Genomic DNA, 72,089 nt, shown 5'->3' on the forward strand with positions numbered 1-72,089 from the left:
ATGACAAAGTCTCCTATGCCAAAGACATGATTCATCAAAAACAATTTTCAAACAAAAAGCAGTAGGAGATTGAATACAATTTAAATCTAGCATGTACACATTGTTTACCCTTTTCCCATTTAAAATATTTTCCCATTTTGGCTTAATATGCAGCTAGTAGGTAAAAATTTTACATTATAGCCCTTATCACATAGCTGACTTATACTTAACAAATTATGCTTTAAGCCTTCAACCAATAACACATTGTCTATGAAAAAGTTTTTCAAATTTCCAATCATACCTGATCCAACCACTTTCTTTGTGGTATTATCTCCAAGTGTAACCTTGCCTCCACTCCTGGCTTCCAGCGTTATGAATTGAGCAGTATCTCCAGTCATATGCTTTGAACATCCGCTGTCCATATACCATATGCTCTCACGAGGTCTTGTGTGAGAGCAATCTTGCAAAAATATCAAATGTTAGACCTGGGAACCCAAACAAGTTTGGGTTCACCATTTAGCAATTTATAATCAGATACATGTATGATATGTCTAGGTTTATGCATCTTAGGTCTCCACACCAAATTAGTTTTCATCTTCAAAGTACAGGTGTGAGCTATATGTCCCAAAAATTCACAATTATTACATTTAACATTAGGAAAAGTATTCCTAAGTTTTCTTCCATTTGTTTGTCTTCTAAGGGATTCCATATATTTAGGATAATATTTAGGATTAGTAAAATCTTCATGTTTGGGGGGTATCATATTATTCTCAAGAGCTCTTATTGTCAATTTATAAAATAAATTTATTTCTTCCAAGATTCGATTTGTATAACTGATTTGATATATTTTCCTCTCAGATTCATCCTTAAACTTTTTAAAATCTCTTTCAAGATCAGCATATGATGATTTTAAATTTTCAAAATTCTTATTCAAGTCATCATATTCATCAAGAAGTTTCATGTGGTTGTTATTTATTAATGCATGATCTTTTCTATGGATTTCATGTTCCTTTTTAAGCTCTTCCAGTTCTAAACAAACTAGCATGCAACTTTTTCATTTTCCTATATGCATCATGCATGTGTTCAGAAACTTCGAACAATTCATCATAGGTTAAGTCACATACCTCTTCTTGATCTGATTGATCAACATTGTCTGCCATCAAGCAAAGGTTGGTGACTTCTTCTTCTTTTTCAGTCTCAGATGAGTCTGAAGCTGAGTCCGCCCAAAAAGCTCTTTGAAACTTCTTCTTGCCCTTCTTTACAATTGGTTTCTCCTCTACCTTCTCCTTGCTAGGAGTGGCTTTGAGTTTTGGGAAACCAGTCTTGATATGACCTGGTTTCCAACATTCATAACAAATCACTTCATTAGAAACCTTGTCATTTATGTTATACTTACCTCTATTCCATTGCAGGCGTCTCTTCTGCTTCCTCTTTAAAAAGCTTCTGAATTGTCTAGTCATCAATGCAATATCATCTTCATCCTCAGGTTGTGAGTGTTCACTCTCTGACTCTTCCACTTTCAGTGCAATATTCTTCTCCTTTCGTGGTTCACCTGCATCAATCTTTCTTTGACTTACTCCTTGCTCATAAGCAATGAGTGAACCAAGAAGATTGTTAATAGAATAAATGTTTAGATCTTTAGACTCTGTAATTGCAGTAATTTTTGCATCATAAGCAGTAGGTAAACAACGAATAATCTTATTAACCATTTCAGCATTAGTTAATTCCCTACCAAGTGCATGCAAAGAAGTGACAATTTATGTTAATCTTGTGTACATGTCAGAAATAGATTCATTAGGTTTCATGTGAAACAACACATAGTCATGTAACAAGATATTGAGTCTTGATTGCTTAATCTCATTAGTCCCTTCATAAGTTATACAAAGTCTATCCCATATGTCCTTTCCACTTATGCAAGTGGCCGCATGTAGTCTTTAGATTTTAAAGCACAAAAGAAGCTATTTAAACATTTGGCATTTAGTTGTGCTAAGTCATCTTCTTTTATAGTCCAATCTGCAAAAGGTTTTTCTACCCTAACTCCATCAACTAATCTAGTTTGTTTTGTGTAACCTTCCTGGACTAGGATCCACATACGATAATTAAGTGACTGTAAGAAAGTAGACATGCGTGTTTTCCAAAAAATCAAAAGGTATATTATCAAATAGTGGAGGTCTAGTTATAGAGTAACCCTCAGGTGTGTTTCGGTTTCTGAATGTAGCCATCTACGTTAATCAAAAAGTAGTTTAAACTTATGATTTTGAAACAAATCTCTGATACCACTTGTTGAGTCTAGTAAATAGGTTGTTAGATCTAAGTTAAAATCCCAAGGCTATCAAGAGGGGGGGGTGAATTGGTATTTTAAAAATTTAAACCCTCTTTGAAAATGTGTTACACCAAAATGAAAATTTTTATTAGGTTTTTATAGAAAACATTTTTAAACCAAAAATAAAATGTGGAAAAATAAAAACAGTAAAGTAAATGACACCAGATTTATAGTGGTTCGGTCTAAACCAGACTTACATCCACTCCCCAGAGGCACCCTCTAAGTATTGCACTAATACCAATAGTGACTCTCCTTTTGCACCCACAGCAAGGCGGAGAAGCCTTTACAAAACACTCTTTTCACCACTACCCGGTGCGGCAGAGAACCGTCGTCCTTTTACATAATCCCTAGTGTTGGCAGAGAACCATTCATCCTTTCACACTCTCCTAGTGAGGGCAGAGAACCCTTCGTCCTTTCACACTCTCCTAGTGTGGGCAGAGAACCCTTCGGCTGTTCACACTCTCCAAGTGTAGGCAGCGAACCCTTCGGCTGTTCACACTTTCCAAGTGTCGGTAGAGAACCAGATCTCCTTGACAAATCTTCTCACAAGAATCTAGAAAGAAAAAAAGAAAAGAGTGAAGTAATCCCAATTCACAAGTAGAGATTCTTACCTTTAAACTCCAAGTGAAGCCTTCACGCTCCAGTGGTAGGAATCCTCCTTTGAATGCACTCTTACACTCTATCCTTGGCTATTCTCTCAAAAGGCATGAAGATCAAATGACAAAAAGATTGGGTGACAGTCTAATTTGGTCTATATATACAAAAGATAAGAAAAATCGCCCAAAAATTACAAGTTTTCAATTCTGTACGTAGTAGATTGACCCGTACGATCGTGGATCGTCCTGGAAGATATTACTTAAAAGTCTTGAAACGAACCTCTTTGTATATGTGTACGAAATGTTTTCGAACAAGCTGATCGTCCCGTACGAACAAAGTTCGTCCGATACGAATGATTATTACAAGGTCGGTTCCAAAAACTGCAGAAAAACCGTCCTAAGTCGGTTGTATCGTCTGGATGAAAATTTGTTCGTCCGGACGAAATTCTTACAGAGACCAGATCGTCCTGGATGATATTTAATTTTGTCAGGACAAAAATCTTACAAAGAGCAACTCGTCATGTATGATAATTTAATTTTGTCTTGATGAAAATCTTACAGAGACCAGATCGTCCAGGATGATATTAAATTTTATCTGGACGAAAATCTTACAGAGAGCAACTCGTCATGTACGTATAATTTATTTCGTCTTGGACGAAAATCTTACAGAGACCAGATCGTCCTGGACGATTTTTAATTTCGTCCTGGACGAATAGAACTTAGAAAATTTTTTGCCAGTTTCCTATGTCCATGTGATCTAATAGGAGATTAACTGTCTGATCGTCCGTACGAACTGATATGCGTCCCGTACGATCAGTATAAATTTTATATGATCTCCTTATGTGTTTGTGTATATTTTTTATTCACTCAATTACAATCACTCCCTCAAGTTTATTTCAAAGAAAAGTACAAGCTTTAAATACACAAAGTATCTAATGCTGAATTTTATTTGAAGTCTTCGGTAGTATGGAGTTCGTTTTCCTGAAATGTTAGTACACACAAGAGCAAATACAATTTTCTAAAATTGTTAGGAGATAACTACACATTTGAACAATAATGTTTGGAATCATCAAAACTATACAAGTTGCAAAAGTGTAAAACATGCAAATAGCAACTATCTTAACACATAGGGCTTAACATCCCAAACAAACTTTCAAAAGAGTTCGGTTGCGCCGATCGGGTCTGTGTCCAGAATCATTGGAGTTGTGGGAACACTACAGAAAAAACACCCAATACCAGCGGCCTAACTGGCGGTTATATGGCTGCCGGTAAGATCGGCGGTTTCACCAGCGATTTGGCCGCCCGTTTTTACCGGTAGTTTGGCCGCCGGTTTTTACGGATGGCCGAACCGGGGGTTTTATAAGGTAAGGCCATCGATAATAGCGGCGATTATTTAACCACCGGATACACCGCCGGTGATCAATATTACCGGCGGTGTAACAGAGGCTTACACCATCATTGTTAAGTGAACTCATTACCAGCGGCCTGGACCGCCGGAAGGCCGCCGGTACAAGCCCTAAAATTAACAGCCCCAAGCCTCTCTTCTCATTTCTATTTTTCCCTTCTCTCACTTCGGATGAGCTCTACCGTCACCTCCGCCTGCCTCTTCGCTCGATCGAGGTCACTGACAATCACCGGTAACTTCTCTCCGGTCGCCAACAGCCGCCAACCCCACACCGGTCGCCCTCGAAGCTACTTGTCTTGTCGCTGTCGATCTCACACCTCCCGCCCTAGCATTTCAAGGTAAACTTAAATTTATTTTGTGATTTTTTGTTCTCACTAGACATTTGCAAGAGTTTGTTATTTAGTGTATGGTTTAGGTTATAATCTAGACATTTGCAATAGGTTATTTTGTTAGAGAGAGATAGATAGAGAGAGAGCAAAAGAGATAGAGAGAGATAGATAGAGAGAGCAAGAGAGAGCTTTAAAGAGGGAGAGAGATATAGAGAGAGAAAGATAGCAAGAGAGAAGGAGAGTGAGAGAGAGAGGGGGAGAGAAAAGAGAGAGAGAGAGAGAGAGAGAGAGGGAGGGAGAGAGAGAGAGAGAAAAAAAGAGATAGAGAGAGAGCTATAAAGAGGGAGAGATATAGAGAGATAAAGAGAGCAAGAGAGATAGAGAGAGATAGATAGAGAGAGAGCTAAAGAGATATATAGAGAGAGAAAGAGCAAGAGAGAGGGATAGTGAGAGAGAGAGAGAGGGAGAAAGAGAGGGAAAAGAGAGAAAAGAGAGAGGGGGAGAGAGAAAAGAAAGAGAGGGGAGAGAGAGAGCAAGAGAGATAGATAGAGAGAGAGCTAGAAAGAGGGTTGTACGAAGTACTTTCCATATATTTTTTGCTTAAGTCCATATATTTTTTGCTTTAGTCATGGATGTTCTCACTAGACATGCATTTGCAAGAGGATGTACGAAGTACTTTCCTTACACTTGAATTATGAAGGTCAACTTTAGAGTCAAAAGGTTTTCATTTGAGTAGATCTAAAACTGAATATATGGAGTGTAATTTTAGTGGAAATAGACATAGTGAGGGGATTGTGACTTTGTGCGATCAAGTCATTAATAAGATACATGTTTTAGATATCTTGGATCTTTTGTTCAGAGTGAATAGAAGGGGATATTATCAGCACAATCATATTGCTGATAAAGAACATTAGGAGATGTAAATAACATCCTCTAGTTCACTATATCTAATTTTGTGTCAAAGTTGATTGATGGTCCAAGTTTTATCAATTTTGAGTCATTTAATTAAACATTTAACGATGAATGCTGACTCAACCTAGTACCTCCAAACATAAGTGCACAACGGGTCCATTAGTGAGGCAGCGATCATGCCTTGTGTGATAGAATAGTCTCCCTCAAACTTTAGTAAAAATTCTATAAGATGGTGGTGAGATCTGCAATGCTTTCATGTTTTAAAGTATAGCATGTTTACACGTGTTCTAAAAAATGTACTCATAACTATGTAGGGGGACGTTTGCTTCAACGTCTAAATGACTATCCAAGAAGAGAGATGTTGGATGTATAATAGATTGTTGCCTGGTCGAAAAGGATTGATAGTTGAATTTATACAGGGAGTTGAAACTTTCATTCAAGTTGCATCTCAACTGCCTTCATTTCAGTTTGATAAAATATCTAGATGTCCATGTTAGAAGCATAAAAATCTAGCCTTCCTCAAGCCTGATGATGTAAAGCTTGATTTATATCGTAGGGGATTTCTTCCAGACTACTGGATTTGGACATCACATGGAGAGTACGAGCCACACAGAGATGCTCATTCCGGTTCATCTACAACTTATGAAACATTTGATGAAGATCAAATGAGTAGACCTTATGAAGAACTTATTTTTGATGTAGCAGGTCATAATTTAAGGTCTAGTGCAGAAGAGCCACCAAATGTAGAAACACAAAAATTCTTTGAGTTATTACATTCAGTTCAAAAGCCAATTTGGGATGGTTGCAGTACACATTCAGAATTATCCATTGCAGTGAGGATGCTAAGTATTAAAACTGAGTATAATATGCCACGTGATTGTTTCAATGACTTTATTGGACTTATGAAGGAAACTAATCCAGCGGGCAATTTAATTCCCTTAGACTTATACCGAACGAAGAAATTAGTATCCAAGATGGGTCTCACTGCTACAAAAACTGATTGTTGTATCAATGGATGTATGTTATACTACAAGGATGATGCAGCAGAAGTTTTTTATCGCACCTACAATGCTCCTCGGTTTAAGCCAAACTCGAGAAAATAACGTCGTCCAAAAAAAGAAGTGTCATATTCCCGTTTATTTTATTTACTAATAATTCTAAGACTTCAGTGACTTTATGCATCAATGAGTTCAACAGGCCATATGAGATGGCATAAGGAGAAAATAGCAAAAAGTGATGTTCTTTCTCATCCATCAGATGCTGAAGCGTGGAAATATTTGATCGAGTGCATGCTTCATTTGCAGCTGAACCCCGCAACATAAGATTTGGATTATGTGCTGATGGTTTTACCCCCTATAGTCAAACAGCAACACCATACTCTTGTTGGCCAGTTATATTAACACCATACAACCTTCCACCATAATTGTGTATGACTACTCCGTACATGTTCTTAACTCTTATAATACCTAGACCACATAATCCGAAAGCAAAAATTAATATTTTTTTGCAACCATTAATTCATGACCTCAAGTTATTATGGGAAGAATGAGTGCTCACATATGACATATCAATAAAACAGAATTTTCTCCTTCGAGCTGCATTGTTGTGGACTATTGGTGATTTTCCAGCTTATGGTATATTGTCTGGTTGGAGCACAGCAGGAAAATTAGCATGTCCTTATTGCATGGAGAATAGTAAAGCTTTCACATTAAAACATTGAGGGAAAAATACTTGGTTTGATTGTCATCATATGTTTCTACCTGCTAATCATCAGTTTCAGAGAAATAAGGAAGCGTTCGTTAAAAACAGAGTTGAGTGGTCGCCTCCTCCACTCAGATTCAGTACTGATGATGTACTACAGAGACTTTCCGACATTCCAATAATTATTGATTTTCCAATGCTATCAGAGTCTAAATTTTTGGGTTATGGTTTTGAACATAATTGGATTAAAAAAATTATTTTTTGGACATTACCATATTGGAGAACTATATTGATAAGGCATAATCTAGATGTTATGCACATTGAGAAGAACTTCTTGGATAATATTTTTAATATAATTATGGATGTTAAAGGTAAGAGTAAAGATAATGTCAAAGTAAGTATGGACATTAAAGAGTACTGCAGGCGAAAAAATTTGGAGTTAGTAACAATAATCGACGGTAAAATAATGAAGCCCAAAGCTCCATACTCTTTCATGTTAGAGCAGAAAAGATTGATATGTCAGTGGTTTAAAGGTTTAAAAATACCTGATGGCTATGGATCAAATATAAGCCAATGTGTTGACATAAAATCTACAAGGTTATTTGGACTCAAAAGTCATGATTGTCACATAATTATGGAGGTTCTTCTTCCTATCATAGTATGTATGTTACCCGATTACATATCAAATTCGTTGACTGAGCTTAGCATTTTCTTCAAAGATTTATGTTCATCTAAACTAAGCAAAGATGCTTTATGGAGGTACGAGGATAACATACCAATCATCCTCTCAAAGTTAGAAAAGATATTTCTCCCGGGATGTTTTGATTATATGGAACATCTTCCAGACCATCTACCTTACGAAGCTAGAGTTGGTAACATGTAAAGAGTACAAGAACAAAGATTGATCATAACACGGACTTCGATGTAGAAGAACAAAGATTGGTCGTAACTCACTTTTGCTCCTACTACTTCGAGCCCCATGAAAGGAGTACAAGAACAAAGATTGGTCGTAACATGGACTTCGATGTAGAAGAACAAAGATTGGTCGTAACTCGCTTTTGCTCCTACTACTTCGAGCCCCATAAAAGGAGTACAAGAAAAAAAATTGATCGTAACATGGACTTCGATGTAGAAGAACAAAGATTGGTCATAACTCATTTTTGTTCATACTACTTCAAGCCTCATGTAAGGAGTACAAGAATAAAGATTGGTCGTAACATGGACTTCGATGTAGAAGAAATATCACATGCTGGAATATCAGTATTTAGAAGGCAAGAAAAGCCTAGTGGCAAATGTGTTGAAAGATTTCTCAATGATTTAAAAATGAATACATCGAATTTGTATGTGCTACTGAATTGTGAAGAAGTTGAGCCAATCTTAGAGTAAGTTCTTGCATAATATTAATAATGAATAATGTTTATTTAAAATACTAAAGTATTATTTGTCACCAGGTATTTCGTAAGCAATTTGCCTTTGACAGATTCAAGGGATATTGAGCAAGCTGTTGAAAATGAATTTCCAACTTGATTCTGATCATATGTGAGCACATCAATTTTAAAAATTCAAATCTTATTTATTATAAAAAATATTAATATTTGAAAATATTTCTAGGTTCAAAATCCTGATAATAAATGTTTCGATAAAGGTTTGCAAACACTATCATGGGGTCCAATGCGAAAAGACAAAACTTGGCCAATATATAGTGAATGGTTTCAGATTTCATACCAAGTCGTGGAGTGAAGAAAGAAAAACTGAAAATTATGGAGTATGTGTAAGATGGAACACTCATGAAGAAAATGATCAGTGTGATTATTACGGTATTCTGAATGAGGTTCTTGACTTGGAATACCCAGGAGAAGATGAGAACTTTGTGTGCTTATTTAACTGTCAATGGTATGATCCAGTACAGAATAGAGGCACAAGGGTTCATCCTGCGTATGGTTTGGTAGATATAAAACATAGTAGAAGATATGGGAAGTTTGATCCATTTATGTTAGCAAGTCAAGCTATTCAAGTTTATTTCAGCAAATATCCCAGTGGTCGTAGAGACAAACAAGATTGGTTAGCTGTCATAAAAACAAAAGCACGGGGAATAATTGATCAATAATACATTGTAGCAACTGTACATCAAAAAGATGAGATGTCAAGTTGTAGGCCTGTTGAAATTGAGGAGATGCCAACTACAACCTCTAGTATTGAAATGGAGTTAAAAGATGTGAATAGTTCAACTAGTTCAGGCGAAGATGAGAATGAGGATGAAAGTGAAGATACCCTTGAGAGCAATGAAAATAGTTTTGATGATTCTGAGTAGTTTTTGTAATTTAGAATTGTAGAATTTTACTGTTTTGTAATATTTTGAGTAGAACAATTTGAATTTTAAGAAATTAAATTATCTAATTTCCAACTTGTATTTATTACCTGCTTTATTAACTGTTTTTTGTAATTCATTAACTATTTCATTAACTGTTTTTTGTAATTCATTAACTGCTTTATTAATTATTTTTTGCAATTCATTAACTACTTTATAAACTGCTTTTTGTAATTCATTAACTGCTTTATTAATTGTTTCTTTTAATGCAGATGGCTTCACGCGAGGATCCTCCTCGAAAATCATTTGCCTCAAAGTTCCGCCGGAAGAAGTTTACTGTTACTCCCGCCAGCAGAGCCACACAGCCTGATGAAGGTGAGGGACCTTAAGTTCCACCTGCTGTTGTACCTACACCACCACTCAGGGGACAACAGCAGTCCCCGAGTGAGCAGGGTCAGGGACCTTCAGATCCACCTGCAGTTGTACCTCCATACTTCCCTGGCCACTTCCCTCCTCCCTCGACGAGTCCTCATTACCCCACTCCAGATCAGACACATGCCTCTCCATTCTATCCATATTACCCTCCACCATCATCACAGGCAGCAGGTCCATCCACTGGTCCTCGCCTTCCTTACCCCTACCCATATTACTACCCCTATTCGGTGCAGCATGAACAGGGTGGACCATCTAGACCACCAGAGGTTGGCGCTAGCGATCATGCAGTTGCAACAGATAAGCGTCAATACATTGAGCCTGAGGGCGATAAGTTCAGTTTATGTTATTAAGTTGTTTGTATTTTGATATATTACTTGTTATTGAAAAAAAAGTAACATGCAGCTTCAATCCTTCAAGGCCACCTATACATATGATCTGGGATATTATAAACAATAAATATGATGCTCCTTACTTACTGTGAACTTGTAAACTTGTGAACTAATGTTTGATGTTTGAACTTTGTTTACATTTATTGACTATCTTTTGGTTTTGCTTATGTATATATTTGTGATGGTTGATTGAATATAGCGACGTGTTGCCCAAAAGTTGGTGTTATATATTGCTTTATGTGCAGATTTAGAATTTAGGGTCAACCTCCCTCAAATAGAGGAGAGGCTATCAATTTTTTTTTTAAGGTGCTACAGGTTCCCGGCGGCCAACTGGCGGTTTGGCCGCCGGAAACTTCGATACCGGATGGCTGATTTATGCCGCCGGTATTTTATATAAACCGCCGGTATTTACCGGCGGTTGATCGAACGCACGCCGGCCGCTGTAACGCCGGTAAGCCGTCGGTGAAGGAACCGCCCGTGAGCGGTCCATAAAATGACCGGTGGCGAAACGGCCGGAATACCGCCGGTACAAAGCTGGGTAAGGACCGGCGGTATAAGCCGCCGGAAGACCGTTGGATAATAAAGCCGCTGGCAAAAACCGCCGGTAAAATGTTTCCGACGCCAATATTTCCGACGGTTAAGGAACAACCGAAAAGCCGCCGGTAATGTTGAAAACCGCCGGTTTTAACATATAAGCCGCCGGAAAAAACCGCCGGTATTGGGTGATTTTCCTGTAGTGGAAGGACTTCTCGATAGTGGGTGGATGTGAGCTGCGGGCTCTGGGGCGCGGTTGAAGTTAGGGTTTAGGGATCAAAGTAGGGAGTGGGAATCGAAGGAAGAATAAGGCTGCTGTGGTTGTGTGTTCAGCTTAGGGAGGCATTGAGTGGGTTGATTTCGAACAGGTAGAGGGAGAGAGAGTGGATGTTGGAGATGGGTGCATGAGCTCGAAAGTGGAAGTCGGCACAGTGAAGAGAGGTAGATACGGGCACAGGTTTGACTGAGGATTTCAAAATCGAAGAAGAAAATGAACTAAAGTTTGTTTCTTGTTTATTAATGTGAGTAGAGGCAGACGATCAAGGCTCTATGCAGGAATAGCGGGATTTTAGTAGAAATTTTAGGAGGAGATGCGAAGAGCGGCGTCAATGCCGAACAATATGAGGTATGTGGAATTTCAACTGAATTTGAGAGATTAGAGCAGAATTTACGAAGGAGATGTGGAGGTCAACAAAAATTTACAAGTACTAGAAGTAAAAAATTTAAAACCAACAAACATGATTTAAAACATGGACAAAGAAGTATCCATTCAAAGTTGTTTTCACTGGTCGGTCAAGAAACCACCCAAGTGCTAGAGGAAATGTGATGGGATAGCTTAGCATGATTGCAGTAAAAGTTTAATAGAAAGGAGCAAGAAACTGATTCCTGACAAGGCAAAACTAGTATGTATTTAGGAGATTCAAATACAACTAGACAATTCATGGTAGTCCCATTGAAAAGAGATTGAAAATAATGCTGCAATTGACCAGTATAAATGAAGGTACGACAAAAAACCCCTTAAAAAGGATAACAAAATGCCATCAAAATCACCTATAATAAACACATAAACAACAAGCCAATTAGCATCGCAAAAAAAACACCAGCTAGTCAAAAATAAGAAATGTCCAACGAACAACTACTTATTCTACAACATCCACCACTTAAACTAGTACTTGAAAATACTAAAAGTAATGTTCCCTAATTCTAAATTTCTTATTCTTGACAACAAAGAGCTACTTCTGTCATATGTTTTCCAATTCTCAGACAGAGAACACATTCAAGTTTGACTTCAACTAAATATTCGCAATACAATAACTCCCGTAATGGGTCTTATGCCATATTTATTTTTTAAACTAGCCTCATATTTATTTATTTATTTATAATTGACCGTGTATACTATTTCTACTTTATTAAATATTTGAGAGGTAAGCTCTTATCCTTTAAAAAAATCCCAAAAGAAGGTCTATTGAGCTGCAAACTTATTATTGTAATTATTCTGCTTGTTCTTTCAAAAAGCTTGTATCATCTGAATTCATTAGAACTGGAAATTCAATTATCAAAAAATTCAATTATTTTAGATGGATGTAATACTTACAATTTAACTCATTTGCAGGCACTTAATCTGATCTGACACCTTAAACTTAGGGCCATGAAATTTTGATGAAAACCAAATCATTCAGAAAAAAATTGTGAAGAATTTGAAGTTAAATTTATGAAGTTCACGTAAAAATTCTTTTTTTTCTGCAGATCTTACCTTTAATAGTCTTTTAGGAATTTATTTAGCATGCTTTCCCAATACATCAACAAATAACTTCTTAAGCCTCGAGCTAGCCTGTTGAATGTTTCATGTATCATTCAATAGGATATTTATTGGATATTTCCATATGAACGGTTCAAGACAAATTAGTTTCTTCTAGCGAAAATGTAGAACTGCTAATTTTTCATCACATCTTCCCTGAAATTATCTTCCAGAATTAAAATCTAAGATGTGAGGAACCATATAACATTATTAAGTTATAAATTGCTTGTAATCAGAGAGCATATATACATATAAATAATTCACATTTGCCCTGCGTTTCCATCATCCGCCTAAACAAGTAAAGAAAAGAGGGACAAAGATGGAGGGCATGACAAAAACAACCTATGGCATACAATAACACCGTCCAGCTTATATCAATATCTATCACTATCAATCTAAACATGAGTTTCATTTGTAGAAAAGACCGCCATCCTTTTGTAATAAGCTTTCTCTGCATCTGCTAATCGAGTTTGGAACATACTCCACTCTTTATGGCACCGCTCCCTCACCTATCAAAACATACCAAATCAAGAATATTGGTTTAGCTGTAGGTTTTAGTTTCTTTTGCAAATCACGTAAATGGAAGACAGGGATGATGATTAAGTACCCCTTGCCATGGAGCTTTCCCATCTACTGCCTTGCCCTGATGAACACAAAAATGAAGATTGAAGTTGTTAGTTAGAACCAATTATAATTAAAATAATTGAAAAAAAGAAAAAATTTGTTAAGAGAGAGAGAGAGAGAGAGAGAGAGAGGTTCGCTCACCTGATTCCCAAGTGAAGGAACAACTTTATGATCGATCCATTGAGAATCCACAACGCCAATTTTCTCATGTGCAGGCTATTTAATGTAATTCAAAACAAGCAGCTGAGATTTTAATAAGAAAATAGTGTATAATGTGTACTTATAGACAGTGATGGAAGAAATATGGTTACCTCCACACATTTTCTCAGTGCAAAATCAAGGCCCCATCCATGAATCAAATCATTCTGCAGGAATGAAAGGATTGTGATCAAATAATGGAAGTTGACTGAGCCATCAGACAATTTCTCATATATGCTATATCTAGCCTCACCTGAATCATATGCCATACGCATCTCCATGCATTATGTGAGAACACAGGTGCCATTATCTCAACAAATCTGAAAGTCGAGCAGGCAAAAAATTAGTATTGGAAGATGAAAATTTTAATTGTTTCATGTATGCAAATCTTCACTGTTAAAAAAGAAGCAAATACGCATACGCGGCACATGGAGGCAGCTGGGGATTACTGCACCAGCCAGGCTTCTCCTCTGTTTCTCTGTTCAATTTCGATTATTAAATATTTTTTAGAAATGGAAACGAGCAATTTTTTACTCGGGGAAAATACTGATGTAGAAAAGGAAGCTTAGTCTATTTTTCTGGAATCCAATACTAACTTGTGAACTTCCCGGTCACCTCTTCTTTTAGTCATTTGCCATGTTAGCCCTTTGTTCGGCTCTAAACCAGGTTGTGAAATCTCCAAGTCATGCTTCCTCACCAGTTTTATGTACCTGGAAATTCTAATCTTATATTTGCATGCCTATTGACTAAAAAAAAAAAGGAAAAAAATATAGTAAAAACTTACTCCTCAGCATCAAAATGCTCCACTCCTAGATCTTCATCCCAGATGAAGATGTATTCATAACGAGCTACAATGTCAGGGTGCAAAAAGCGTTTGGCATACCACCTTTAATTGAGACAGCATAGTTGGGAAAACATCACAGCAATAAAAAATGCAAAATTACTACTATATATTTATATGACTAACCATTTGGTTTGCTTCCTTGCGCTTACATGAATCGCTCGTTTTGACCATTCAAACTCATCCCATTCACTAGTCCGTCCATCATAATGAAACAACATGATGGTAAAATTTTCAGAGAACTGCATAGGTATCATGAACATTTAGAGGATTAAAAAGAAAAAATAATAATAATCACTACCAGTTTCAATGCAGAACATATTGCAAATCTAGAAGAGAATGATATGTCAACATATTCAGAGAAATTTTCCTAGAGTCAAACATGTTACCAGGAACATGTAATATGATGCAGATAATATGGACATAATATTTCAATTTTGTTGGTGTTGGTCTGGAACAGTCAACCATATTTGATTCATCAAATTAATCAAATATTATGATTATAAGTATTGTTTTTATTTTAAAACATTCAAATGCTCAAACACCCCCAAAGTCTATGAACCTGCCTAAGAAGATCACTCAAAAATCAAATCAACATCTAGTTCAGATTGAGCTTGGATAAAAACAAATAAGCAAAAAAACTGGCTCGAATGGTTAGATCTAGATCGAATGAAGCTAGCTCTAGATCAAGTCAAAATGCACATGCATGCTGCTAAAATGCACATATATATATATATATATATATATATATATATATATGTATTTGTAATTGTATGAATATGCGTGTATATGTTATTTATGATGTGTATACATGCATGAGTTTTGTTTGTAGGTTGGATTACAAATTTATCATAGAGATAAAAATAATTGAAATCAAAAGGACTTCCAGCTTGAAGTCAAGAACAGATCAAAATAAATAAGACCAGAATGGCTTGAATAGAAATAGATTTAACCCAGGCCTTAGGCAAGCCTGGCTTGGCTTGAGATTAGATCATATGGCTTTGGCCCAATTTTGAGCTGGGTTAAAATGAATTAAATTAGATCGTATAGTACCCTGCACCAATATGGGTTTCAAATAGTAGCGACTCTGGTAAGTAGGTTGATAATCTAAAAATTTATAATTAGCTTTATTAAATTGTGCAATTCAAGAACTAAATAGGTATTACCACTAAAATGAATCACATATGTTAAAACTAGCTATAACGTCAAATATAAGGTTATAACTGAAATGCAAGATTTTGAGAAAGTATAGAAATGTTATGAAAAAATTCTTTATTTTACCTTTTTCACTGCTGCGTCAATATTATTCCTTTGATCATATCCGACTGTAAAAGTTACAAGGTACTTCTGCTGTAGGGTTAGATCCTGCAAAATCATTAGACAATTTTAATGTTGAAATGAAATAGAATAGAATAACAAAGAACAAATGCACGCAAAACAGTAAACCAGGAAGAAATGTCCAAAACCAATAGCTAACTAAGACGCTCCTAACTTCATATGTTGGCAGCAATATTTATTTTTACTTAATGTCCATTCAAGGCAAATAAATTCTTGGAGTTAACAATGTCTAGCCTAGATTGCATTCTGAGAAACGATATTCCTAAAACAGGATGTTTAGAGAAGTCAGAACATTTGTGTATCACGTGCAAAAGTTTTCCATAAGAGGGTTTAATAAAAGTTGATGTACGTAGTCATCTGCATTGCAAAAAAGGTTATCATTGTAGATCACATTGTAGGAAATCTACCCACTGCCTCAAATTCAACCACTTGTTTAAGTCATAACATTAAAATAAATAATAAGAGAAAAGAATCAAAATGGTTCCTTGACTCTTTATGAATAATCAAAATAATTTCCAACTATGTAAAAGGATTATTTTGGTCCCTCAAGCCTTTAAAAAAGAATCAAAATGATCATTTAATATAGTTAAGGATCATTTTGATCCTTCATAAAGACTCAAGGAATCAGTTAGTCCTTTTCTCAAATAAATAAACAAAATAAATAGATGTCATACTTCAGCAAGCTTTCATCTTGTAAATTATGTCTGCCTTTACATACATAAAAAGTAATATGAATAATTGTAAGCTTTTAAGGTGGGAAATAAAGGCATTCAATAGTTTTGATCCGCCTACAGATGCTCTCTTGTCAATAGTTATTTAAGTATATTATGAGCTTACTAATGGTAGTAGCAAGTTAGCATGTGATTGAACTAGCATATGAGACTATCATCAACTTTAGGTTGCAAGAAGTCAATTTTAGATTCTCTTTAAACAATTATTTTTACAAAAAATTACACATCACTGGTAATAAACAAGCAATTAGTAAAAAGTAGCTAAGAAACCAATGCTCAAGCATATCTAAAAACACTTATACTAGAACTCAGCCACATGCAAACATGATTTAGAAATCCAAATTTTCATATGAATCAGATTATTTGAGTTGCATAAATTTATTCGCTTTTGCTTTTATAGATTACTAACAGTTTTGAGAAAATGTTGGGATTTGATGATCATATGACCTGAAATGATTATCTTACTTGTGTTTGATTCATTTATGATATGCAAAGCATCAAACAGAATGTACAAAACTATGTCACGAATAGATGATAAATCAACATACCTCACTTGGATTACCCCACAACCGACGAAGATAAAAATCTGATTCAGGTACAATAATCCCTGGTGCTAGTCTTTCTGTCCCTTTAGGATTTGAAGGAACATAAATCTGCACAAGTCATATAATTTTGGGAAGACATCACAACTCAGAACAAAAGAATAAGAGTAATAACGTACCACTCCACAATCAGTTTCTCCTTTTATTTCTAGTAAAAAGAAAAAAGAAAATTTGATTAGCTTAATGCAACCTCATTCTTCTTCCCTGCAACACTGCCAAACACACCCAAGAATGACTTAGAAGGGAGATAATTTGAATGTTTAAGTTATGCATTTAGCTAACTAACTTGCCAACACCCCTGACATGCCATCAAAGCACAATGGCGCAAGCAAAAGCTTTATTTGGTAAAGCCATGTGGCTTTGTACGAAATATGGCCAACGCTACTTTATTTTGGTGAATCCAAGAGCTAGATTAAAAGTAAGTTCTCCTTTGTTGTGTAACATTGGCTTGGGCAAGGCTGTGAAGGATTCAGTACAACACATCAAAAATAATTCTAGATTATTTCTAGAATAATAAAATATTTTAAATTATTTTTGGTACATTTTATTTAATCATTAACATAACAAATTAAAAATTTATGTCATGATTATTCGACAAATTTTGCATTGTTTGTCGACTACCTAACATAATCCTCCACTTGATTTAGAGAAAGCATATGATAAAGTTCCAAAGAAGTGTTATGGAGTGTTTTGAGAAGGAGTTGATAATGCTTATATTCAAGTCATTAATGATATATATGCAAGAGTTGTAACTTTTGTTCAAATACAAGGTGACTTGACAAAGTATTTTCCTAATTCAATTGGATTACATCAATGATCAACATTAAGGCCATATCTTTTTGCTTTAGTCATAGATGTGTCTACTAAACATTTGCAAGAGGATGTAACTAGGTGTATGCTTCTTTCTATGATAATCTTCTTATTGATAAGACTTGAGAGGAGTTGAATGAAAACTTGAATTATAAAGATAAACCTTAGAGTCTAAAGATTTTCATTTGAGTAGATCTAAAATCGAATACATTGAGTATAATTTTACTAGTAATAGATCTAATGGTGAGATTGTGACATTGGGTGATCAAGTTATTAAAAAGAGTGCACATTTGAAATATCTCGGATCTATTGTTGTTCAAAACAATAGTGAAATAGTTGGGGATATTATTAGTAGAATTAGAGTTAGATGGTTGAAGTGGATGAATGCATCAAACCTACTGTATGATAGAAAAGTACCCCTCAAACTTAAAAGAAAATTTAATAAGATGGTTGTGATGCCTATAATGCTTTATGGAAAATAATGTTAGCCATTAACAGAAGAACATAAAATTAAGTGTTGTAGAGATAGGATGCTCGGGTGGTTGAGTAGCTTTACACTAAGAGAGAAAATGCAAAACTAGTATATACATGAAAAGGTTGAAGTAGCTCCAATGGTAAAAAAAATTAGAGTGTCGTCATGATTTGGTCACATAAAGGGTCTGCCTTCCAAAGACCTAGTTAGGAGAGTAGATATATTAGATCTGGCCTATGTTAAGAAAGAGGTAAAGATTAGAAAGTCTTAAAAATGAACTTTTTAATAGATTTAAATGAGAATTTAACTCTTAATAAGATACATAGGAGAAAAAAGATTCATATAGCTAGCCCATTCAGTGAGATAAAGTCTTGGTGTTGATGTTGTTCTTGTTTTTTAATCATTAGGATTTTTTATATAAATTAGATGATGAGATTCATATGAGAGATCAAGATTTAATTGAAATTGGTTTAATTTTATCATGCAACCATATTTCTATAAATAACAGAGGAATGGTTGTTAGTTGAATTATTATAAAATGCGAACTCTAAAAGTTTTACACCCTAGCCTTTCTATGTATTTGAGGAGAGTTTTAACAAATTATGCTCCAAGTTAAAAATTTTAAAAGACAAATCAGCTAGAGATAAGATATTATCCAAAGATTTCACCCTCATTATGCGAGGAATTTAAGATATGAGTTCATTTTTCTCATAAGCGCATGTTCGTTTGATTAATAATCGCTACAGATGATGGGAAAATATTTTCGATAAAGGCTACATGTTAGATAGGCACCAGGTACCTAGCATATAGTAGTAGCAATTTTAATATTTAAATTTGATCTTTATGATTAGAAAGTTATCACCTTAAACTTAAAACAAATGATGAGGGGATAAAGGTAAAACCGATCAAGATATCATAATTCTATCATCATGTGTTGTCATGATCCTTGGTATACTTAGAAGAGGAAGTTGACCCAACCTAACTAAAAGATCTTTGTTAGCAACCATGAGTTATTTCTCTTAATGGTACCTTATAAACTAGATAGATGTTTGTCTAAGAGACATTCAAATCAACGTTAGCTAATAAAGTACATAGTGCTCTATCAAGTATAACTTATGATTCATTACTCAAAAGTGTTAACAATTAGAGAACATACATTCTGACCGTGATTGTAATATAATGATGTCAATATGCGGCAAAATTACCAAATTAGAGGACCCCGATTATAAACATTTACATATAGAGCAATTTAAGGAAAACCACTTGTTAGAGGACATACGCTGAGATGCCTGACTTAACCACTGATGTAGCAATTCACAGTTTCTCTGTCAAACCAGATGCAACACCCATCAAATAAACTCCAAGGAGAATGAGATTGGAGATTGAAGAACATTATAGAAACAAATAAGCTCATAGAGGCAGACTTCATTCGAGAGAAAAAATATGTCGATTGGATCCCCAACATTGTCCTTGTGAAGAAGAACGGTCAAATTCGTGTCTGTATTGATTTTCGGGATCTCAACAAGGCATATCCAAAACACGATTTTCCGCTCCCAGCGTCAAAGTTATTAGTGGATAACATGTCTAACTACAACATGTTCTCATTTATGAACAGATCGTCAAGCTATAATCAACTCCAGATGGCACTTGATGATGAAAAATACACATCATTCAGAATGCCCATCGACATTTTTTGTTACACGGTCATGCCCTTCGGCCTGAAGAACGCTGGTGCCACCTATCAACGGGCAATGACAAGTAAATTTGATGAGCTAATATGTCAAAAAGTCGAGTGTTATGTGGACAACCTTATTGTCAAAAGCATGGACTGAAAAGAACACCTGGATAACTTAAGGATTGTATTTGAGAAAATTAGAACGTTTGATTTGAAGATAAAACCTCTCAAATGTACTTTTGAGGTATCCGATAAATTCTTGGGGTACGTTGTTTGTCACCGAGGAATCGAGATTAACCCCAACAAAATCAAAGCAATCATGGAGATGCAACCTCCTAGAAATGTATGATAGCTTCGTTCTTTGCAAGGACAACTGGCTTTCATTCGGAGATTTATATCAAATCTGTCGGGTAAGTGTCAGTCATTCTCCAAATTAATGTAGAAAGAGGTTCGTTTCAAGTGGGACGAAGAATGCCAAGAAGTTATTGACAGTATCAAAAAATACTTATTAAATCCTTCCATTCTCGCAGCGCCAATTCCAGGAAAGCCACTAATACTGTACATGGCAGCATTAGAAGAGTCCCTCGGGGCGTTATTGGCCCAACACAATAAAAAAGGCAAAGAAAATTCAATTTACTACATTAGTCGAAGATTGATCGGAGCAAAAGTGCGGTTTCCCCAATTGAGAAGCATTGTTTGACGTTGATTTTCGCAGTTCAGAAACTCCGCCATTATATGCTTTCTCATAGGGTTACATTGATATTAAAGATCGATCCGCTGAAATTCTTGATGACAAGACCAGTATTGATAGGTCGTTTAGCCAGGTGGGTAGTGATACTACTACATTTTGATATCACGTACATAGGCGGTGAAAGGGCAAGCCTCAGCAGATTTTCTCAACAAGCATCGTATCCCGGCAGATTCCCCACTTAATGATTATTTGCCTAATGAGCAAATCATGCAGGTCGAGGAAGATGAAAAACTACCATTTTCGGAGATGTACTTTGACAGGGCAGCATCGATTAAACCTGCTCGACCTCCAAATCTTACAAGGGCCCGAGCTGGCAACGGTCTCATTTTCATAGCACCTTAGGGAGACATAATGAGATTGTCATTCAGTTTGACTGAATCTCGGACCAACAATGAAGCCGAATACGAAGCTTTTATAGCAGAATTGAAGATTGCGATCAACGCTAGAATCCAAAATTTCCAAAACTTTGGTGATTCTCAACTTGTGATAAATCAGATCCTCAGCATTTACAATGTTGGCAAACTTGAATTGGTTTATTACCATCAGCGAGCTCTCGAGCTTATGGAAAAAGTGTCAAATGTTAGAATAGCCCGAGTTCCTCGAGGTCAGATTGTCAAGGCAAATTGCCTAACCAAATTAGTCAAGGAAGTGATGAACACCGATGAGGAGATGCCTATACCAATTATGGTTCACGGTCGTTGGGTCTTAGAGCCGGCAATCTTGCAATTCCCGCAGATAAAGGAAATACCATATTCAAGCCAACAGGATACAACCCTAGTTAATCCTTAACCTCCCAAACAAATCATTATTGAAAATCAACCAGAAGAATGCCACGTAGTTAAGAGACATAAAACTAGTAAATGCTCAGAATCGTGGTTGTATTGCCTCTATGTCAAGGAAGATGACGATTGGAGGCAACCCTTCATAAACTATTTCAAAGAAAGCAAACTCCCAATTGATAAATCTCTAGCCACACTAATCTGAAAATGGGCATTACGATACACATTTGTCAACAATACATTATATTGACGAGCCTTTGACCAAATGTGGCTAAGATGCCTAGGGACCAAAAAAGCTGATAGAGTAGTAGCAGAATTTCATGAAAGAGTCGAAAGACTTTGTGGCGCACATCAGTCAGGTCTCAATATGGCTACTAAAATCACAATAATGAATTACTATTGGTCAACAATGGTAAGGAATTGTATTGATCATGCCAAGATATGTCATGAGTGTCAGATCCATGGTGACGTCATACATCAGTCTCTAAATCCACTGCACCCTACAATTGTGTCCTGATCATTTGAATGCTGGGGTACAGATATAATCGGGTCAATAGATCCGCCATCATTAGTGGAACACTGCTTTATTCTGAAAACAATAGACTACTTTTCTATGTGGGCAGAAGCAGCTCCCTTCAAAAAAGTCACGTCTGACCATGTGATCAATTTCTATACCCACAATGTTGTCTATAGATTTGGTGTGTCACGCCGTATAATCTCGGATAACGATACGGCTTTCAAAAGCAAAAAAATTTACAAGTTCGTTGATCGGCATAAGATCGATTGGCGATGCTCATCAATATACATTCCAAGGGCAAATGGTTTGGCGGAGGCCTTTAATAAGACAATGGTAAAAATGTTGAAGAAAATCCTTACCAAGAATAAAAGAGGGTGACACACTAAAATAGTGGAGGCACTATGGGCGTATCATACTACTTACAAGACGCCGACTAAAGCCACTCCCTACTCACTGGTCTTTGGGGTTGAAGCTGTATTATCATTGGAGATTGACCTGTCATCCCTCCGTGTAGCCATCCAATACAATCTGACTCAAGAATAAAACGCTCGATTGAGAATAGAAGAGCTTGACGCACTTGATGAAATCAGGTTACAAGCTCAACAAAATTTAAAAATCTACCAAGGAAGAATGGCAAAATAATTTAATCGAATGGTGCATCCTTGAGCATTTAAAGAAGGAAAATTGGTCCTGGTGCTGAGAAGGTCAATCATCCCATACCGAAAAATTGATGGTAAATTTGTATCCAACTAGGAGGCCCCTTTGTCATCGATAAGGTGTACCAAGGAGTTTATTAATTGATCGATATGAATGATCAGAGGAACATGCCGCCGATCAATAGCCGATACCTGAAGAAATACTACGCATAAAATTGCCCAAGAAAATGTTATGCTCAATGTGTTATGTTTTTGTACATATTTATTACCATACACATTTCATTTTGAAATTCTCTTATGTTATGAGAATGCATTTCGAAATCCCCCATCAGACATAGGGCATTTTAAATATTTATTCGGGTCAACATCGCACTGTATGCCAAAATTCCCGAATAAATATTTAAAATCTCAAAATACAAAGCCCATTCAAAATCTCCCTATAAGATGAGACACTTTAAATATTTATTTGGGTTAACATCGTGCTATGCGCCAAAATCTCGAAATAAATATTTAAAATCTCAAATTTTTAAATTTATTGTATTCTAAAATGTCCTTGTGATACAGGGGAAATTTTAAATATTTAATTGGGTTGACATCATGATACGCGTCGAGATCCCCAAAAAAATATTTAAAATCTCAAAAATCCAAATTTATTCTATTCTAGAATATCCCTGCGAGACAGCGGGCATTTTAAATATTTATTCGGATTGACATCGTACTGTGTCGTGGTCCGTGATCCGTGAATAAATATTTAAAATTATCGATGCAAATATTCCTTTAAGGAAGAATACAAAAAATTCTTTTTCAAAGTATATGCAGGTGATCTTTCAAAAGTTCGGGACACCATCTCTTCCAACATACCAAAGTTTGAAAGTCAAGAAAGAGACTTTTGTGACTACACATTTTAATAAGTCAAGCCAAAAGAGCTTAAAGTTTTTCGACAGTCTGAAACTTAATGTTCGAATGGGTGTAAAAGGTCTGTCCAACAAGCCCAAATATGACCGGATCGCTGGCAGCTCCGTCTACACAACAAGCTATAAGAAAGACCGTAATAGAGGAATCTCCACTCCGTAAACTCGTCAGTAGGAACTTTAGGAAGTACGAAATCTAATTTGACTCGATAAGTTCAAGTAATCGTGATCTACCAAATTCTCCAAATTGATCAGAGAATCAAAATTCCAGTGGGATGGAGTCACGAACAACTACCGAATGTGCGTAGGCTCAAAATATTCAACCACAAAGGATTACTCCAAATCTACCAACTTCAGATGATTCAGTATTGGGAAGCATATTTCTCATAGCTCAAGTCTGAAGCCTGAATAAGTGTAAGAGGTCGGATCCAATAAGCCCAAATATGATCGGATCGCTGGCAGCTCCATCTATTCAATACGCCATAAAAAAGGCCATAGTAGAGGAAACCCCATCTCAACAATCAGAGGATGAAGGACTATCAAATCCTAGCTCTCCTAATCTGATGAACTCAAATGACTTAGATTAAAGTCTCCTCAAGTGGTTAAGGATCAAGATACTACCCACATTTGATACTATCAACTGAATCCAAAACTTGCAAATCCTTTAACAAATCCATAATGTACAAAGCGAGAATCAAAAGAATTTTTTTCAACAAATGCATCAAAGCACAAAGCAAAAGACTGAAGAAAATATCATACAGTTCACATAAAGCCTAAGGCTGAACTAAGAGGATTTCGTCATCGACAAGTCCGCTATGCACAAAGCTCTATACCGATGACTTTTCACCATCGACCTAATATAAACCTAAAGGGTTTAGCTCATTGGCATCCACTCATTCACCAAGCCCGCCAAAGCAAGAAGCATAGGGCCAAAGGCATACAAATCTCCCGACAAATCACTAAAGATAAATCTAGTCATCCTTTACCAAGTCCATCGGACAAAGCATAAGACAGAAGGAACTGAAATCTCAGGATTCAAGCTAAAGTTGTGGAAAGAGAATCCTGAATGACATCTACAAATGTCCCTAAAGACTGGGGGCATTTTAAGTATCTCTTTAGGTCGACATCACGCTGCGTGCCGAGATCCCTAAATAAATACTTAAAATTTTACCGAGATACAACCAGTGGAAGGAAGAATGAAATATCCTCCATAAAACAAATATACATTCATCACAAAGTGTAGTCTGGGCAAGACAATCAGTACATGAGGCAACAAAGTCCTGCTAGCTGATGAATCTGTAAAGTTCAAACAAATTCTAAATAATATTTGCAACTATATAATAGAAATCTTACATCTACACATGATTGCGGCAAAGAAGAATGTTGACCATATATAAAAAGCTTAAAAGTTAAAGCAAAAAATGTTGACGAAAGAAGGTGAAGTGGTGGAAACGAAGACTACCAACATCAATCTATGAAGTAATGCCCTACGTATCACTATACTTTGGATCCTTATTAAACTGAAGACAATATGTCAACTATCTATGGATACCTCTAAAAGATCTACAGACAAAAAAAATTAGTGTGACATCCAAATAAGTTTTTAGAGATTCGCTAAATGAAAGCCTATGTGTGACATGCAAAGCAAATATCTGGAGATCCACATGGTTAATCAACATACAACAAACGTGATTCGCTTTAAACATGTGCCATATTTGTTAAGGGGCATTTGTTGACCTCTCGACATAAGACAAAATCATGCATAAATTAAAAAATAATCGCATACCTCGTATATGTCGAAGAAATCCAGAAAATCAGCGAAAATCCCGCTGAATTCGACGCTGTTTGCGTCATGTCCTAAGACTTCTGCGTATAGTCTATCATAACAGCATCGATTAAGCTTCACTCCATGTCAATAAAAAGAGGACGAGGAGGCTTCAACTTGGCTTCTTCCACACACGCAAAACTCCACGACAAACCTACACCTGGCTTCTTCCCATCTTCCACTCTCCCCATTCGAAATCTCGCTAGCACCGACATCCCATTCTACTCCCGACCTACATCTCTCTTTCTCCTACCCGCAGATCCAGGCCACGCTAAACCTTTAGCCGGAACCTCATACCTGCAACCCTTCAATGCCGAACTCTTCCCCATCTTGTCTGTCTATACTAGTCGCAACCCTCTTAACTGCTCGATCCCCTATTCACATAACTGCAAGTAGTAAACACACACAGAGAGAGAGAGAGAGCAATTCCCCCTACCTGTATCGAAACCTTGTCTTCGCCTTCTTTGCTTGCGGCCAACTCCAACATCTGACCTACCTTGTCACCGTTTGTACATCTCTGATCCTCAACAAGCCCTAGTCGAAGCCAAATCCCTATCAACGCCTTTGATTCCCTCTACTGAAGCCATCCCTGACCAGTCCAAGCCTCTAGCCTGTTGTGCTCCTGAAATCTCTACACCTCTCAATCCTAAAATTTTCCTTTTAATGATGGCTTTGACTGCACTTTACTGAAATCTCCCAAAGTTTTCTTCAAAGGCCCACATAAACATATACTTTAAAGCTCATATCTTCAACTACAACACTTATAAGTTTTCCAAAACACAATTTATTCAATCATTAGATCAAACCCTTTAATCCCATTTCCACATAGGCCAAACAAACAACCTGATAACCAACCTATTAGCCTCAAATCCACCTCATAGCTCAACAATGAACTTACCCTATTAACTCTGCGACAATAGTAAGCTTCCTCTATTAATCTATACCTCGCTTTGCATTATTTGCATTAACCTTCATCATCATGTAATTTCATTAGTTTCTTATTAGTTATCATTGTTATTCATATATATATTTGTGTGTGAGAGAGATTAAAAAAAAAGAGAAAGATAGATGGGAAAAAAAAGGGGATGAGAAAAGAAGTTTTAAAAAAATTATTTCAAAAAAAAGAAAAGAAAAAGAAAAAAAAAGAGAAAAATAAAATGCGTTGTCTTGATTTGTGTGCCCTCCACCTCGCCGATCGCCAATTTATAACTCCCTAAACTTAAAACCCCGCATTTGACGTTTGTGTCGAGCCGAAAAATGGCCCATACACACTTTTCTCTAGCGTGGTGGGAGGGAAACCTGGTGCGACACCTTCGGCGAGGCAGGTAGGGCCTATACACGCTTTTTGTAACATGGTGGGGACAATCTTAAGTACACATACGGGGCTCTGTACTTGCTGGGAAAGAAAATTGTGCTCTTTGAAACAGCTACTGAAGGAACATACACGTCTTTCTCTGGCGTTGTGGGATTGAAGATTTTACGGCCGTGGTGTCCGAGGACACCTAATATACACGCTTTTCTCTAGCATAGCGAGAGGCTCAGTTTCTCGTAGTTTCTTCTAAACAGGGGAGACGCTGGAAGGCTGCCAAAATTTCAGGTGAATAGCAGACTTGGACATGATTTGAACAATAAATGAACCAAAATTGAACTTAATATGACTGCAAAGGACTTGGACAATTACAAAGAACTTTGTTTGGACTTGATGGATTATATACAAACTTGAATGATTAAATAAAAGATTTGATTCAAACTTAAATTTGGACTAACAATAAATTGAATTTGAACCTGAACGAATAGCAGGGGACTCTTGAGCAATAGGGAACAAGACTTGTGATTGCAACAAGATAAAACTCAAATGATTAACAAAAAAAATGCAAATCATAAGTCAACAAGATTCCAACCATTCAAATGAAAGTCATCTCATGAACAAGGAATGATAAAACTAAAATGATTCAAACTATTCAACCAAATTGAGCTACATGCAAGATTTAAGTGAGTGATATGGCAATATGCCAACAACAAATAGCATGAAGTTTCCCACAAGTGTTGAAAGCCTTCATGCTACATGATGAATGAATATCAAACAAATGATGAATGTTGTTAGAATTCATAGAATTTGAGAAGGGCAAAAATACCTTCTAATTATTATACAAAATTATCCCTATTTATAGATCTATACAATATGTCTTAATAAAGAAATAAATAACTTCTAATTGATACATAATTTCCTCAATATAATCCTTCCTAATTTAGCTACCCAAATATAGAAGAATATTGGCGTGATCCAGGTGAGCCTCCCACGGATTCTCATCCTAACCGTGGGATCAAATGCTAAGGGATGACTGAGATTTTGACAAATGTCAAACTCATTATGCATATCGTGAACCTTCTTTGAAGACAAAGAACTTGCACGTTAAACTTGTTTGCAAGTGATAAGATGGTGGAAAGTACAACAACAATCATGCTTGAGGAAGGGAGTGTGATGGTTGTAACAAACAACCCAATGTATTAATGAAGGAAATAAAAAGACTATACAATGAATGTATAATGGATGCGATGAATTCTCCACAGACATCGATAGAAGAACCGTGACACATTCGACTTATCGCCTACAAGCAATAAAATTCCTTACAAACAATGAAATCTTTTATCACACACTCAATGTAGGATATCTCCACGATCAACAACTATTTGGTGGAGGGCAAATATACAAATTCCTTGCGAGTCAAAAGGTAATGAACTAGCAACAGATGCAAGTTCTTATGGACTGTTGTAGGAGATCCACTATCCACAAGTGCAACACAAAGGGAAATAACATGTAACAAGCAATGTATATGCATAGATCATGCAAATGCTAGCAAGCATCAATCATAATGAATGGTGAAATTTAGTCAATCCACAATGCTCAAAGGGTATCATTGTCAGTTGAAATGCAAATAATGATCAAAGATAGCTAACAAGGATATGTAATCTAATTGTTAGTAGATGCACAGGAATATCTCAGCAGACGCTACGAATCATATGTCAATGATAGAAGCATCCATGTCAACCTTCGTTGATCAAGCATGAAATGCAAGTCCCTATAAACTACCGTAGGATCCCTATCGTACACACTACATGTTATCTGCAAGCAAATACCAGATGATGCGAAATAGATACAAGCTCCTACAAGCTTCTGTAGAAGACCCGCGATGAACATTACATACTATTTAGGAACGAATGTCAAAGGACTATAACAAGTGCAAGTTCCTATGAGTCATCATAGAAGGTTTACTGTACGCCCAGTGTGTCATCCACAAGCAAAATGCAGAATAACTACAGCAAATTCAAATGCCTGCAGTCAGTTCTTGAAGACTCGTACTATCTAGGAACGAATGTCAAAGGACTATAACAAGTGCAAGTTCCTATGAGTCATCATATAAGGTTTACTGTACGCCCAGTGTGTCATCCACAAGCAAAATGCAGAATAACTACAGCAAATTCAAATGCCTGCAGTCAGTTCTTGAAGACTCGTATGCAAGGCAATGACCACGAACAAAAATATCATGTGAATGCAATTATCTACAAAAAAAGCAGGAGATTCGTTAGTGCACTATAATCTACCTGCAAAAAATAACAAGTTGTGCACGACAGTCTACCTATATGCAACGGGCAAATGACCGTAATATGACGCCACGCCCCCGGATCCGCAATATTTATGCAAGCAAACAGAAGGCGTGTACGAGAATCCAAATCAAATACTCCATCCAAAAGATAGTTGCCTGTACAACTATGTGGCGTCAAATATTCCAAAAATGCCCTGCACATGCACCCTAGTTTGTATACACATAGGTACACGAAAAGGGCAAGTGCAATCATAAAACCCGCATGGGCCCCGTCGAGCTTGTTAAGGGTACACATGTGACGTCTAGGGATGCTGCGCGGCTTAATAAATGAACTAGCTCGAGCCCGATCCTTCTATATAAATATATAGGAGTCGACACGGCTCGAATTATCAAGCAGATATACGGTCAAGGTGTCGACCGAAATATCTGTTTTATACATTCATATAAGGCCTTCAAGATCTATAATAAAAGAAATTCATCAACAAAGGTATAAAGCCTACTAAATCCGATCCTCTGTAGATAACTCGACCGAGTCGACACTGTTCAATCTATAAATAAAATTCTCAAAATACCCCATACACCCCGATGATGGCCATGTTAAACGTTTATTTCAACCAGAGGGGAACCTACCTTTTTAAATGCTCTTAAATTCCTACAAAATACAAAAAACATGAATGAACCCAAACACTCCAATGATGACCTTGTTGAAAGCAAATCACAACCGGAGGGGTCCATTCCAAATAATTCAAAATGTCACCCAAATACCAAGCAATCCAAAAAAAATCTCAAAATCATCCTACCTTTTCAAGCCATCAAATTTTCACAAAATTCAAATATTTTCAAGTGACTCCGAAGTCACCCCGATGATGACCGTGTTGAATACAGATCTCAAACGGAGGGGTTAACTCCAAATATTTCAAATGCCGCACAAATGTCATCCAAAATCCAAAAATCATCAAAGTCTAAAATGTTTAAAATTTGAAATTAATATCAAGCACTCAAATCAAAATCCATCCACCCTCCGAAATAATTTGTCAAGGTGGACAAATTCGAATGTAATTTCAGCTCATATGGAGCTAAATGCTTAGTCAAAAATATAACTAGAATCCATTCTCAAATAATCACCTGCCAGCAAGGACGTGGTACGTGTCCTTTAACCGGCAATTTTGCCGCCAAATGGCATCACAGGATAAACGGTTATGACTCGGAGCCCTCTGAACCGAGTAGTTTTAACGCCAAATAGCACCACGAGATGGCGGTTATGGCCAGAGCCAATACGTTCCTTAGTGGCATCAAATCATTGAAATATGAATCAATAGGATATGATCGATAAGGCACAAAGCTCTCTGTTAGCTAAGGTAAATTCAAATTTGTCCCCTTAGAAAAACATCCAACCTAGGTCTACAAGGTACACTTGGACGAAGCAACCCATGGTTGCCGACAAGGATCCTTCTGTCAGGTTGGGTCGACTACCTCCTTTAACTAAGTAGCCAAGGACCACGATGGGCTGGGACAACTAAACCAGGGGATCTTGATCAGGTCCATCATCCATTCTCCCACCATCTACTTTACGTGCAAGATGGTAAAAATTTTAAATTTTAAATGCCAAATCTTCAACATTTCCAAACATCATGTCTATATTACTATTATATGCCTAATTTTACATATCTATGGATACAATATATCTGATTGACGACTAGCCTTAATTGAAAGTTTTCTCTCGTGATCGGGTGAGGTAATTAATTATAGGGGCTTGCGCATATAGGAAACCAGAACTTAGATCATAAAGTCCTTGCAAAATGAGGGCGAAATCTATGGGTAGTATCTTATCTACAAACATATCTGTCTTCCCAAAATTTATCCCGGAACTTAAATCCGTTAAAACTCCCCCAAAGAAAAACACAGCGGGCAGAGGCCGGGGCCGAATTTTCGGAGCCCACATACACAAAGCAATTAGTACCTATCTAACGACTAACCTTAATTGAAAGTTCTCTCCTTTTACCAGGAGGGGTAATTAACCAAAATAACTTGTGTATATTGAAAACCTGAAACTTTATCATTAAAATCCTCACAAAATGAGAACAAAATCCCTGGATAATTTCTTATCTTAAATCTAATGTCTTCTAAAATTTAACCCAAAACATCCTAAACTCTTTTAGAAAGAGGTCGGGGCATGAATTTTCGAAGCCAACATCCTGACTCTTAATAATTTTGATGTTGGGAAGTCTAACCATTATTGAGAGGTGATTAGTAACTATCATGTTGGAGCAAGTCCAACACTAATCAATGGTGATAATAGGCTGACAGTAGAGAAGATAACCATATGATAAAAATATGTCAAAGCCTCTGCATTCATTTTATGATAATTCTAATACTTTAAAAAGTAAGAATGAGAATAGAAAATAAAATTAAAGCAAATAATTTGATACTAATAGCTGCCTAACTTAGTGCCTTAAATGATCCTTGCCGGTTATATTTCATTATTTTCATACATTCATGCATATTACTTATTATTGTGTTATTTATTTAATTATCAAAGTATGTCTTGATTTAAGGTTTATTGTACTATGGTAGCTATGTTTATAACTACTAATACTCATTAATTCAAATGATCAATATATCATATATTATCTTTTTCTTATATTTTAAACCCTGTATTAAAATTAATTATCCCACAAAATTTTTAGCTCATCAAATATTACTATAACTATTATTTTAGGCAAGGGAAGATCCTTCAACTTAGTAATTTGGGTATATAGTTTTGGGTATATTATAGAAAAAATATAATGACGTAAATTAAAGATTTTGAGTATTTATTAATTATCGATGAAGTTTATTAAAAATCTTGTACTTCATTTTTTATTATTTAAACTATGCATGTTTCTGTATTATTGATGGGTTTTGGCATAAATTATATCTGACTAAATTATCCGCCTCTACTACATCTCATATTTGATTGAAAGGAATCAAAATGGAGCATGACAATGTCCGTCATGTTCAAGCTTTCCTTGAATATTGATTTGGTTAAATACCTCTCTCAATCTTAAATGTAATTTCTGTATTATTTTACTTAGTATTAGCATACAATCATTTATATAGATTGTCAAGTATAATTTTTGATGATTTATTTTTTCACTATGAAAATGTAGTACTTTGAAATGGTTTATTCTCTTGTTTTAGAGATTTGGATGGCCTTACTAGTGAAGGAAAGTCATTGGGTACTTGCCTCTTAAGAAGGGTACGTTGTGTTGGGTATTATTCACCCACTAAGAATATGTTTGGGACAGTTTAAAGATGAGAACATATTGCTAGCGGAATCTAGTGTTAGTGGAATCATAATCCAAATGGATTTAAGTTTGAATGTAGGCCAGTTGATTGTCAAACCATGTAAAAATATTTGCATCCTTTTGAAATTTAGTTAGATATTTATTCTTGCACATTTAATTATTTTAAATGTTTGAATACTCATTTGGTGATTCATAGGCTAGTATTTTTATGGCCTAGTGCTAAGTAATCTTAATCTTGTGCTTAATAATCTAACTGCTCTACAAAACATAGACCAACTCGTTGTTTGTGCAAAGATTTGTGTGTCGCTTGGTGTTTATTTATTTAACTATCATAGATTGTATAATTGAGTTAATCAATAGTATTGTGCTTAGTAGTTATACACTCACGTTTTTTTACAATCATATGCTATTGATCACTTATATGTTGCCACACTATTAGGTTGATTTACTTGAATGTAAATTAGTATGCTAGTTAAGTTGAATTTTATATCATATACATTGTGCTTAATATTGATCACTTTAAAATTTTGCATATCTTGTATATATTATTACCTACACATGTATGCTTATGTACTAGTTTATTTAGTTATTTGATTGTTTTTTCTTTTGTGTTTATTGTGAGGTTCTTGAGTTGGGAAAGATTTCAATAGAAATTTTAAAGTGCCATAGCACATCTAGTTTAACACCTCTCTTGATGTGCCAAGATTGGCATATAACACTTTTGTGAACTGGCTGAGTTTAAGGGCCAATTGATGACAGTGTCTTAAGAAATAACTAGAGGTTGGCATGGAAAAAAACTAGAAGGCTTCTAAGTAGATCCTATAACAATAAAAAAAAAATTCATCTACTAGAATAAATATGAAGCGGACCAGTAATAGCAACCAAGTCTTGCTCCAAGGCAACTACTCTTTCCACGCAAGTAAAAATAGGGAAGGCTGGCTCATAAAATAACTAGACAACAGCTAAAAATACCTTTGTGGTGCCATTCGAATTATTTTCAAACTCAGATGTCCAAGCATGGGTCATCCAGGATTCAGTTGTGATGCCTGAATTCTTGCCTTCAATATATGAAATAATGCTAGAAGGAAAATTAAGCTGCCAATCCAAAGGAATACGCCCATATCAGCATGCACTTTGCAGAAACAACGCAAAGTATCAAAAGAAGAGTATTTGTCCTTGCCTTAGTTTTGTTCGCTGCAGGGAATGATACTCCAATAAAAAGGCCAATCATAACTCCTATTACTGTGGTTACAAGGAGCCTCATACTCTCATTTGACGCCCTTTTAAAAACACTACAAAACACACCATCAGCATACAGCAATGATATTCTGAAAAGTGCATTTTTCTTAAAAGTGCATTTTTCTTAAAAGAAATATAGTATATTACAGGAAAAAGGTATAGTTAAGAGTACAGAGGTGCAATTGATCTTCTAAAAAGTGCATTTTTCTTAAAAGAAATATAGTATGTTACAAGAAAAAGTATAAAAGAGTACAGAAGATCCACAGCATATAGACCTGCGTCCAAGAGTGCCAAGCTTTGCCATAACTTTCCAAATTTGAATTCAAAATGACACAGGCATACTTCCAACCAAGAGCAGCTTGACATTGTTCAGGAAGTTCATAGTTGCTGGATATTCAGTAAATAAATTCGACCATCGTGAAAAAAAAAAAAACGTAGCAGAAGGTGAAATAAAACCTGCAAAATAAGAAGCTTGTTAAATGGACGTAGCCTGGATAAGAAACATAAGTATCCAGAAAAGATGGAAGAAATGATCATATGCACTGACACTAGCAAAACAACAACAACAACAACATCAAGCCTTTATCCCACAATCATATGCAATGACAAGAAGAAAAAAATTCACTCACAACTAGCATTGTACTTACCTTTCCTCCATAAAAGAAATTCGATAGATAAAGGTATCAATTCATTTACCAAGCAGTCTAAAATTCAATTAAAAAAATCAATCTAAAATAGAATTGAGTAACATTTCTACCATAATAAGCAATTCAAAGCAGAAAGGCACAGTTCACCTACTAAGTATTTTAATATTACAATTAACAAAGAAAATTTGGACAATGAGAAGGAATGTAAATTTAATTTAATAGAGAAATGAGACATAACAGCAAATGTAAATGCCTCTAATCTGAATTGCATCCATAATCCATATTGATGTTTATAAGAAAAATATACAAAATCTTTTAAGCCCATAGATGTTTTTCCTTAAGTTAGTGATAAGGCTAAAATAGAACAGAAGGAACATCTAATGCACAAGCCCCCCACCCCTTCTGAGCGCATATTCAGTTGCATATCCCAAATAGAACAGAACTAAGATTTGCATAAAACTAAAGGAGTTTTTTCCTCTTTTAACGCTATCCCTTTTCAATAGTTATCTCCATCATTCCTTACCTTTTACACCCCCATCTTGGTCATCACTTATTTCAACAAAATAATTATTCAATTTTTTTCATGGCACACACCGATTGCTCCATTTATAAGTCCACCAGATGATCCCATGGAAGGTTTAATCTTATTTCAGTAATACCTAGATATATTCTTAATACTTTGTGCTTATATCAGAGAATTCACATAAGAACAAGATTCCCTATAAATTAAACAATGCTCACAAATGTACTGAAATGTCTCATTAACCTTCTCCAAGGTACAAAAGTGAAAGCATAAGTTTCAAAAAAATCAGATCATGGCATATAAAGAGATTTTATGATATGATCTCAAGCTAGGCTGAAATGTGCCTAAGCCCACCTTAAAGCATTAGGTCTGATCTTGAGTCAAGCCCAGCTTAACTATAGGCTGGTTGATCTGATTTTGATTCAAGCAAAGCTTGACCCATTAAACTTAATTCAAGCTTGATTCCATTCAAAAACTAATTTGATTTCAATCTTCCAAGACAATTCACCTTCCAAAATACATACATGCATCCATTTTGATATGTAAATGCATACATGCAAGCATACAAAAGCTAACATCAATATTTGCGTACAAACATTCTGATGGAACTTAAGTTGCAAAAATTCGGAATCCAAGAAAATAGCCCAAAAATAGTGGAAGAAAAGAAGATTTCTTGGATGAAAACACTCACAAACACTTCCTTTAGTCAAATATCAAAAGACTTACAAGTTTCCACGGATACAATGCTCCCAATTCGAGAAGGGAAGCTTTCTCCCAAGCCCTAGAGAAGAAGAAAGCTAAAACAACCACAAAACAAGATGCCCCCAAAATAAACCCTAACTCCCCTTAAACCCTCACATGATCCCCTCCAAAATACCCTAAACACCCCTAGGGCAAACCAAATTCCCTCCCTTATTCATTTGGTGGGCCCCTTGGGCCCACCCGCCCCCCTTCTTTCCCTTCAGCCGACCGCCCAGGCAGGCGGGTTCTCCGCCTGCAGTAAACAAGAACCGGCCCTTTTTGGGCCGGTGTTGAAGGTGGATGGACCGGCTGGTCCGGTCCATCACATTCATACATGTATGCATATGATTTCAACTAATCTCAAGCATGCTTAATTCAGTCTGGCCAGATGGCTATTATCCACTCATCCAAGATCAGTATGAGCAAAATTCTCATTTAATGTTTTTGTGATATTTGATCTTCAAGTCAAATTCTAGGTCTTATATAATTAAAACTATATATTCTTCAAAGAAAATGTTCACATGAAACGTCTACATTACAAATTAAAATCAAAGTTAAAGCAATACATGGACATTTAGGCCAATTTCAATTACCTTAGAAAAAAACATAGACTAATATCAAAACGAACTCAATGTTCTCCATTAAAATGAGGATTTGTATGTAAGCATGATAATTATGGTTGCTCATTAGCATCATACAGCAAATTAACATTAAATTTATGAATTTGTTTCCCCATTCATTCATGTTGAGTTCTTCGTGACATGTCAACTCTTAACATTTTGCATAATTTTTAGTAATGTTATATACTTATATTTGATCTAAGCATTCTTTTTACTAATACTTCACATTCATTCTATTTCCCTGGGTTTTTGAGAATTAAAGTGTTTGATTTGACGTAAAACAAATACAAAGTAATAATTAGAAAAGTTTGGAATACACCTATAAGCCTATTTTAGGGGGTATTATGAATTTGTCCAAATCAGACAAATTTTAAATATGTCGTCTTTGGAAGCAATCATTTGATCTCAAACATGACCTCGTTGATGCTCGACCTCACCCTCACAACAAGCAAACTTGATCAATGACAACCAACTTTGTTGTGGCATCTACGATCAGCACTAAGACTCTCCATAGCACCTAAGCTTGCTATAGCAATTAGCAACACCAAATTAACATTGTATGCTACCTTGCCATGCCTAACTACTACCCTGCCAACAATCCCAAACCGTGCCTTCCCCAATATCGATATGTTTATGCCCTAGAATTGACTTTTATTTACATCCAACCAAAATACAACAACAACAGCATCATGCCTTTATCCCACTATATGGGAACAACTATATGAATCTTTTTTCTCCATTGTCCTATTTACATCTAACCAAACACATTGAATGAAATTCATGACTTTGTTTACAATCAATCAAACAATCCTAAAAAGCTAAAATGCAGTATATCTAATTTACACTCGAAAAACATTAGGATCCTAAATACTTCTAACCAAATAGCCCCTAAAATAATCATCCCCCATATCAAAAAATAAAAAGAAAAAAATTATTTGTTATGTACTTTAAAATTTTTAGTCTAATATTAATTCTGCAGACCAATTTTATGATTTACTTGAAATTAAGAATTGTCATCATTGTCATATCTGCAACCGCAAATCGCTATTAGCCAGTATAGTTTTTGCCGTTCTAATCATAGAAACCTATCTTACAAAAACAATATATATATATAACACCTACAAGGATAAACATAACCTCCAGGATAATCGCACCAGAATCTTTAACGTGTCTTACTCCCCAAAATCCAACTATTAGATTCAATCACAAAATTACTTTTTTATGATCCTTTTCAACACTCTCCCACTTTTCAGAACCATTTTTAATATTCACTTAAGGAGAAACTATCCAGAAAAAGGCAGGAAGAACAATACGGACTAAATGAGAGCCAAATCCCGAGCATCAAGTTCGTAAACTAAGATCCATACAGGAAAAAAGAACAGCATGAAAGATACCTCAGAAAGAGTAAAGGGCAGAAGGTCGGAACACGCACCTGTGCCCGAACCGGTGCACCAGCGATCTTCCCCTACGAAAACCTGTACGTTCCGGTGGAACCAGAAGCTTGAGAATAGGATGGTTCGCAATTGGAATAACAGTTCCCAAGAGGAAAGAAGAGGCCTCCTCCTTCAACTTCCACTGCCTTTCTCTCCTCCGAATATTTATAGAATTCTTTTCTCCCTTCTGAACTCCCCCTCGTCGGAACTCGTGACCGGTTCTCCGAGGGTAAGGAAACTGGGACGATGAAAATATGAGACTTCGGAGAAGAAGTTGGGTAGAAAGAAGAACGAGGGGGGAGAACTGAAGAAGGCCTCCTACGAAGAGAAATCAAAAGAGGCGGCTGATAGACCGAAAGAGCTGTAACAAACGAAGCAAGATATGAAAAGATGACTCGTAGTTTCTTTTTTTTATTTCACGCCTGATTTCGAGCAAATAAAAATCACTCTTTTGACAGTAAAATTCCTGTTGACGCCTGGTGGGAAGAAAAAGAACCACATTTGGTTCAAACACTTCGTATATCCTAGCCTAATTTTTCTCATATTGGTTTACATTTATATAGAATACCTATCTAAGGCAATAGGCCAATTTAATGGCGCGCAACTCTTGATGCCGATCCAAAGGCTATGAAATGTTTTTGCTTTGTTGTAAATGTTAACTCTGCATTATATTATTGTTCGTATTTTCGCCCTACAGCGGGTACAGTAGACCAAGCCCCTCTTGATGACAACCACTTATTTGGTGCGTTAGACGTGGTAATGCATTCAGACGCCACTAAAGTTGTAACACGTGGCATGTCTACGTGGAAAATGATTTCACAATTTTCTCAGGGAAATTCTGACGTGGCTTCAACACGTAAATTCGAAATCCGCACAGTTCAATTTAAGGTTGCCGCTATTTTTTTTTAGATTTCAACCGCGAAGCTCTTCATTATATAAGATTTAGCGAAAATTTTCGGGCAAGCTCAGGAATTAACAAAGAACAGAAAAAATGTCGATGAAAATGAAGATTGACCTGAGGATGACATTCCTTTTTACGATAATACAATATTCTCAGAGGACGCGGCGGTCGAAAACAAGCATGAAGACGTCAAAGAAGCAGAACAGATAAAAGAAGAAGTGCAGCCATCGGAAAGATAAATTTACAAAATGTAGAATTCAACATATCGTATAGTTTCAAATCCTCTAAGTTTTCTTTGAAACAAGCATATTTGTCCACTACAACATGTTTTGCATGTAAAATTACTGAGTTCTTTGTGTCTAGATACTTTATTATTGAAATACAATGAAAAGCGGTGAAAGAACGTTGAAAAAAAGGAATGTATATTGTGTTTTATAAACTGGTTATTTTATGCCTATGTTGTGTATTCAGTGCGTATATGCTGCGTAAGTTGTGCTATTCTATGGTATACACTGCATATGTTATGCGTAATATGTGCATACATACTGCATATTTTATGTGTACAATGTGTGTATCTACTGCGTAGTTTATGCGTATGGAGTGCTTATTTACTTTTTCTTACTAATTTACTTATAATTTATCATGATATTTATGAGAATGAGAATGAGGCATACGAGGCTTACTGTAATCATGCCCATAATATTGGCTTTAGTATTTATAAGGATCATCATAGTTATTGGTTAAATTCTAGAAAAATTAAATCCAATGACTTTGTTTGTTCCAAAGCTAGTTTCAAGAAGATGACTGATCTTAATTTCTAATTGAAATATCATAGATCAGACACCAGAACAGGTTGTCCAGCAATGATTAGATTTACAGTGGATGAAGCTGAATATTGGAAGGTGAAAAAATTCATTGAAACCTACAATCATGATTTGTCAAGGCTAAAAGACCGGTATCTTCTTATATCATGTAGGGATCTGTGCGATGTTAAAGCTTCAGTTCTTAAATCAATAACAAAGGCCAGGATAAGAACTATTGATGCATATACCTACCTTGTTAATGAAGTTGGAGGTGTTTAGAACCTTGGATTCTCTAAGAGGGATGCATACAACTTTATTCATAAAGAGAAAAGAACAAAGATTGAATTTGGGGATACTAATTCTTTGATTAAGTTATTTAAAGATCGTCAAGTTGATGATAATATGTTCACTTGGGATGTCCAAATTGATGAATTTGATATATTGTTAATTTTTTTTGGGTTGATGGCATTGGTCGGATCGATTATGACTGCTTTGGTGATGTGGTAATTTTTTATACTGGTTATTGACTTAATAAGTATAATTTGGTTTGTGCACCATTTTTCGGGGTCAATAATCATTGGAAAAATATTTTTCTTGGGGTGGCTTTCTTGTTAGAAGAGATGATTGAATCATTTGCGTGGTTGTTCACAACTTTTTTACTCATAATGGGTGATAAACATCCCAAAATAATTTTTACGGATCAAGACCAGCCAATGGCAAGGGCCTTAGAAGTTGCATTACCGAACACTTGTCATAAATTGTGCCAATGGCATATCCATAAAAAAGCACCATCAAAAGTATTATGCTTCAATAGCAACAACAAAGTTAAAGGCCTCTTCCATAAGTGTTTCAGCAAATGTGACTCTGAAGAGGAGTTTGAAAAAACATCGTCTCAAATGATTACAGAAGGGAACCTTCACAATAATGGGTGGTTGGAGGATCTTTATAAGATAAGGAATAAATGGTCTACTGCATTCAATAAGGATTATTTTAACAAGGGCATTCTATCCACACAATATAGTGAGTCAACTAATAATATTTGTCATGGCAGTTCTAAGCCCACTGAAATTTTATTATGGATGTTAAGCCCTTATGAACTAGTCTCGAGGCTAACCAAGAATGGGGGTGAATTGGTATTTTAAAAACTTTTCAATTAAAATCACGAACTTAAACCAAAACACAATCCACTACAAAAAAATAATGAATGCGGAAATTAAATGCGTAAGTAAAAATAGAGAAAGAACATACTGGAGTTATAGTGGTTCGGTCAAACCTTGATCTACGTCTACTCCTCGGAGGCACCCTCCGAGTATTGCACTAACTTAGTGTCTCTCCTTTAGCCCCCACACCTAAGTGGAGAAGCCCTTACAAAAACTTCTTTCCACCAACCTCGGTGCGGCAGAGAACCAACTCCTTTTGCTTCCTCTTGAAGCGGACAGAGAACCCAACTCCTTTTGCTTCCTCCTGAAGCAGGCAGAGAATCTCGATCAATTGCTAAAGAAGACCTCTCTTGAGCCTCCAAGAACGAGGAAGGACGATCGGAGAAGACACCTTGGAACCTTGATTGGAGCAACCCTTGAGAAACTCATCACAAGCTCCCCCTCACAAGTTCCTCCCTTTCTCTCCCTCTGTCTCCCTCTCCTCTATACTCTCTCAGATCAAGACAAAATCAAAAGATCCTTGAGCTTGAGAAAACACGAGTCCTTTAAATAGATTTTCAAGAACCGACTTTATCGTTCAGGACGATATTGCTATCATCCTGTACGATCATTATAAATTAAGCTCAATCAGCCAGGATGACTTGGGACGATTAAAAGATTTTTTGTTCCTATCATCCAGGACGGTAATATATCGTCCTGTATGATTATTACAAATCAGGGAATATCATCATGAATATAATTCTGAATAGATGATGTACGATTTTGGTCATCCAAAAGCAATCAAGGTTTTTGAAATGATCGTCCTGGCCGATCCTGCGATCGTCCAGGATGATATGATCTAATTAATCATTCTTAATTAATTTCCTTAATCACGGATCAATTTAGACATAATTGAACCCCATCGTCTAGGCCGATATCTTGGATAATAATTAAAAAAATAAAACTTCCTAAATAGATCTGGAGGCTAATTCTTTCCGATTTGAGTATATCGTCCCAGCAGATACAAATATTGTCCAGGACGATCTGCTTAAAGACGACTGTCTTAACCAAGATGCCCTAATTAGAGTTTTTTATTTTAACCGATTGTCTGAGACAATTTTGGAATCGTCCGTGACAATATTAGTAAAATAAAAAAACTCTAAATCAGACAGGAAAAATTGACCCAAGTGTGTGTGTGCAGGGTTACTTAGCATCAGCCATCTGCAAATATTACAATTGACTCAAGAAAGGGAAAAAATACATTACAAACTGACTCACACCTAATCTACCCAATCTTGAGATGCTTCAAATTGCATTCTTGATCCTATGTACCTAAAATGTTCGTTGGCAAGCTAGTCATAGTAAAACAGAAGTGTTTGTAATCATCAAAATTCTATTTATAAAAATCAGATACGCAACATTCTTCCCCTTTTTGATGATGATAAACACACAAGAAAATCTAAGCAATGAAGATAGTGAATTAGAAGCAGTATTGAAATAATGAATTGGAAGCAGTGTAAACAACAGTTTCAAAATTCAGAATAGAATACACTACTCCCACTTTTCACATCTCAAAAGGAGGAGGAAAATAGACACAAAGTATAAATCAAGTGAAAATGATAAAAACAAACAAAGTTTTTTTTTTTTTTTTTTTTTGATCAAGGTATGAAATATGAGAGAAATAAGGAATGTTTTTTATCATCAAAATCATAAACCATATATCCGCAACAATTTATAAGTCAATGAATTAACATCGTCAGAATCCGAAAAAATGGTAACACAATCGATCCTGTTATCCCTACCTTGGACTTCTCCCAAGGAAAAACTTCTTTTGAGAACAAAGATCTAAATAAAAAAAATAATTGGATAAGAAAAGAAATCCATTCAAAACTTGGTTTTCAGACAAATATTTTATAACATAATATATCAAAGTAATTAGTTACGATCAAGAATTCTGAAGTCAAGCCTTTGAAAAATTATCAAGTGACACATGAATTCTTTTAAGATTTAAAAATTTTAAAAGGGAAGGAGCTTGCTTTTGATGGGCTCATTTTATGCCTCTTGTTAATTTAATTGGCGCTCTTTGTGCATCTTTTGATTTTGGCAAGATTGGCCACTTTTTTTTCAATTTGGCGATATTGTGCATCTTTTGATTTTGGCATCATTTGCTACTTTTTTTTTAATTTAATTTTACAAGCTAGGTCCCTTTTCATATATTCTTAAAAACTCTCAATGGTGATTATATCTTCGTCATAATAGAGAAGAAAAACTTACTCTTTAATATAAGGAAGAATGAATCATAAAACAGAATAAAAAAATAATATGATAAATGCAACGATAATATTACAAAAAATTTAAAGATAAAATAAAGATTTTGAATATTATATATAAGATATATTATTGTAGCAAGATTAAAAAGATTTTAATTGCATAGTCTAGTTGTTGATTTGTGATAGACTTTTGTTTTGAAAAGAAAATTACAGCACTAAAGAAAGTTAGAGAAAAGGAAACAATCAATGGTGTTTCCTTTTTTTAAATGATAAAGAGATGTAAAACATTGACTACAAATTTTTAAAAAAAATAAAAACAAGGCATAAAATATCAATTTCAGTGATGATTATAAGAAAAATTTAAAGCATACAAAAAATAAAGTAACAAAAACAAAAATAAACAGAAGTGAAAGAATAAACAAGATATAAAAAAAATTCAATAGGAATCAAGTTCATGCATTTATGTCAATCACATCCAATCTTGTCCTTAAAGTACTAAAAATGTCGAAGGCCAGTGGTTTAGTAAAGATGTCAACCAGCTGATTCGTAATTATCACATGGTGTAACTCAATGTCTTCCTTGGTCACATGGTCTCTAATGAAGTGATATCTTATGTCAATGTGTTTAGTCCTTGAATATTGGATAGGATTCTTAAAAATGCAGATGGCACTAGTGTTGTCACAAAGGATTGAAATTGTGCCTATAGGTAATCCTAAATCCAGAGAACTTACTGTTTCAACAAAAGTATTTGAGCCACACAACTTTCTAAAGTAATGTACTCAACTGCAGTAGTGGAAAGTGCAACTGAGTTTTGCTTTCTACTAGACCAGGAGACTAAAGATTGTCCTATGAATTGGCAGGTTCTTGAAGTGCTTTTTCTACCCACCTTACATCCAGCAAAGTCAGAATCAGAATATCCAATAATCTCAAAAAAGTGTTGTGTCTAGGGTACCAGATTCCTAGGTTTTGGGTTCCTAAAAGGTATCTAAGAATTCTCTTAATAGCAGTAATGTGAGATTCTTTGGCATCAGCTTGAAATCTATCAGGTCGGCTAGCAATCAGGTAAAGTAAAGATCCAATTATCCCTATGTGCTTCTTCTAATCATCTGATTTTCCATTTGGGTCTTTATCTAACTGAACACCTGAGGTCATGGGAGTATTAATTAGCTTGGTTTTGTCCATTTCATATTTCTTCAAGAAGTTCTTTATATATTTTAATTGACTTAGAAAGGTCTATCATCTAAATGTCTTATGTTAAACCCCAAAAAGTAGGACAATTCTCCCATCACACTCATCTCAAACTCCTTACTCATTATTTTGGAAAATTCATCACATAGTCTATAGATTATAAAAATATTAACATGCTAGTTTTCCAAAAATCAAACGGAATATTAATAAATAAAGGTGGTTGGGTAATAGAATACCCTTTCGTAGTATTACGATTACCAAAGCTAGCTATGGATCAAAATTTAAAAGCTTTCAAGAACTTGTTTTTATGAATCCTACTTTGATACCACTTGAAAGTTCGTTAGGGATGTTAAGCCCTTATGAACTAGTCCCGAGGCTAACTAAGAGGGGGGTGAATTGTTATTTTAAAAACTTTTTGATTAAAATCACAAACTTAAAGCATAACACAATCCACCACAACAAAATAACGAATCCAGAAATTAAATGCGTAAGTAAAAACAAAGAGAAAACACACTGGATTTATAGTGGTTCATTCAAATTTTGACCTACGTCCACTCCTCGAAGGCACCCTCCAAGTATTTCACTAACTTAGTGTCTCTCCTTTAGCCCCCACAGCTAGGTGGAGAAGACCTTACAAAAATGCCTTTTCACCAACACCGGTGCGGTAAAGAACCGACTTCTTTTGCTTCCACCTAAAGTGGGTAGAGAACCCAACTCCTTTTGCTTCCTCCTGAAGCAGGCAAAGACCTCAATTAATTGCTAAAGAAGACCTCCCTTGAGCCTCCAAGAATGAGGAATGACAATTGGAGAAGATGTTTTGGAACCTTGATTGGAGCAACCCTTATGAAACCCCTCACAAGCTCCCCCTCATAAGTTCCTCCCTCTCTCTCCCTCTCTCTCCCTCTCCTTTAGGCTCTCTCAGGTCAAGATAGTAGCAAAAGATCCTTGAGCTTGAGAAAACATGAGTCCTTTAAATAGATTTGCAAGAATCGACTTTATCATTCAGGATGATATTGCTATCGTCCTGTACGATCAGTACAAATTAAGCTCAATCAGCCAAGACGACTTGGGATGATTAGAAGATTTTTTATTCCTATCATATCATCCTATACAATTAGTAAAAATCAGGAAATATCATCCGGAACATCACTCTTAATAGATGATGTATGATTTTGGTCGTCTAGAAGCAATCAAGATTTTTGAACTGATCGTCCTAGCCAATCCTGTGATCGTCTAGGATGATATGATCGAATCAATCAACCTTAATTACTTTCCTTAATCACCATATCAATTTAGGCATAATTGAACCCCATCGTCCAGGCCAATGTCCTGGATGATAATTACAAAAATAAAACTTTTTAAATAGATCTAGCGGCTAATTCTTTCTGATTTGAGCATATCGTTCCGGTCGATACAAAAATTATCCTGGACGATTTGCTTAATGACGGCTACCTTAACCAAGATGCCCTAATTAGGGTTTTTGATTTTTACCAATTATCTAAGATAATTTTGGGATCGTCCCGGACAATATTAGAAAAATAAAAAAACTCTAAGTTAGACAAAAAAATGACCCAAGTGTGAGTGCAGGGTTACTTAGCATCAGGCACCTGCAAAGATTACAATTGACTCAAGAAAAGGAAAAAATACATTACAAACTGACTCAAACCTAATCTACCCAATCTTGAGCTTGTTCAAATTGCAGTCTTGATCCTATGTACCTGGAATGTTCGTTGGCAAGCTAGTCATAGTAAAACAGAAGTGTTTGTAATCATCAAAATTCTATTTATAAAAATCATATACGCAACATTCTCCCCCTTTTTGATGATGATAAACACACAAGAAAATCTAAGCAATGAAGATAGTGAATTAGAAGCAGTATTGAAATAATGAATTGGAAGCAGTGTAAACAACAGATTCAAAATTCAGAATAGAATACACTACTCCCACTTTTGACATCTCAAAAGGAGGAGGAAAATAGACACAAAGTATAAATCAAGTGAAAATGATAAAAACAAACAAAGTTTTTTTTTTTTTTTGATCAAGGTATGAAATATGACATAGTTTTCATGTAGTTGATTTTAAAGATTTATAAGTCAATGAATTAACATCGTTAAAATCCAAAAAATTGGTAACACAACCGATCCTGTTATCCCTTCCTCAGACTTCTCCCAGGGCAAAATTTTCTTTTGAAAATAAAGATCTAAATCAGAAAAATTAATTGGATAAGAAAAAGAAATCCATTCAAAACTTGGTTTCGGACAATTATTTTTTAACATAATATATCAAAGTAATTAGTTACGATCAAGAATTCTGAAGTCAAGCCTTTGAAAAATTATCAAGTGACACATGAATTCTTTTAAAATTTAAAAATTTTTAAAGGGAAGGAGCTTGCTTTTGATGGGCTCATTTTATGCCTAATGTTAATTTAATTGGTGCTCTTTGTGCATCTTTTAATTTTGGCATGATTGGCCACTTTTTTTTCAATTTGGCGATATTGCGCATCTTTTGATTTTGGCATCATTTGCTACTTTTTCTTCATTTCATTTTGCAAGCTAGGTCCCTTTTCATAAATTCTTAAAAACTCTCAGTTGTGATTATATCTTCGTCATATTAGAGAAGAAAAACTTACTCTTTAATATAAGGAAGAATGAATCACAAAACAGAATAAAAAAATCATATGATAAATGCAACGATAAGATTTCAAAAAATTTAAAAATAAAATAAAGATTTTGAATATTATATATATAAGATATATTACTATAGCAAGATTAAAAAAGATTTTAATTGCATAGTCTAGTTGTTGATTTGAGATAGACTTTTATTTTGAAAAGAAAATTACAGCACTAAAGAAAGTTAGAGAAAAGGGAACAATCAATGGTGTTTCCTTTTTTTAACTGATAAAGAGATGTAAAACATTAACTACAAATTTTTCAAAAAATAAAAACAAGGCATAAAATATCAATTTCAGCGATGATTATAAGAAAAATTTAAATCATACAAAAAATAAAGTAACAAAAAAAAAAACAGAAGTGAAAGAATAGACAAGAAATAAAAAAAATCAATAGGAATCAAGTTCATGCAGTTATGTCAATCACACCCAATCTGATCCTTAAAGTACTAAAAATGTTGAAGGCCAGTGGTTTAGTAAAGATGTCAGCCAGCTGATTCTTAATTGTCACATGGTGTAACTCAATGTCTTCATTGGTCACATGGTCTCTAATGAAGTGATATCTTATGTCAATGTGCTTAGTCCTTGAATATTAGATAGGATTCTTAGAAATGCAGATGGCACTAGTGTTGTTACAAAAGATTGGAATTATGCCGACAGGTAATCCTAAATCTAGAACTTACAGTTTCAATAAAAGGATTTGGGTCACACAACTTTCTAAAGTAATGTACTCAGCTGCAGCATTGGAAAGTGCAACTGAGTTTTGCTTTCTACTAGACCAGGAGACTAAAGATTGTCCTATAAATTGGCAGGTTCCTGGAGTACTTTTTCTACTCACCTTACATCTAGCAAAGTCAGAATCAGAATATCCAATAATCTCAAAAAAAGTGTTATGCCTAGGGTACCAGATTCCTAGGTTTAGGGTTCTTAAAAGGTATCTAAGAATTCTCTTAGTAGCAGTCAGTTGAGATTCTTTGGCATCAGCTTCAAATCTAGCATAGAGACAAACACTAAACATAATACCAGGTCGGCTAGCAATCAGGTAAAGTAAAGATCCAATTATCCCTATGTGCTTCTTCTAATCAACTGATTTTCCATTTGGGTCTTTATCCAACTGAACACTTGAGGGCATGGGAGTATTAATTAGCTTGGCTTTGTCCATTTCATATTTCTTCAAGATATCCTTTATATATTTTAATTGATTTAGAAAGGTCTATCATCTAATTGTCTTATGTTAAACCCCAAAAAGTAGGACAATTCTCCCATCACACTCATCTCAAACTCCTTACTCATTATTTTGGAAAATTCATCACATAGTCTATAGATTATAAAAACATTGACATGCTTGTTTTCCAAAAATCAAACGGAATATTAATAAACAAAGGTGGTCGGGAAAAAGAATACCCTTTCGTAGTATTACGATTAACAAAGCTAGCCATGGATCGAAATTTAAAAGTTATCAAAAACTTGTTTTTATGAATCCTGCTTTGATACCACTTGAAAGTTTGTTAGGGATGTTAAGCCCTTATGAACTAGTACCGAGGCTAACTAAGAGGGGGGTGAATTGTTATTTTAAAAACGTTTTGATTAAAATCACAAACTTAAAGCATAACACAATCCACCACAACAAAATAACGAATCTAGAAATTAAATGCGTAAGTAAAAACAAAGAAAGAACACACTGGATTTATAGTGGTTTGGTCAAATGTTGACCTACGTCCACTCCTCGAAGGCGCCCTCCAAGTATTTCACTATCTTAGTGTCTCTCCTTTAGCCCCCATAGCTAGGCGTAGAAGGCCTTACAAAAATGCCTTTCCACCAACCCCGGTGCGGTAGAGAACCGACTTCTTTTGCTTCCACCTAAAGCAGGTAGAGAACCCAACTCCTTTTGCTTCCTCTTGAATCAGGCAAAGAACCTCAATTAATTGCTAAAGAAGACCTCCCTTGAGCCTCCAAAAATGAGGAATGACGATTGGAGAAGATGTTTTGGAACCTTGATTGGAGCAACCCTTATGAAACCCCTCACAAGCTCCCCCTCATAAGTTCCTCCCTCTCTCTCCCTCTCCTCTAGGCTCTCTCAGGTCAAGATAGTAGCAAAAGATCCTTGAGCTTGAGAAAACATGAGTCCTTTAAATAGATTTGCAAGAATCGAATTTATCATTCAGGATGATATTGATATCGTCCTGTACGATCAGTACAAATTAAGCTCAATCAGCCAAGACAACTTGGGACGATTAGAAGATTTTTTGTTCCTATCATATCATCCTGTACGATTAGTACAAATCATGAAATATCATATGGAACATCGCTCTTAATAGATGATGTATGATTTTGGTCGTCTAGAAGCAATCAAGATTTTTGAACTGATCGTCCTGGCCAATCCTGCGATCGTCAAGGATGATATGATCGAATCAATCAACCTTAATTACTTTCCTTACTCACCAGATCAATTTAGGCATAATTGAACCCCATCATCCAGGCCGATATCCTGGATGATAATTAAAAAAATAAAACTTTTTAAATAGATCTGGCGGCTAATTCTTTCTGATTTGGACATATCATTTTGGTCGATGCAAAAATTATCCTAGACGATTTTCTTAATGACGGCTACCTTAACCAAGATGCCCTAATTAGGGTTTTTGATTTTAACCAATTATCTAAGATAATTTTGGGATCGTTCCGGACAATATTAGCAAAATAAAAAAACTCTAAGTTAGACAAAGAAATTGACCCAAGTATGTGTGCAGGGTTACTTAGCATCAGGCACCTGCAAAGATTATAATTGACTCAAGAAAGGGAAAAAAAATACATTACAAACTGACTCTAACCTAATCTACCCAATCTTGAGCTTGTTCAAATTGCAGTCTTGATCCTATGTTCTTGAAATGTTAGTTGACAAGCTAGTCATAGTAAAACAGAAGTGTTTGCAATCATCAAAATTCTATTTCTAAAAATCAGATACGCAACATTCTCCACCTTTTTGATGATGACAAACACACAAGAAAATCTAAGCATGAAGATAGTGAATTTGAAACATTGTAGAAATAATGAATTGGAAGCAGTGTAAATAACAGATTCAAATTTCAGAACAAAACACACTACTCCCCCTTTTGACATCTCAAAAGGAGGAGGAAAACAGACACAAAGCAAAAATCAAGTGAAAATGATAAAAACAAAAAAAGGAATTTTTTTATCAAGGCATGAAATATGATATAGTTTTCATGTGGTTGATTTAAAAGATTTGTAAGTCAATAAATTAACATCGTTAGAATCTGAAAAATTGGTAACACAACCGATCATGTTATCCCTACCTCGGACTTCTCCCAAGGAAAAACTTTCTTTTAAAAACAAAGATCTAAGTCAAAAAAATTGATTGGATAAGAAAAAGGAATCCATTCAAAACTTGGTTTCAGAAAAATATTTTATAACATAATATATCAAAGTAATTAGTTATGATCAAGAATTCCAAAATCAAGCATTTGAAAAATTATCAAGTGATACATGAATTCTTCTAAGTTTTAAAAATTTTGAAAGGGAAGGAACTTGATTTTGATGAGCTCATTTTATGCCTCTTATCAATTTAATTGGCGCTCTTTGCGCATCTTTTAATTTTGGCATCATTGGCCACTTTTTTTTTCAATTTGGTGACATTGCGCATCATTTGATTTATGCATCATTGGCCACCTTTTTTTCATTTAATTTTGAAAGCTAGGTCCCTTTTCCAAAAATTTTAAAAACTCTTAGTTGTGATTATATCTTCCTAATATTAGAGAAGAAAAACTCACTCTTTAATATTAGGTAGAATGAATCACAAAACAGAATCAAAAAATCATATGATAAATGCAACGACAAGATTTCAAAAAATTTGAAGGTAAAATAAAGACTTTGAATATTATAAAAAAAATACTTTGAATATTATATATATAAGATAGATTATTGCAGCAAGATTGAAAAGATTTCAATTGCATAGTCAAGTTATTGATTTGGAGATTTTTATTTGGAAAAGAAAATTACACCAGTAAAGAAAGTTAGAGAAAAGGAAACAATCAATAGTGTTTCCCTTTTTAACTGATAAAGAGATGAAAAACATTGACTACAAATTTTTCAAAAACAAAAATAAATCATAAAATATCAATTTCATCAATGATTATAAGAAAAATTTAAAGCATACGAAAAATAAAGCAATAAAAACAATAATAAACATAAGTGAAAGATTAAATAACAAATAAAAAAAAGTAGGAATCAAGTTCATGCATTTATGTCAATCACACCCAACCTGGTCCTTAAAGTACTGAAAGTGTTGAAGGCCAGTGGTTTAGTAAAGATGTCAGCCAATTGATTCTCAGTTTCCACTTGGTATAACTCAATGTCTCTCTTGGTCACATGGTCTCTAATGAAGTTATGTCTTATGTCAATGTGCTTAGTCCTTGAATGTTGTATAGGATTCTTAGAAATGCAGATAACACTAATGTTGTCATAAAGGATTGGAATTATGCCATCTAGAACTTGCTATTTCAACCAAAGGACTTGGGCCACACAACTTCCTAAAGCAATGTACTCAGCTTTAGCAGTAGAAAGTGTAACTTAGTTTTGTTTTCTACTAGATCAGAAGACTAAAGATTGTCCTATAAATTGGCAGGTCCCTGAAGTGCTTTTTCTATCCACCGTACATTCAGCAAAGTCAGAATCATAATATCCAATAATCTCAAAAGAAGTGTTATGCCTAGGGTATAAGATTCCTAAGTTTTTGGTTCCTAAAAGGTATCTAACAATTTCTTAACAGCAGTCGGGTGAGATTCTTTGGGATCTGCTTGAAATCTAGCACAAAGACAAACACTAAATATAATATCAGGTCAGCTAGTAGTAAGGTAAATTAATGATCCAATCATCCCTCTGTACTTCTTCTGATCAACTGATTTTCCATTAGGTTCTTTGTCCAACTGAACACCTGAGGTCATAGGATTATTAATTGGTTTAGCTTTGCCCATTTCATATTTATTCAAGATGTCCTTTATGTATTTTGATTGACTTAGAAAGGTTCCATCTTCTAATTGTCTTATGCTAAGCCCCAAAAAGTTCGATAGGGATGTTAAGCCCTTATGAACTAGTCCCGAGGCTAATCAAGAGAGGGGTGAATTGATATTTTAAAAATTTTTCGATTAAAATAACAAAATTAAACCAAAACACATTCTACCATAAAAAAATATTGAATACGAAAATTAAATGCATAAGTAAAAACAAAGAAAGAACACACTGGATTTATAGTGGTTCGATCAAACCTTAACCTACATCCACTCCTCGGAGGCACCCTTCGAGTATTGCATTAAATTAGTGTCTCTCCTTTAGCCCCCACAGCTAGGAGGAGAAGCCCTTACAAAAACTCCTTTCCATCAATCCCGGTGCGACAGAGAATTGATTCCTTTTGCTTTCTCCTCAAGCGGGCAGAGAACCCAACTCCTTTTGCTTCTTCCTGAAGCAGGTAGAGAACCTCGATCAATTATTGAAGAAGACATCCCTTAATCCTCCAAGAATGAGGAATAACTATTGGAGAAGATGCCTTAGAACCTTGATTGGATCAACTCTTGTGAAACCCCTCACAAGCTTCTGCTCACAAGTTCCTCCCTCTCTCTCCCTCTCCTCTAGGCTCTCTCAGGTCAAGATAACAGTAAAAGATCCTTGAGCTTAAGAAAACATGAAGCCTTTAAATATATTTTCAAGAACTGATTTTATCATCTAGGACGATATTGCCATCGTCATATACGATCAGTATAAATTAAGCTTAATCAGCCAGGACAACTTGGGATGATTATAAGATTTTTTATTCATATCATCCAGGATGATAATATATCATTCTGTACGATTAGTACAAATTAGGGAATATCATCTTGAATATCGCTATGAACAGATGATGTACAATTTTGGTTGTCCAAAAGCAATCAAGGTTTTTGAACTGATCATCCTGGTCGATCTTGCATACGTCCATGATGATATGATCGAATCAATCAACCTTAATTACTTTCTTTAATCACCAAATCAATTTAGGTATAATTGAACCCCATCGTCTAGGCCAATATCCTGGACAATAATTAAAAAATAAAACTTCCTAAATAGATCTGACGGCTAATTCTTTCTTATTTGAGCATATCGTCCCGACTGATACAAAAATCATCCAGGACTATCTTCTTAATGACGGTTTCCTTAACCAGGATGCCCTAATTAGGGTTTTTGATTTTAACCGATCATCTAGGATGATTTTGAGATCGTTTTGGATGATGTTAGCAAAATCAGAAAACTTTAAGTCAGACAGAAAAAATTGACCCAAGTATGTGTGTAGGGTTACTTAGCATCAGGCACCTGCAAAGATTACAATTGACTCAAGAAAGGGAAAAAATACATTACAAACTGACTCAGACCTAATCTACCCAATCTTGAGCTAATTCAAATTGCAGTCTTGATCTTGTGGACCTGAAATGTTTGTTGGCAAGTAAGTCGTAGTAAAATAAAAATGTTTGCAATCATCAAAATTCTATTTTTGAAAATTAGATACACAACACCCATAAGTTTTATAATTAATTATTTATAAGCTTAGAGAAGGTGATGAGGAATTGGCTTCAAAATGAAAAGGATGAGGATTACAAATGTAACTAGTCCAAAATAGAACATATAGTAAAAAGCTGTCCAATATTAAAACAAGCTGCTCAATTTTATTCCAGGAAACTATATTCATTTTTTGAAGAAGAATATTTACAGGGTGTGTGTGGAATGAGCATAGAGTTTGTGTCCAGTGATTCTTCAAAGTTTTTTGTCTGTTGCACATAGAGAAATAATCATTCTAATCCTTTGGTTGTTGAATTTGATGCACAAAATGAAATCATTCAATACACCTGCAGGAAGTTTGAAATTATGGGTTTACTATGTTCTCATTGCATGAGAGTTTTTAGGCAGATCGATATTATGAAAATCCCCGAGAAGTACCTGCTGCTGCGATGGTCAGCAAGAACTCAAAATGATATATATTATGGCCAACTAATGAAAGGATCTGCTTAAAATAATTCTGAAGCTAGTAGTCGATTTATATTCAGAAACGATATCAGTAGGTTTGCATATCAAATTAACACACAAGCTCAATTGAATGTGGAGGCTGAACAATACATGTTGGCTGCAATGAAGGTTATGTCTAAAAATATCAATTTGATTCTTAATGGGAAGGGGAAGGGAAAAAAACAAGCTTCCACAAGTTGGACAAGTTGGCATTACAAAGTGAAAGATCCTGCAAGGCGTAGGCCTAAAGACGTATCAAATGCAAGGCTGAAAAGCCACTGAGAAAAGAAGAAGCGGAAGAAAATGATTTAACTTCATGTATAATTTATTATCATTTTATATTAATGTATATTGTTACAATTTTTTCTTGTTATTAATCAACAGGGAAATCACGCGGGAAGGAGAAGACATCACAAATGTCTTCAGCTTCTCTAAATGGCACACCCGCTGGTCAGCTATCAGCTTAGCAGTGTAATTTCACAGGCATCTCCAAATGCTTTATAGAGGAATTCATAAATTGCGCCCCCTCCAATCAGCCATCAGCTCAGTAGTGTAATTTCAGAGGGATGACCGATTGCTTAAGCGAGGAATTCATAAATGGCACCCACTCCAGTTAGCCATCAGCTCAGTAGTGTAATTTTATAGGGATGACCAAATGCTTTACAGAGGATTTCATAAATGAACCCCCTCAATTCATCCATTAGTTCAGCGGTGTAATTTCATAGGCTTGACCAAATGTTTTATAGAGGAATTAATAAATTGCACACCCTCAAGTCAACCATTAGCTCAGCAGTGTGAATTCACAAGCATGCCCGAATGCTTTATAGAAGAATTCATGAATCACAAAACCATTAAAAAACCATCAGTTCATAATATCAATTTCAAAAGCATGCCAGATTGCTTTATAAATGAATTCTTAACTTGCAGGCCCACTAGAGTGCAACCAGCAAAGTTCATGAATATGATGATGGATATCATTGAATCGGAGAAATAATTGTGTATATTATTGATCCACACCTTAATGTTGTAGTAGTCACACAAACTTCCCAATAAAGTTGAGTCTATTCCTTTACCTCAAAATTCAATACAAGGAACAATTCTATTACACCAAGGCATTATTCATTAAAAAAAAAATGATTGCTAAAAAATGTACTCTTCATCAATATAGAATATAAATGAACATGAAATAGTAAATTTTCTAATTAAAAAATTATCCCATTGCAATTTAGCATATGGATGGCGTATCATATGTGTACGTTATGCGTATGGTATGTGTATAGGGTGTGTATCTTGTGCGTATTTAGTAAAGAAACTTTCTTTACTCTTCATTACTTTAAAACAGTATAATCTCTGTCAATAATCCTAAAATAGAAGATTCAAGCTCATTAGTAAGTCAAAAATCATTGAAATTTTTTAAAATATTGTGCGTATAATCTACGTACATTATGCATACTTAATGCGTACAATATGCATATTTTGTGCGTACTAATGAAAAAACCTTTTAAATTATCCAAAATATTTATAAAATGTTCTCTCTCAATGTTAGGTCTAAAAGTTAAACTAAATTAAATAGAACAAGTTCCTTCTTCCCTATTGATCCACACCTTAATGTTGTAGTAGTCACACAAACTTCCTAATAAAGTTGAGTCTATTCCTTTACCTCAAAATTCAATACAAGGAACAAATTCTATTACAACAAGGCATTATCCATTAAACAAAAAAAATACTTACTGACAAATGTACTCTTCATCAATATAGAATACAAATGAACATGAAGTGGAAAATTCTCTAACATAATTAGGAAATTATCCCATTACAAATTAGCATATGGAGTGCGTATCATACGCATACATTATGCGTATGGTATGCATATAGGCATCTTGTGTGTATTTAGTAAAGAAATTTTTTTACTCTCCAGTATCTTTTAAACGGTATAATCTTTGTCAATAATCCTAAAATAGAAGATTCAAGCTCATTAGTAAGTCAAAAATCATTGAAAATTTTTAAAATATTATGCGTGTAATATGTGTACATTATGCATACTAAATGCGAAAAATATGCGTATTTTGTGCACACTAATGAAAAAACCTTTTAAATTATCCAAAATATTTACAAAATGTTCTCTCTCAATGTTAGGTCTAAAAGTTAAACTAAATTAAATAGAACAAATTCCTTCTTCCCTATTAATCCTCCCCCTAATTTTATAGTATTCACAAAAACTTCCCAATAATGTTGAGTCTATTCCTTTACCTCAGATTTCAATCAAAGGAACAACATCTATTACATAAAGGCATTATTCATTAAATAAAAAACGATTATTGAAAAATGTACTCTTCATCAATATAGAATACAAATGAACATGAAATAATAAATTTTCAAAAGTAATTAGGAAGTTATCCCATTGCAAATTAGAAAATGGAGCGCGTATCATATACGTACGTTATGCGTATGGTATGCGTATAAGATGCGTATCTTGTGCATATTTAGTAAAGAAAATTTTTTATTATTCATTATATTTAAACAATATAATCGTTAATAATCTTAAAATAGAAGATTCAAGCTCATTAGGAAGTCGAAAATCACATAAAATTTTTTAAAATTAAGCACGCATTATCTATGTACATTATGTGTACCCAATGCATAAAATATGTGTATTTTGTGCTTAATCGTTGTGTACTTTGTGCGTAATAGCTACTTATTTTGTATATTTCTATTTTTTACCACACAATTCGAAGAACAACATGAATACAATTTAATGATTTATAGAATACGCAAAAAAAAAAAACTATGATAAACAATTTTATTTTCATCAATATACATATTCTAAACTATAAACAATTTTTTCATAACTTAAAAAATTTAAAATATCTTATAGTGCTAATGTTTGTGAAAAAAGTTCTTGAGCAAATTCAACTCTATACTTTAGCATTTATACTTGCTAACTTCTACTGTCAGTCCATTTGGTGTGGCCTTCAAGAGATATCATTTCTATGTACTTACAAACAAACATTCCATAACAAAAAATGTTATTCTAAGTTGGCACATGCTTAATTGAAGATATCTTCCATTTTTTGATATTAGAATCAAAAGCTCTGGGTCATTATATAGTGCTTTAATATGAAAAATACATAGGAGAAATATTTAGTTCTGTAAATTTTGAAATTACTAAACACTTGAGTTGATCTAAAACTTACAATTTTTGGAAGAATAGCCTTATGCGTGCAGTTGAGCAATGAATCATAAAAATACCACTTATATTCTTTCAGCAACCCAACCAGAAGGGTCCAGTGCGAGGACTCAATGATTGGTTGTAGCAAAATGCTGCATGAAATAACAGCAAGTTCGGTTATATATTCGATATATAATTTGGACAAGCTTTCTCTTTATTTATAATTCTGCAATAAGTAAATATAAGAAATGAAAAACAAATATTATAGATACTGTAAGAAATGGAAAACAAATATTAACTGAATACTAATCCAATAAACTGGCGAGACATATAGAAATTTTTGGAACTTTTCAGGCATAAGTTCATATTTCTCATCTAATAAAAGGGAGAACACATCAACATGATCATTGGCTAAATAATTATCACTTAATAATTCATCAATGTCAGATCTATAAATAACGATGTTCCCAATTTGATAGATTGTAACGCCCTTACAAAAAAATACACATATACTTATCATAAGCAGGATGTAAACATACAATACGCACAACATATGCATATCATGCACACCACATATGCACAACATATGCATATCATATGCATAATATGCACACTACATACGCCTAACTTACGTAGAGCAAACGCATAACATACGCATATAATACACATAACATACACACAATAAAAGCATACCATATACATAACATTAGTTAATAACAATTGCATTTTTACCTTTTATCATACTTCTTCAAGCATCAATACATAAAATCTTTCTACTCAGGACTAGGACAATCAATGCCTTTATAATATGTCACTATTTGATTTGCATGCATAGTAGTTACTACAACATCATCGATTGGGATTGGTTCACTTTGGAATAGAATTATCTATAATTTTGCTAAGATTGGATCATCAATTTTGTGAGAATGGATTGGCTCATCAATTTTTTGTGATTGGATTGGATCATCAATGTTTTGGGATTAGTTTGGCTCATCAATTTTGTGTGATTGGATTGGCTCATCAATTTTTTGGGATTGAATTGGATCATCAATATTTTCATTTTGGATTGGCTGATTTTGGGATGCCATTGTTTCACTTTCGAGTTGGTCTGGCTTATGTATCTTCACTTTAATCTTTCTCTTGAATTTCATAATATCCTTTATTGGTATTGGCACTTCTGTCAGTTGGAATTCTTATTTTTCTTGATCATCTTGGTCATCGATCCTCTTAGATAGAACTGATTTTTTTGGAGCATGAGAATATTTTTATTTGTTATTGGATGATGAGGAGTAGCTAACATATCTTTTCTCAAGAAAGATTTTGCTGTGAGCAATGTTGTTATTGAGCTTCACATCAATAACTTCTACTCTTTCAGCAAATTATTCTAACTTTGTACTCAGCCTACCTTCAAATTCTTGAAATAATTTTTTGCAGGTTTCTTGGCAGGAGTTGACTATTTTTTTATGGAGAAAATCTAGTGCTTCAACAAAAATACAAAGTATTATTGCTTAGGAGATTGGCGGGGATATTGCTGAGGTGGGGAATGATGGGGAGATTGGTGGGGGTCTTGCTGAGGAGGTGGTGTATTATGAGGAGATTGGTGAGGAGTTTGACGGGTGGATATTTCATGATGGGATGGAGAGCTATGTGATGGATATTTATTAATGTTAACCATATCAATTTCTTCCTGGGCAACACCCTTGAGGACATCAAAAATCTGCAAAACAAATTATATGTTAGCAAATTCTTATTCTTTATAGAGGTATTAATTGAAATTTGCTGCAAAATGTACCTGATTACTCCTTAAAATAAAAAATAAATTAATGATAGAGTCATTATTATATATAATATCATCGTCCCATCGCAGGAAATGGGGCCTTTTGTCAGTGTAAGCAGGAGCATGAACAGAAGTGTGCTCTAGGAACCAAATCTACACAATATAAAAAATAATGTTAGCAAATGATTTATAAAAATTAAGTAAAATTTAGAATGAATATAACACTCACAATTAGCAGAGACACAAAACCGTTGGTGTAACCTACTGGCTTCTTATTTGAAATCTTATTGGAGACCTTATTGAACTCTCTAACTAAAATTTCCTAATCGACCTATCCCAATTTATTGATAAGAAATCATCTACATTATTTGTTATTTGGCTAAGCAAGAAAGGTGTTTTAAAGTTCACAAGTTGAAAAAATAAATTTGAACATAGATACATAATAAACATTCTCAACATGGTCTCTGGGGGGCTTTGCTTGTTCAACTCCAACATGTCCGACTTTATTTCCAATGATGTAACTATTATCAGTAGGAACACCATGATATAATTTCACATTTATTTGGAATACCAGTGAGAAGAGCCACTTCATCAGCATTGAAAGGAATAGCATCCCCTTTAGAATAAAATATTGCTTTGGAATATTCCATCTTGAGATTAGTTTATAAATAAGTGGTACATTTTGCTCGAATCTAGGAAATTGTAAAAATTGTATGATATTTAATCTCTTCAAACCATCAATAACTTCAGGAGAAATATGTTGAGCAAAATTATCACAAATTAATCAAAATGTTGAAACATAGTATCGATATGTAATAGGACAAACATATATCTATAAAATCAATGTTTAAAAGTTAATAAAAATATTTATAAAATATGCATAACGTACGCATATTATACACACAATATATGTATAATATACGCACGCTATACAGACAACATAAGCATAATGTATGCACAACTTACACACACCCTATGCATAGAAAAAACTTAAAACATTTATCCATTTTCCTTTATATTTTTTTATAAGATTTAAAGAGTTCATTTGTTAAAATATATTAGGGTTTATGTTTCAGCATAAACCCTAAAAATAGTAAGAATACGTTTACCCTATCATATTTTTGCAATTATCAAATATGAAATAAACTTAGCATGAATATAAAATAAGAATCGCATATGCATATCATAAGCATAAATTACATAGAGCATGAGTAACTATTACGCATAAACTTACTTTTCTTTTCGCAGGTGGAGAAGGTGAAGCCATCTGAGAGAATGCTGAAACTTTGGAGATTGGAGATGAACACGAAATGCAACAAGAGAGAATGCACACAACAGGGTTTTCTCTTTGGAGATGGAACGCTGGATATTGAAAATTGAAAAGAAGCCACTCGAAATGGGAATTGAATTGCCATTTTAAATTTTAACATTTAAACGTTAGAAATGTTAAAAGCCACATGAGAATTTAATTAATAAAATAACAAAATTATTTTCCACTTAGGCATGCCATGTGTTACAATTTTAGTGGCATCCGAATGCATCTCCACATTCAGATAGCGCGCCGAATAATAGCTCCTTGATGAAGGTACTTCAAAATCTTTGAGAATGTGCTTATATTAAATGATAAGTTAGGGGTTCTCTCTAATAGATGTAATCTTAGCTTAATAGTATAATTAGTTTAAATAATTGTTGCAAGTAAGAAATTTTGTGGTTGTAAAGTATGAAAAATTATGTCGCTTAGTATTGCACGAGTATCCAATTTATAGGTAAAAAGAGTTGAAACATGGTGAAATTTTGAAAACAGCTTTTGAAAAGTATTGGTTTTCTTTGGGAATTGAGATTGGATTCTAATTCTAAAATAGAATTGTCTTGTTAGAAAAAGTATATCATCTCAAAAGGTGAAAATAAAATTTCATAATGGTATTCATATTTAGAATTATAAATTCCATCTTGAGTATTATGGCCGAATTCTAAGAGAACTTCATATGGCCCCGAAGGGTCAAAATGAGGTTCAACTAAATATCCAGCTATAATAGTCTTAATGATTTTGCTTATTCCTTAAATGATTAAAATAATTTTTTAAATATTATTAGATCTTAATTTAAAAGCACATAATGGTCATATGTGTATTTAAAATTAGGTGTAATGTTGAGCTTTGATAGAGGGATGCAGACATAACCAAGAATATTGGATTAATATGCATCATACCTTTGCATAGGGTATGTAATGTAGTGAATTCTTAACGAGATGACATAACAATAGAAAGTTGGTGGGCATCCTTTGTTCTACAATCTTGAGAGAGATATAGAGAGGCATATGCTCTGAATAGTATCACAATTAAGAGCAATTAATTTGGAAAAAAATATGTTATTTATATTCATCAATCTAAAAATTCATATCCATATAGTGTATTCATTGTCATTATCTAATTTTATTTAAGTGATTAAATCTCCACAACATCAATTTTTATTGAGTAGCAAGATTTTTGTAATTTTAGTAGATAGTACTAGTGTTTACAAGTGAGCATATCTTCCTTATGGGATTGATACTCTACTCTATCACTATATTACCTTATTCGACACATTTACTTGCATATATTAAGATGGGGTTTTTATAATTTTATAAATCGAATAAAATCTAAGCATTATTGGTGATTGATAAAGCCCTCAATATTTCATAGGTTACTCCACAACCCCCATCAAGTTTTTGGTGCCATTACAGGCAAAGTATTTTGGTTTTTATAGATGTTTCAGAAATATATAGAATAAATTGCATGTTTAGACTTTGTCGTATCATTTATTTTATGGATTATTCATGATTGCATATTCATTATTATATTAGTGGCTATCTTGAATAGTTTTGCATTTGATTTTGTAATAATAGTTAAAGTTATAATCTAAACATTAGTAATTTAAATATAATATTTACCACTACAGAACCCATTATTTTAATGCAGCAACACTCAGTTAATTGAGTTAAAAGTATGGCCTATCAAAAATAAAAAAAAGTTAATGTACAAATATAACATTAATTATTAAAGTTAGGTGAGCGCCATGAAGTTATTAAAAATTGTGACATTATTAATAACTATAATTATTTCTAACAGGCTCGATAGTGGTTCTCAAATATCAGTGAAATGGCATTGATAAGTGTCAAACCCCATGGCAGTGGCCCTTCCAAAAGCGATGCTCCAATTTTAAAAAACTAATGTCACTATGGCTTGTGGCCTGAATCATTGCAATTCTTGTCAATTGACCATCTTGTCATTTAGTGTATGCATTAAGCATTGTAGCACTGTATCTCATAGCATCATAGCACTTCATCATATTATAAGAAGTGGATCTATTTTTTATTTTATTCATCACTATCCATTTCCTTCAAACTTTTTTTTTTCTTTGAAATTCTCTCTAGAGAAATGGATCCTAAGATGTTTGGCAAGAAAAGTTTTTTTTTTTATAAGAGTGGATTTATTTTTATGGATGCTAATTAAAGATTTTTTGATTCATTAATAAATAATTAATTTATTATATAGATAGGTTTTGAGCTTCCTAATCCACCTGCCATGCAAATCATAACAGGTAGAGTTTAAGAAATATTTTGTGAAGAACCATATGATGCCATTGTTAATGTAGTGCGTGAATTTTTTGCAAATGGAAAAGGGGTGATGGAAAATAGGTGTTATGTTATGAGTAGGTGGGTCTCTAGTTATTATGTTGCCATTAATAAGGTTTATAAACTTAGAGATTTTGAATTTCATGAGTACAATGCCTTTCTTAATACCTGTATAAATCTTGATGACATCTTGATGTGTTATGTGGACCTAATAGCAGATCAAGTTGGTAGACGAAAGATAATAAAATTATTAATTTCCCTACCTCTTTATGACTTGAACCTCTAAGGGTTGGCATTATTTAATTTCTCCCTAATTATTATATAATCATAACATTAGTGAAGTTACTCATAACCATGCCCTTTTGAATTACTCAATTCAAATAGAGTATTTTATTGATGTACGAAAACTTATATTTTCATCTCTCATGTATATAATTAGGGGTACCACATCTGTTGGGTTAGGGCACCCTTCTCTTGTTTATAGTTCATGTGTAATGACTTGTGTTAGGGGGGATCAAAATAAAAATAGTGATTCCCTATTTAAGATCTCACAAAAAGAAAGATATTGAGTATTAAGTAAGCATGACATGATGAGGAGGAGAGTGATGTTAGTGAACCTAGAGTATCTAGTAGACAAGGAAGCAACAACAAGAGTAGGAGTACGAGAGTTCCTAAAATATTAGGAGTAGAGGATGATAATTTAAAGTGAAAAATGAAAGAACTAACTCACTTTTGTGAGGAAGCAAAGGATTGACATATTGAGATGAAAATAAGGATGGCTTATGGCATAGACCAAAAGATAATTATTATAGATATACTTCAAATTTTAATGATGCACTTGTTGGGATGTTTAAGATTAGCCATTTTGTGGAGCAACCTAAGCAGCTCAAGTTTCCCCTTGCACCTACCTACCGACCATGTTTTTTATTTTTTTTTTAATTTGATAATTTGTTGGATCATATAATCTGGCTAAAGACTTTAAATTTAGCACTTGTGGGACTAAACCCAATTGATATGATCTATATGGTGCATAGTGCACTAGTTAACTTATAACCTATGTTATGTTATAAATTTTATGTTATCACATATTTATATGCCTTTTAATATTTATTGAAATATGTGTAGTTTTAATTATTAATGTGTTTCTTTTATTTACATTTTATTGAAGTTCCCCTTATGTTTACTATAATCTTCATTAATATTTACATAATGATGACTTAATTAACCTTATTAAAATTGATAATTACAAATGATAGAAAATTAGAAACATAATAAAACCCTAGATTATAGTTCAAATGAACACTATGGAGTAATGGAATCATCTCAAATTATAATCTGTCATCGTAGTGCTCAGCTTTGCAATTCCTGGGTGATTTAGGGTTATGTTCGTGAGCTTTAGTTTTGATCTCCAGGCAATTTCAACAGCTGGTTCTTTTCTCAATTTTTCTCTTTAGTCATTCTTTATCTTTTTTGCAGCTTTCATTTGAGTTTTTTTTTTAATGTTTTTGTGCTCGGGAGATGAGGAATCTGTCGTCATCTATCCCTCATGTTTCTTCCATTCCTAATGGTTGTTTTAGGTCATTTAAGGAGGTTTTATATGATTGTACATCTTCTATGCCTAAACTTCATTTTGTGTATACCTCCTTCAAGGGTTTCCCAACTTTAATGTTTGATGAGGTGGTGGTCTCTCAGTTGGCTTCTCCTTTTGGGCTTACTCACGTTGGAAAGTTTCTTCTTCGTCGGATGAATATGGATGTTATCCAAAAATTTATTGTTTACTTGAAACTTACGAGTTCCTTTCACATTGGATTGCTGGACCCACGACATATAACAATCCAACTTACAAATGACATTGACTATGGCCGTATCTTTTCTAAGATGTCATACTATATTCAAGCATGTGAAATGTGTCTCCTCAAATGGATGCTAAACTTTGACGTTAGGGAAGAATCACCTATTTCTCCAGTGTGGATTTTGTTCCCTAACTTAAGGCTTCATTTTTTTAACTCCCAATTTTTATTTGGGCTTGCTTCTATTTTTGGAGGACCGTTACAAATAGATCAAGCCACATCATCTATCTCATGCCCTACGGTGGCTTGTGTTCTTGTAGAACTTGATATTTCTAAGAAACACCATAATGAAGTGTTGATAGAATCAGAGTTGAATGGTTACATTCAAAAAGTTGAATTCAAAAACCTACCTATTTTTTATTCTCATTTTAAAATGCATGGTCATGGTGCTAATGAATGTTTCTGGTTACACCCTCATCTTCATAAAGACAAAGTAGTTTCCAAACAACCTCAAGGCAATGATGTTAGTGCGGTTGCTCTTGAGAATGAAAATGTTGAAGTTGAAGGAAATAATTTCAAATCGTGTGATGAACCTATACTAGTGAATACTTAACTATCCCATTTCATTGTGCATGTGCCTCCATCCACTATCATTGTGGATAATCCTCCCTGTGCTCAGGGAAATATTATTAGTAATAATGCTAGCTTATTTAATAAATGTGACAATTTGGATGAACAAAGGCTAACTACTTCTTCCCCTCAAAATAATGTTACCTCTGAAGTGCTAGTTATGGATTGTATGTTGAATACCAGTAAGTGTACTAATATCGATTCTTCTCAATCTATTGTGAATGATCAAGGAACTACTTCTGAAAGTGATAGGAATGGTAGAGAGCAAGTGGGGATGGATAATAACTTGAGGGTAAGTGAGTTGACTTTAGTTGTGGAAGAGAATGTGGAACTTGGTTTGAATAGAAATGAAAGTATTAATGGAGATTTGTTGGAGGAAGGTGAACTTCCTCAAATGAGTAAGGAGAATGCTCTGATAATTAATAGTAAGTCTCCCTCTAACACTCATTATCATAAAGATGTTTTTACCGACACTAAGGAGTTGGAGTTTTCTACTAAATGCTTTGCTAAAGATGACAATGATAATAGTTTTATTAAACTTCAAAATAAGCATGATAGAAAGAGTAAGAACCTTATTTTTCAATCAGTAAGGAACACCCATTCACATACTAGTCATTAGTTCTATTTTTATGTTTAAGTCTATTATTTCGAATGTTATGGGCATTGGGTGCCCTTCTTCTCATTTGAGGGTTAAGAATTTATGTCATATCCATGATGTGTCTATTCTTATTTTACTTGAACCTCATATTAATGTTTCTAAATTACTTAGTACTGCTAAATTTTTAGGTTTCAAGCATGCCACTTTGAACTGCTAATAAAATTTGGTTATTTTGGAAAGATCCAATTCAGATTGATATTCTTGGTGATTTTACTCAAGTTATAGTAGTTTTAAATATTAATTATTGTGCCTATATTTTTTACGCTGCCTCTTCCTTTGCTACTAAAAAAGTTCTTTGGGAGAAGTTATCTGATTTTCATAGTATTTGTTATTTTCCTTGGTTGGTGGGTGGTGATTTTAACACTATTTCTAATCCTTCAGAGCGTATTGGGGGGTCTACTCCTATTTTTCACGCTATGAAGGACTTTAATAATATCATTATAGATTGTAATATCTTTTATATTAGTTTTTCTGGTAACAAATTTACTTGGAACCAAGGTCATTTATGGCAACAGATGGATCATGTTCTTTTTAATGATAGCTCGCTTAACTCTTTTAACCCTATTTCTATTGAATATCTTAGTCGTACACATTCTAATAATTTTTGTTTATTAATTGGACTTAATATTAGACATGGGAATTCCTTTCCTCAATTTAGATTTCAAAATATGTGGTTACAACATAATTCTTTTCTGAATGTGGTTCAGGAGAATTGGTTGGCCCATTTACATCCTGATAACTTTGTCCTTGGCATGAAGAGATTTTGGTTTAAATTGAAATGGCTAAAATAACTCCTAAATTGGTGGAATCATAATGTTTTAAAAATATCTTTGATAATATCTTAAGTGCAAAAGATACTGTTAACAATGTTGAGCTTAATTGTCAAGTGTCTCCTTCTGATGCTAACTTTGCTTTTCTGAAGAGGCTAAGGAGTGCCTCCTTAAACTTCAAGCCCAAGAGGAGATTTTTTGAAACAAAAAGCTGCTGCAAATCATCTGGTGGAAGGTGATAATAACACAAAGTATTTTCATGCTTTGGTTAAAATGAAGCATACTAAGAACTCCATTATCAAAATTAAACATGAGGATGGCTCTGTTACTAATGGTATTGAGGAAATTACTTTGTTGGCTATGAAACGGTTTCAAATCGGCTTAATAAGGACTTTACCCCTCAGAATATTGTGAATCTTGCTATTATTCCCAACTTTATCTAGCATGAGGACAGTGTTTTTTCTTTTTTTCTAATCCCCCTTCTTTTGATGAATTAAAAAATATTATTTATGATATGTATTGTGATTCTGTGGCTGGCCCAGATGGGTTTACTATTAAATTTTTTCAAAAAGCTTGGTTTATTATTAGTGAAGATCTCTACTTTGCTATTTTGGAATGTTTTGCGGGCCTTGCTATGCCTAAATGTTTTATATCTACTTCTATTATTCTTATTCCTATGAGTAATGATGTTAGCAATTGGAATGATTTTAGACCTATTAGTCTTTGCACCTTTTTTTAGTAAGTTGATTTCTAAAATTATTATGAATCATTTAAGTGTTATTCTTCCTAAAAATATCTCTCCATTTTTATTGGGCTTTGTTAAAGATCATGCTATCTCATATAATATTTTGTTAGCCGAGGAATTATGTCATGATTTATATGTCAAGTTGAGGGGTGGTAATATGATCCTAAAGTTTGATATCTCTGAGGCATATAATAATATTAAATGGAAGTTCCTTTATAATATTAAGAATTTATTTTGTTTTAGCTTGGTTTTCATTAACCTTATTAAAAATTGTATTGTAGGTTCATATTTTTCTATTATTATTAATGGAAAAAGTCCTAATTTTTTAAAATCTTCTCATGGCTTAAGACAAGGGAGATCCTATGTCTCCGGCACTTTTTATTATCGTGACTAATTATCTTTCTAGAATCATTGCCAACCATTTTGAAATTCACCATAGCCCTTATTTTAGGACCTTGGGGTGATTCCCTATATCTCACAGTTGCAAATCTGGATTCAGGAATTATAATTTTGATGATAGCAAACATTTCTTAAACTTCTATTTTTCTTTGACTACTTTGCTTATTAATATTTCAGGTCTACAAGGCCAATTGCAAATCAAGCTAGCTCAAGATTGGGTAAATTAAGACTGAGTTTGTCTCTAAACTATCGTTAAGTTATTATTTACCTTTTCTTGAGTCAATTATAAACAAAGTGGGTCCTGATGCTAAGTAACCTTGCACACACACACACAGGGAAATTTTTTATCAGATTTTAAAGTTTTTTTTTTTATCACGTCATCTAGGATGATCCTATATTGTCCCAAAAGATCAGTTAAAAATAAAAACCCTAATTAGGGCATCCTGGTTAAGGCAGCTGCATTTAAGCAAATCATCCTGGATGATATTATCGTCGTCCTAGATGATAGGTTCAAATTAGAAAGAATCATCAGCTAGATCCTTTTAGGCATGTTTAAATTTTTTTTAGATTGTCCAGGACATCATCCTGCATGATGTAGTGCAATTATGCCTAAATTAATCTTGTAATTAAGGGAAAAAATTAAGATTTGAATGCTCAATCATATCATCCTGGATGATCACAGGATCATCTGAGATGATCAATTAAATAAACCTTAGTTTCTTCCTAGATAACGAGAATGATATTTTAGACAATGTGTATTATTTTGCACTAATCATCCGGGATGATAAAAAATCATCCTAGATGATCCATTATTTTTCAATCATCTAGACATGCAATCAGGATTATGTTCTGGATGATATTTGATGTTTTGAACTAATCGTTCGGGATGATCGTGAAATTATCCATGATGATTATTTCAGTTTTATATCATCCAGACATGCAATCAGGGTAATGTTGCATGTCTGGATGAAACTCAATAATTTTGAACTAATCATATTGGATGATGTCTTATTATCCTGGATGATTAGAACAAACAAGTCCTATAATCATCCAGACTCTCCCATATCGTCCTGGCTGATTTAGCTAAATTTGAACTGATCATACAGGATGATCCATTGATCTTCCTGGATGATTAGGTTGGTTTGTTATAATTAAGAGAAAATTTAGAGCCCTTCTATATAAGACCTCTTATTTACCCAAGAGTGTATCTTTTGCTACTGTCTTAACCTAAGAGAGCCAAGAGGAGAGGGAGAGCAAGGGAGAGAGAGAGAGGATCTTGTGAGGGAGAGTTTGTGAGGGGTTTCACAAGGGTTACTCCAAGAAAGGATCTGAGTCATCTTCTTTGATCATCGTCCCTAGTTCCTTGGAGGTTCGAGAGAGGTCTACTTCAGTAATTAATCAAGGTTCTCTGTCTGTTTCAAGAGAAAGAAAAAGGAGTTGGGTACTCTGCATGCTTAAGGAGGAAGCAAAAGGATTTGGGTTCTCTGCCTCATCGATGTCGGTGGAAAGGAAGTTTGTATAGGCTTCTCCACCTTGATGTGGGAGAAAAAGGAGAGTTATTTAGTTTAGTGCAGTACCCAGAGGTGAGGCTCTAGGGAGCGGACGTAGGTCAAGTTGACTGAACCACTATAAATTTTTATTTGTTCTTTCTTATTAATTTTCTGCATTTAATTTCCACACTTTGATTTTCTTGTGGTGAATTTTGGTTTGGTTTAAGATTGTGTTTTTGATTAAGAATTTTTTAAAACACCTATTCACCCCCCTCTTGGTTAGCCTTGGGCTAGTTCACAAGGGCTTAACTTTCCTAACGAACTTTCAAGTGGTATCAGAACGGGATTCATAAAATTGAGTTTTTGAAAACTTTTGAATTTTAATTTATGGCTAACTCTAGTAATCATAATACTGCAAAAGGGTGCTCTATTATCCTTCCACCTTTGTTTGATAATATTACTTTTGGTTTTTGAAAAACTCTCATGTCTATATTTTTACAATCGATTCACTATCATATGTGGATGCTTGTTAAAGAAGGTTATTTACCTCCATCATGTGAAATTAATGGCATAAAAACTGAACTTCCTTTTATTGAATGGACTTTGGATGATAGGGATTTAGTACAACTTAATATAAAATGTTTGAACTATTTTTTCTTTGCTTTGAAATTCAAAGATTACTTGCGTGTCTCAACTTGCTCTACTGGTAAAAAAATACGGGATAGATTGTGTATTACTTATGAAGGAAAAAAATATATTCAAGCAATCTAGGTTGAATATTTTACTTCATAACTACAAACTTTTTTGTATGAAACATACTGAATCGATTTCTGACATGTATACTAGGTTTACTCAAATTGTCACCTCACTGCATGCCTTAGGAAGAGAACTCACGAATTATGAAAAAGTTAATAAAATTTTGAGATGCTTTCCTTCTTCCTTTGATGCTAAGATTACTGCAATTACTGAATCTTAAAATTTAAATATTTATTCGATTGATAACTTACTTGGATCACTCATTGCTTATGAGTAAGGGGTGAACCAAAGGTAACTTATTGCAAGTGAGAAAAAGAAAGAGAAAACTGTGGTGCTGAAGGCCAACAACATAGACATTGATTCTGAAAGTGATAATATTGCCTTAATCATGATGCATTTCAAAAGCTTTATAAGGAAGAAGCAAAAGAACCATCAAAAGTTAAATAAAGGTAAGGGTAGCAAAAATTTTAAAAGTTATAATGATATGATTTGTTTTGAATGCAAGAAGCTGGGACACATTAAAATTGATTGGCACACACTTAAGGCTCACCCAAGCAAGGAGAAGGGTGAGGAGAAACCCAAGTTCAAGAAGGATAAGAAGCAGTTCCAAAAGGTGTTCTAGGAAGATTCTCAATATCGAGAGGCCTCAACCTTCCTAGCCGCTCTATAATTCCAAAATGATAGAGACATCATTTGGATTTAAAAATGGGATTGCTCCCCTTTTTAGTCCTCTTATTAGCTTCTCCTTTCCTTTTTTGTAATAAAATGTTGTCTCTTCCCAAAGAATTAAGTTCTTTGATGAGTTTACTTTTGCTTCTCACAGGATCTTCCATCTTGACTGTTGTATGAACATTTGGAGAAGATTTATCAATTTCTCCTTCTTCAAGATCTCCTACTTCATCCACAATGTAAGATTCATCTTCTGGATTGATACATTCCAACAAATTGAAATTATTCAGATCTCCATCTGTATTAGAAGTATTTGAAGGAAGCAGAACTGTCATCTCTGAATCTCTATTTTCTCTTGTTAAGACTCCACTCATTAAGAAGTCTTCTTTCAAAATATCTTCCTTGTTGACTTTAGGATTAGGATTCATCTTGTTTTCCACATTCATATCCTTTTCAGCAGCAGGATCATGAATAACTTCATCAACTCTATCAAGATCAAATGCAGAATCCTTGGCAACTTCTTTATTAACAGAGCTTATAGACGGCTTGGAGTATGATTTCTGAACATAAACATTTTTGGTCTTCCTGTAGGTAGATTTATTGATACGTCACCGAAAATTGCTTTGATTGAACATGAATCTAGAGGCATATTCATATTGTAAACTTCTAAAATTAAAATTGGGATCATCCAAACTCTAATCTCAGTAAACTTATAGTCAATTTAAAAATCTCAAGGAGACGAACTCTAAGACACCAAAAATCAGTCCAATCCAAACCCAAATGGGACTAAATCAAGGGACCGAAGCACATTTGGAATGTCAAAGTATTAATTGGATGACCAAATGATCTCTAAATATGACATGCTTATAGTCGAATCTAGCGGCTTGATGAGACAAATCCAATGAGCCTGAGCTTAATTTCAATATAATTTGGGCATATAAATGCTTGATAAACATTCTATGATCGACTGAATCAATATGAGCCGTCCGATTGACCACTCTGATTTTTCCTTGAATCTTCACCATATTTATAGAGCAAGCCACTCACCAAAATATATAAATTGGCCTATGCTCTATTCAAGAGGAAATTGAAGAGAGCTATGAGTCTTCAAGAATCCTGGAGTTCCAACCAAGCACCACGGTTCGTGAACCTCCGTTTGACCATCATCGTACCAACTCTCGGTCGCCGACCATCGTTGGACCACCACAAGTCCTGACTGCGGTCAAATTTAATTTTATGTCATTAAATATAAATAAATCAATATATGAATAATTAGAAACTCATAAAATTAAATTTGAGTTAGAAATTACACTCATTAAGGATGCCCCCAACCTTCAAGATATTTAATGCAGTTGCCTCACCATATGCGTTTATAAGGGTTTCCATATACTTCTCTAATATTATAAGGGTTCTCATATACTGTGGAGTTAACTTTTATTTATCTTCTCATTTTAAGTGTTTTCCTTCGCCATATATACTAATTTTTTAAATTTTTATTAGAATATCACAATACGTAAATATTTGTATTAATTAAATATGTGCTTAGGTGTCTTTTACTCATTGGTTCACAAGAACCACGGTTACTACTTTCTGCTATAAATATTGTACATGTTATCTCAAACACATTCAATAAGAATAATATTCTCTTTATACTTCTTGTCCAGATGCAATGCAGTGGACCTACGCCCCTTGCCAGCCCCAGCCCTCTCATCTCAGCTCAACCATTGCATCCCATGGTCACTCGAACCCGGACTGGCTCATTGAAACCGGTCACTCGTCTGAACCTAATTCATTCCCAGACTTCTGCCACTTCCGTCTCACCCACCAATTACACCGAAGCAGCTAAGTATCCTCACTGGCGTACAACTATGGCAAACGAATTCATGGCGTTACAACAACAGGGTACTTGGACCCTCGTACCTCCTCCATCAACAATACAAATTCTTGGATGCCGGTGGACTTATCGAACAAAACTCAATGGTGACGGCTCTGTTGCAAAATACAAAGCACGACTCGTGGCACAAGGAAACAGATAAGAATTCGGCTTAGACTACACCGAGACGTTTAGTCCAGTAGCCAA

General features: G+C 34.5%; 1 protein-coding gene across 7 annotated transcripts; it reads right to left on the minus strand.

Moving 5' to 3' along the window:
* Positions 1-12,899: 12,899 nt before the first annotated feature.
* LOC110113028 lies at positions 12,900-38,046 on the minus strand. Of its 7 annotated transcripts, none has more exons than XM_028694796.1 (15): positions 37,534-38,046; positions 33,846-33,928; positions 33,512-33,611; positions 33,304-33,426; positions 16,990-17,094; positions 15,654-15,737; positions 14,499-14,614; positions 14,316-14,417; positions 14,128-14,241; positions 13,953-14,009; positions 13,785-13,851; positions 13,645-13,698; positions 13,475-13,549; positions 13,317-13,352; positions 12,900-13,218 (listed from the first exon to the last, which is right to left on the minus strand). In XM_028694796.1, exons 2-15 carry the CDS (start codon positions 33,872-33,874, stop codon positions 13,105-13,107), a joined length of 1,176 nt encoding a protein of 391 aa, XP_028550629.1. In that variant the 5' UTR covers positions 33,875-33,928; positions 37,534-38,046; the 3' UTR covers positions 12,900-13,104. The 7 variants fall into 7 exon arrangements, with proteins under 7 accessions (XP_028550629.1, XP_020701103.1, XP_028550628.1 ...); XM_020845444.2 differs by having other exon boundaries at positions 33,512-33,623; XM_028694795.1 differs by having other exon boundaries at positions 33,846-33,957.
* Positions 38,047-72,089: the final 34,043 nt, after the last annotated feature.

Source organism: Dendrobium catenatum, unplaced genomic scaffold (assembly GCF_001605985.2).
Source record: "Dendrobium catenatum unplaced genomic scaffold, ASM160598v2 fragScaff_scaffold_560, whole genome shotgun sequence".
NCBI lineage: Eukaryota > Viridiplantae > Streptophyta > Magnoliopsida > Asparagales > Orchidaceae > Dendrobium > Dendrobium catenatum.

Excerpts from the sequence above, each read along its gene's own strand:
- LOC110113028 (XM_020845444.2), bottom strand. The coding sequence starts at position 33,874 with ATGGCAAAGCTTGGCACTCTTGGACGCAG. Across the intron at positions 17,095-33,303 it reads ATTCGAATGGCACCACAAAG|ATTTATGTTCCTTCAAATCC; the intron begins GTATTTTTAGCT and ends TGACTTGTGCAG. Across the intron at positions 13,699-13,784 it reads GCGTATGGCATATGATTCAG|AATGATTTGATTCATGGATG; the intron begins GTGAGGCTAGAT and ends TCATTCCTGCAG.